The sequence below is a fragment of the Cornus florida genome, unplaced genomic scaffold, assembly GCF_030987335.1.
Source record: "Cornus florida cultivar Cherokee Brave unplaced genomic scaffold, ASM3098733v1 CherokeeBrave_3.0.0_Hap2_Chr01, whole genome shotgun sequence".
NCBI lineage: Eukaryota > Viridiplantae > Streptophyta > Magnoliopsida > Cornales > Cornaceae > Cornus > Cornus florida.
The window spans coordinates 36,642,683-36,714,771 of NW_026775571.1; the positions used below are offsets into that span (position 1 = coordinate 36,642,683).

Sequence of the window (72,089 nt, forward strand, 5' to 3'; positions counted from 1 at the left end):
GCATCTGCGAGAGTTAGGGTAGCTAATCCCAAAACTCTAATAATAATGTTATCTGCACCGTTACGCTTAAGGCCTTAAATCCCTAACGCTGGCGTAACTAATGACCCCCACATCTGAAAATTCAACAACAACAACACTAGTCTCAAATCCACAGCTTTATGAGTCTATGCCCTCAAGCCAATGAATTGGACCCAAAAAACCAAAAACCTAAGTATAGATCTAAAGTAGACCTACCGTAAGGCTACATACAGAAGACAAAATGCTGGGTCAAAATCCCTATAGTGGACAACAAAAATCTTAAAACACAAGTCTACTACGTAGCTCACACATCTCTATCCCAACAACCACGGTCACAAACCCAACATATGTGCAGGAAAGATGAAACAGTATAAACCGAAAACTCATATAGCGGATACTCATAATTTTAAATGACATAAATCAAATAATACCTTAGTACTAAACACACAGTACACATAGGGTAAACCAAATAAACCACCTATCACATAGGGTTCAAACAAATAACGACGCGCTATACACCACTAATTGCACTAGCATGGTAAACAGATACAGTATATGAAAACGTATCATCTACATCCTCATAACACTAGCACATAGTCATAAATCCTAAACATGTTTCTAAGGCATGCCCGAAAACAATGGGCCTCATAAACATGTAAAAGTGATCATATAAATGGCAAGTTCGTAAAACCAACAAAAATTGCTAGAAAACCTCTCAAAAGACACCACGCAGAAAACGTACAACTAAACCTGGATGAGTCCAATCTTTTATTACGAGGAAAGGAATCATCTTCCCCCAACGACCACTAAGGTCCTCGAGACATAGGGTCAGTAAGTCTTTCCCAAGACCATCTCATACCATGATGAAATCCCAACACCACATGAAATAAGACACAACAAAATGGATAGCCCCAACGCTAATCGTTACGAGACTTCAACAAGAAAACCCTAATCCAAGATGCCAACGAGTTTGATAGAAACTCTACAGGATTCTACCAGAACCCTAACACAATGCCCCAAGTCTTCAAAGACAAGGGAGAGTAATTAATTACACCAAAGCAATTAATTACATGAAACTGCTCACATCCCAACCGTAGCTTGTAAGAGCTATCTAAGACAACACAAGAAGGATCCTAGGTCAACACACCTATCCAAATCCCGAAACCATCATCCTCAGAAAACAAGACACGAGAACCTCGCCCTGAGGCTTACAAGGTAACCCTCGATTCCCCAAGGAAGGATTCGAGTCAGCCCCGACTCTTCGTCCCATGATGCTAGAAACAAAGACCTCAATGACATCATGACGTTAAGAACACTATGAAGTCCTAAGAGATGACACCGACACCTCTGACACCACCATGACCACATCACAAAAAGATAAAGAAAATGGGATAAAACGGTGCCTCCGTGGTCTACGTCTCATCTCGCCAAATGGATACTACAACCCTACGCTCACCTGAGCCCTAACAAGAAGACTCTCCTTAAGTCAAGACTGTGACGCTATATTCGTGAAAAGGAAACAAGATCAATAATAACACGAGTTATTATGATTGAATGCAACTCACACTATGATTGCATCAAATAAATATCACGTCAATGTATGCAGCTTATGGTCATGCTAAAGTAATCAAGGGAAGCTTTTTAAATAATTAAGTACTTAAGAAAATATGCATACATGTCAAACAAGGATGCTTTTAAACACATAAGCAAATAAGCATAGAGACATGTTATAATACCAAACGTATTATCAAGAAATACGTAAACATGTTATAATACCAAAACATGTTCACAAATAGCATATATACACGTATAACATAGCAACAAAAATGTGAAATGCACCCAAAACCCGTCGTCCTAGGGTATTTAAACCTAGGAGCTCTGATACCACCTGTGATGGCCCTAGTTATTAGGCCAGTGCATCCTATGATGCACCAAACATAGATTGGATAACGAATCCAGAATGCAGAAGCAAAAGATAAAATAATGGTTGCTAAAGATACAACACGTCTTTAGGACACCAATGTGACCCTCAATGAGGTCACGGAACCCAAAGAAAACAAATACGAAAATGACATTTTAAAAATAGAGAAGAATGAACGTAAGGGTAAAATGGTTATTTTTAAAATGAAGGTGGGTGGTATCGAGCACACCATTGGAAAGACAACGAAAGATTCATAAACTTAGACTCAAGAATTACTTGGTTCGGAGTCCGGATGAAGAATATATTGCTAACGGAAGAAAAAAGGGGTAAAATGGTCAAAATAGTCAACCCAAGACCATCTGACCGGTTACAAAGCTTTCCTAACCAGTTAAAGGGCAAAATAGAATGATCACAACACGACCCAAGCTATCATAACCAGTTACAAGAATCCACCACCCGTACACTTCTACTAAAAGTCGACAAAAACCTGACAGTAGGGGTTTTTTAGAAAAAAATGGGTTTTTGTGGCCAAGATGACTTTTTTTGGAGAAACACAAAGAAGGAACCCCCTTCAAAATCGAATTTTCTATTTGAAAAATTGGAAGAAAATGAACAAAACTCCCTGTAAAAAGCCCAAAATGCCCCTCCATAAAATCAGGTCATGAAGATCGAAAAACTGCTAAAATGCAAAACTGAAAGTTGAACTTCGTGAGGGATTTCCGGTACCAAGACGACATTTTCTAGAAAAACACGAAGTAGAAACACCCCCTAAAATCATGTTTTCTAAGTGAAAATATGAAGAACAAAATTTATTTCCTGAAGAAAAATCCCAAAATACCCCTAAACCAGATTATGCAAAAAAAAAAAAAAAAATGCAAAATAAGTCCATGGGAAACTCATTTCTCCAAAGAGGAAGTTTTTCTTGAAAACGATCATAAACGCAAACATAAATTACCTATTAGGACATGTTACAATGGTCCACGGCTTAAAAATACCGCCGATGCAAAATTCGACCCCCCAACGGCCAAAAAGGAGAAAATAAACAAGAAATGGGAAATTTGAAAACTAAAATTAAAAAATGATTTGAAATTACCATTTGGCCCTTTGCCACACTTCAAACATGATCAATGAGACCCTATGAAAGAATAAAAATGAAATTTTCACACCCGGTGCAAACATGGTGAATCAATGACTTGCCATTTTTTAATATTTTCATAATATTTCATGAAGTTGAAAGTTACATAGGATACAAACTAGTTGTCATTGGTCGACCGGTCTCATCTCATACATGTTAAATACATTGGAAAGAGTGTACTTATGTACACATTGCACATTTAGAATCAAATATACACATTTTGACATATAAGGTTACAAGTGGCATTTCTAGCCAACTTTTACAAGAATGGAAACCTTCAAGCCCACAAATCATCTAAGCATAATGAGAATCTCAACCTTAATTCCTGTACCTGAAATATGTCTTCAGTAACTTCGGGGTGAGTAACATAATGCTACTCGTAGGAAATGAGCATGTACCGACCTAGCATTTTACAATTTTATCACCTTAAGGTGAAACATATTAAAGGGGCTCATGCCACCTAACGTCTATGTCAAGATGAGACTCAGGGAACATCCTAAGCTACCTTAGATAATTTCTAGCATAAATTACATCATTCATTGAATTTAAACAACATAGAAGCATGTTATATAAAGTAACAAGATATAGATTCTCAAAGTCCTCAACTTGAAATCTAAAACACGAAAACAACTAAAGTGGATCATGCTACCTAGAATCTATGTTCTAAATGGGTCTAAGGAATTATCCTAGGTTACATGAAAACAATTAAACACAAATTGCAATATCTCTATAATTTAACCAACATTGGAACTTCTAATATAACGCATAAAGCATGATTTCTCAAAGTTAGCATCTTGAAACTCAAAATGGGAAATCAAATAAGGAACAACAAGTTACGATATCATTTAGTTATCAACTTGAAATGAAATGTGAAATCAAACAAGGTGGATACTCGGATATCACGCCGGATCAGACCGATACCATAGTTACTTCAGGGTTACTAGTCCATGGGTAACCTCCCTATGTGCGCACTAGACTATAGAGGGACAATTCCCCGTACTAGAACCATGTCCTAGCTGTAGTCAAACAACGACATCCCCAAGTTTCTAAAATCAATAAGTTATGCAACAACATATATATCAACATTTATATACAAGATAATCAACTATCTACCACGCACAACCAAATTTGGAAACACATATAATACATGTTCTAAGTCTACAACTACAATGGCATGACAAATGTCGAATCTTCAGTGTGCAATTCGTCACACGCTATAACAATGTTACTCAATATTGGAAACATAAACTCATGAATCTAAATATAACAACAATGTTATTTAATGCTCAAAATATAACCAAGTGAATGTACAACAAATCCAAGTCCATGATTTAAACATAGAAAAAACTTCCAAAGCACAATTAAATCCATGGAGCAATTAGATAGAATTTAATTAAATAAAAATAATTAAATTTTCTAAATTCCAAATCAATTCCAAATAACCTCAATTTAATATATGTTGAAGGACATAGCGTGGTCATGACAAATATAACATCAAATAACTAATTAAGTGATTGAAACACTTAGAATAAAATTAATTAAGCTAATTAATTAATTTCCTCTAAATTTTTAAACAATTCCAAATGATCTCAATTTAACATATGTTAAAGAACTCACCTAGGCTTACTATAATATCACATTACAAGTTGATTTCATACTTGATACAACTATATGAATTAATTTTTCCCAAAAGAAAAATATTAAATAAAAGTTGCTATTCTTATTCGAATAATCCAAATTTAATATATGTTAACAAGTCTACCAAGGCCTAAATTACTAGCATGCCACAATTAAATTCTTAATTGAATATCATCATGAGAATTAAATCCTAAACATAGAAAGTAATTAAATTAAATTCTAGATTATGAACAAAAGCATGCATACAAGTTATAAAAGCATCAATAGCATGTAAGACAACAAAAATCTAAATTATAACATCCCCTACCATCGGGATTTGAGATGCCGAAAGAAAAATGCTCCGAATCCGACAATACTCCTAGGGTATGTCGGGGACAACATGGTGAACATTAAACTCCAAAGAGAACATACCAAAATCCTAACTTGGCCTCAAACTCAAACTCAAAAAATGGCCAAAACGGATTCTAATAAGGGGGAAAGATACGCGTAGTCAAGACAAACATAAAACACAAAGGCACTACGACTTTTTAACAAAGGGAGGAAGTCCAAATGAAGAGAGAGAAAGTGGCAGCCCCATGGGATTCCATGGCTGCCGGCCAAGAGGGAGGAAAAAGATAGAAAACAGTGATTTTTCATTTAAGACATTTTATTTATAGTAAAACCCTAAAAGTGTCCCGAACGGGCCCCACCGAGTCTGGAAAAGTGAAATTTAAGGAAACGCGCTTAAATGGCAAAACTCCATGGATGAAAAAGAACCAAAATGAGAAAAGATTAACAAGGGAAGAAAGATATGCCCCGAACAAGTTTGGCGGTAACTGGGGTCAGAAATCCCTTAAACTGGAGAAAATGACCAGAAGGGAATTGTAAGGGTACACGACTCGACGAAATGTGAAAATGAATCCCGTACGAGATCCAAGCTCAAAACGAGGTATTTTTGTAATAACTTTCGTTAATTGCATAATGGTCCCTCCAAAAAATGATAACTGCACTAATGACCCAAAATGAAAATATCTTTCAAAAATATTTTCTTAGAAACCCTTGAAATAAAATATCTTTAAAAGATATTTATGAAAAACACCCTAAGAACATAATTTTTTTTTAAAGAACTATGCATTCATGCCCCTATGGACACTAGGAGCAACCAGAGTACTTTTCTACAAAACTAAAGATACGTATTTCGTGAAAATCACTTAAAATGAAGATACGTAAAGTCAAAAATCAGCTCTGAACACAAAAAGTGAGGTTGTGCCAAAAAGTGACAAACGTAAAAAAGGACGAAAAGTGAATAGTGTCGAAAAACGAAAAATGTGGAAATGACTCGATCCTTAAAAGAAGTTGTCAATCCAAATAAAAGAGTCTAGGAAACCATTCTTGAGCACTTTAGATGACACTAAGTGATGAGAAACGAACTCAGAAAAGGAAAGATCAACGGAAAAAAATATCCGTGAAAATCTGAGAAAAAAGAAAGGAAGGAAAATAACTGGGTCATTACAGTGGAGGCACAACGGTTTCAAGAACATCTACACACTCATCTCTCTTGAGCATCAAAAAAGAAGAAGAAGGAGCAAAGCATAAATGAGGATCTTGTTGACACCTTGATCACCACAACCATTATGGGCTAGCTCTCCACTTAGGGCTTGGTTAAGCCTTAAATCTCTTGTAATCTAAACCTTTGCAATTTCTATTTTTGGAGAGATTAATATATTATTGTAGTTACTGTTATGGCTTTGTGATTCCTATTTACATGCTTGATTTGACAAATCATGGCTTGTGTTGGTTTAATTCTTCCATTAACTCTATATCTTGATTACATGTCTATTTGTGATTAATCTAGGGTTATGCCCTTGATAAGATGTTAAAGATTAATTTTTTCATTAATTCTCTATGTTAATTGCATGTCTATGTGTGATTAGAGGATTATACTCAACACTAGATTCCATTGTTATTTGGGTTTAGTGATGGACATTGCATAGTTTTTATTGGATTGGATTGTTGATTAATTTGATGGGTTATATTTTATTTTGATGGGTTGTGCTACAAATTAGTTTAGTTGTCATTAGGTAGATAATCTATGCTTGAATTGATAATCCACACATATTATATGCAAATTCCATTATCCTATTGATTAATGTATGCTCTCATTAGATGCAGCTGTGGTTAGTTTGATGGAGTATGCTTAGGCTTGATGGGTTGTTCTACACCCTAGTTTACATGTCATTAGGTAGACAATTCATACTTGCATTTGATAATTCATGCATACTTGATTGCAAGTTGTTTTAGTGATTGTAGCTACATTTAAATTGCAATAATGTTCTCCCCATTAATGGAAAGCAAGTGGTTAATTGCATGAGCTTAGTGGTGATTCCAACAAACCCTAAGAATTTTCTTCTATCTCTTAAACCCCTAATTCTAACTTAGTTTATTTTCATTACATTTTAATTTAATTATTCACTAGCTTAATCAACCAACCATCTCTTTTATTCTCTCTTTCTCTCTTATGTTAATCACTTGTTAAAACCAATTGTCTTATTTAAATACAAGGCAAAGGTTTATTGGGTTCGATCCCTTCTCACTATATACTTCATTATAGTAATAGTGGTTTTTATAAATGTAAATTTGACTATTTGATAATTCTTTCAAAAAGGCTTTTCCTAAACCACACATTCGAACATCTCATTTTGATTAAAGGAAAAATGACCCCCACAAAGGGGCTTGATCATGAGGCTTAGTGTATACAGGTGCATATATAACCTTCATTCTACTCTCCTTAGTCTGGATATACGAAAACAACTCTCTAATAGAAGTAGGGGCTGGATACTTGTCTAACACTTGTATGCTGGCATGCTCGTATCCCAGATGTAGACCACCCAAGAACTTATAGATTCGATTCCTTTATACCATAGCATGAAATGCTTTAACATCAGCTACACACACAGGTATGTAGTCTTGGTAGTGATCTAACTCTTCCCATTTACCACGTAGAGTGTGGTAATATGTAGCAAGAGTTTGGTCTTCCTGCTTGAATCTTGAATTCTATTACTGGAGTTTACATAGTTTTGCAAAATTACTAACTGAGGAATATGTCTCTTCTATAGCCGTCCATAGCTCTTTAGCTGTTTTCATAAATAGAAACCCCTTCCTGATTTGTGGTTGCATTGACTGCAACAACCACGCCATAACTAGTGCATTATTTACACTCCACTCTTTGAATTCAGAATCGTTGTTGGAGGGATACGTGACAGTCCTTTCGATATTTTCGATCATCTTACGACTAGTGATATGAATACTAACAGATTGAACCGACTCCATATAGTTTGTCTAATCTATCTTAACAGTCATAATACAAAGGCCTGGATGGTGATCACTACTATCTCCCAGGAGTCAGACTAAGAGAAGGCCTAGCTTCTTTCGAAGTCACCTCTGAGCCAAACATTTTATCAAACAGTTTCTGAGTATACAATCCTTAGAAACAAAAACAACAACAAATTCGTAGAGAACCACCTCTTTAACACACAAACTTCAAATAAAAAGATTACCGTCTTCTGAGATGCATAAAAAAATGACCACACAGTCATCGCACAAACGCTATAAAGCAACAAAGTATACCATACCAGAATTGCGAATGACGAAGAAAAATCTGTTGTTGCAGAACCCTGTGAACACCAAAAAAAACACCGATTGAGACTGCAATAAATAAAAAATGTGTCCAAATTTTTTTTTCGGGGCTCGCCTTGAACCTCGAGTAGGGGCGCGTTGGCCCTTGCGACCCCCAACCAACTCACCGTGGAGTTGGATCCGGGGTACATATGGATATGATTAATACTACTTCCTTGCAAACAAATTTCATCTTGGAATCTCTTTTAAACCCTTCACACCCACTAGGGTTTACACAAACTTGCCATAGGGTTTCAACTACACACCTAGAGCTTTACAAACCATGCTTTGATACCATGCTGACTTTAAGATATAATCAAAAGTAAGTGATAAAGAAAAAGAAAAAGAGAAGAAAGAGGATGAGAAAAAAAGAGAGAGATTGAAAAAGAGAGAAAGAATGAAAGAATACTTTCATCATTCCACCGCATTCTATTTAAAATAACAAGTTTCAAAAATTACATATAAGCCCTAACATTATATAAGTAATAACAAATAAACCCCTAACAACAATGTCATTCTTCTTTCCTCACTACAACAAAAGTGACTTTTTGTGACAAAATTTTAGGGACAAAATTTATTTCATCCCTAATGGTAGTTCTTTAGAGACGAAATACTGATTCGTCATTATTTGTATATTCTTTTAGGGACGAATTGAATCCAATTGCTTCGCGGGAAAACTTCTACACATTAATTTTTAACGCCCTTCATATTTTACCATTTGACTTTATCTCTATCCCAAAACTTTGTATACATACTGTGTCGTTTTAATCATAAAATATCCTAAAATAAAAAGATGACGTCGATATGAGGTATTTTATTTTCCCTATCTCGATCCATCCCTTTTTATCTATTGCGCCATTTTCTCCTGATGAAACCCTACTTCCTCACCATTCTGCCCGTTATTTTCTCTTACACGCTATAATCTCAAACCCTAATGTTCTCTATTCTCTCCTCAACAATCGACTACCCATACCATCTCCATCAACAGTCGGTTTCCTCTGTCATCTCCATCAACAGTCAACGGGCTCTACCATCTCCATCAACAATCGGTTGCCCCTGCCACTGAAAAACTTCCTGGATTGCCCCTTCAAAAATAAACTGCTCCTTAGAGAGAAATAGAAAGAGGAGAGAACTCGAACTACCTCTAATCATCGAATAAAACCCTAAAATCTCTGTAAGTATCAAATCTCAAACTGGTATCTCTCAATCAATTTACAAATTGTTGTTTTTTGTTCTTGGTACTTTGTAATCCAATAGTGCATTTTGCTATTTAGGGTTTTGAAGTAATTAATTCTGATTTAATTTACAACAAACCCTATCGTTTTGTATGTGTTCTTGTTTTATTTGTTGTGGTTAAATGATTAGTCATGTTCCAACAATAGATTGAGTTAATAGAGGATCCTAAGAACAAAACAAGAATTAAACAATCAACACGCTCAATAAAAGTTCCTTTATTTATCTGTTTATTTTTTCATCTATATATTTATGAATGAATGTTACAATAATATAAGGTGTTTTTTTTCTTTTTGAATTCTTAACTCAGCTTTCAGAATTTTGTTAATCAAATAAAATTTTGAGATCTTCTGGTTAGAATTTTAATCACTTACTACTACTAAAGATTTGCCATCACTATTCACTACAACTTATGTATGTTATAAAAGAATAAAGCATTTCTTGTGCTATAACATAAAAAAGCAAAGAGAAAATTATAGTAATCTTTAGATGTAAAAAAATAAATAAAAATCTGGAAGGTCAAAATCTATAGTAGGTACAGAAATAAAGTAGATGTTTTGTTGATGAACTGGTGTATGCTTGCAACCTATTAAAATGGCCTTTTCTTATAGCTACCAATTTGAGAATCATTATGGTGATGCTTTTAGAGAATGGAGGAGGCCACAGATCATTAATGGGCTATGGGTTAATTAAAATTTGGCAATTATTGAACATGCTAATTTGAAAAAGAGAGAAAATTTTATAACTATAGTAGGGACTTAGTTACGAGAATCACATGTATGGTTGGGTTAATCATTCTATATGTTAAAAATAAATAAATAAATTTTTGCAAAGATAGAAATTTTTAATGTTGACTAGTGGGATCATTGGAATTGATGGTGCTAAAACTTCAAAAAAGATAGAAATATGATTCTTCAATCACTACACCTACCGGGGGATGTGTGAGTTTTTCAAATTTGTCCCTCTGTATTGTTTATTTTTTACTTTATAGTTTATAAATGTTTATTTTATTAATTTGAATTAAAATACTCTCTCTAGAAACTCTATGTGCTATCTCTCTCTCTCTCTCTATTTAACTTTGTAAGGGTATGTTTTGACAAACCATAGAAGGGCTGGAATTATTTTTCGTATTTGGTTTTTGGTTTTTCCTACTTTATTTTTCGTATTTGTTGTTATCTCGTTATTTCTGTTTTCCTAGTGAATGACTATTTATTCTTCTTACAGGTAGAAAAAAGTGGGTGTTACATTGGGACATTAATGTGGAGGAGTTGCTTGCAGCTAATATCAATAACAATGGCTTTATCAGGTAAGAATTAATAGGCTTTTCATTATTTTTTCATTATTTAATATATCATTCACGAATTTCATACATTCTTCAGAAACTATCAAATAACACTAGTGGGAGTACACTCTATCCTAATGAGCATTAACACTTTAAAATAAAATAATGGGAATAGGAGTGGGAGTACATTCTATCCTAACTTATTATTATTATTATTATTATTATTATTATTATTTGTATGCACTCTTGGCCTTACATAGAGTTTGTGGAATGTCTTATATGGTTTATGATGCGATGACTAGTACTCTCTTTAAGATAAGGCCTCGGCATTGCTTACACATTTTAAATAGGTTTAACTCTGTTTTCTTATTTGTATTGCATATACTTATTTTTCTTTTCTTTTCTTTTTTTTCTTTTTTTAGGGTGGAACAAGGGAACGATTTGATGCCTAATGTTTCAAGAAATGTTGTCTTGCTCAATGGAGGTGGTAGCATAGTCCTAATGGGTTTGGTTTCACAACTTGTTCATAATGGTGGTCATCATGTTACTTGCGAGAAGACTTTTATTAAGGCGTGGGAGTTTGATTTATTTTTGTTGGTTTGAATTTATATTACACAATTGAGGAGTTAGTTTCATTTTGTAATGAAATTGAATAATATAATGCAATTAGTTTCATTTTGTAATAAACTCAAATATTGTTATGTAATTTTGTAATCAAATATGACATTTTATTCAAATGTTTCAATTTTTGGTGTTGAAATGAATGGAATTTAGTTTGCAACTTTAGTTGAATGGTAACAGATTTGATTATTAGAAGGGTCACCAAAAGGCTTTGCGATGTCGTTGCTACTAGTATTAGCAACCAAAACAATTCAAATTGTTGAAACTAGTATATAGAGATAAAAATTGATCGTTATTAATTCACGCATTTCAACGACTAGCTTGATCATCACTAATCAAATATTTTGACAAATAGTTTTATTGCTAAAGATTTTGTGACAAATAGCTTGATCGTCACTAATCAAATATTTTGACAAATAGCTTGTGTCATTAAAGATTATGTATTAGTGACGAAATAAATTCATCACTAAAAGCTTATGTATTAGTGATGAAAAATTTTTGTCACTAAAAGTCGATGATTCAGTGAAGAATATATTGTTTTGTCACTATAGGTTTATAATGACGGTGACATCGCTAAAAGGTTTTTAGCGACGAATTGTTTCATCACTAAAGACCTTATTTGTTGTAGTGCCTTTTTCTTCTTGTCACATTTTTTTATTTTATTTTATTTTTTTTGTACTGTGCCCCCTGAATTGAAATATTGGCCCCGCCCTATGCAAGAAGTCCTATAAGCACACAAACAAGAAGAGGAAAATTAGTTACATATTAGGTATAACACATAGGATAACTAAAATTAATGTGGGATTAAATTATTATATATGATTTTAAAAAGTTAAGTATAATAAGTAAGATATATAAGGTATAATATATAGAAAAGCTAGTAAATTAAAAAAAAATTATGTTTCAAATTTATATGGGATTAAGACAACCACGGTGATGATAAAAATAGGGAAAAAAAAAAAAGAAAAGAAAAGAAGGGGGGGGGGGGGGGGGGGAGGGGGGGATTCGAACTGACTTGATTTTTGTAAAAAAAATTTACGTGCACATGTTACACTCAACTCCAATCATTAAGGCTTTATTTAGATTCACAATAGGAAAAAGAAATGATATGATAGTATTAATTATAAGAGAAAAGAAAAGAATCCAAATAATAACAATAATTTCCATATATATTCGGATTTATGAGAAAAAAAAAATAATATTCTTGTTTGAATAAAAAAAAAAAAAATTGATAGTTATCCTTCCTTACCGCTGGCTTTCTTTTCCTATCTCTTGTTTTAACACATCTAAATACAGTCAGCCTCATCACTCTGCATCCTTTTCCCTCAGTATCCCTCCAAATTTCTTAGTCCAAATGAACACTAAGATTGTGATCCAGAGAGTGAGCAAAAATCTAAAGAATCTAATTTTCATTCACGCGTTAAACTCAACAAAATTAAGAGTGATATTGATAACGATCGTAGACACACGTACACGGTACCGACGCGTGGAATCAAATAAATTGCTATATCCTTGTACGATTTTCTATCCACCCGTAAATGATATACTTTATTCTAAATGTGACTCTTTTCTTTTTGTGTCGTAAAGGAGAGCACTTAATAGGTTCCTTAGCTTTTCAATCGTCTGTCATCTTGTGTGTGTGTGTGTGAGAGAGAGAGAGAGAGAGCACGTTTTTGTACCTCACCAATTCTGACTCTAAACTGTGGGATGCAAAGAACCGCCCATGGATTCATCTTTTTTCTTATGCCCATGCACTTAACATTCCTTCCCCACATGCGCAGATGCCTTAGGGGACCTTTTCCTCTCTCTCTCATATGCATCTTTAATTTTTATCAGTGGCAGCATTAAATTTTTTTTTTTTTTTGAAAGTTGGCATTATTAACATCAGTAATGACTGTAATGTATACTAGCTTACGCATAAAAAAAAAAAAAAAAAAAAAAAAAAAAAAATCTTAAATTAGTGATTCATATATGTTTCGTGTATTTTTGCATATTGTAAGTTGTATGAGTGTGGCGCTCTCTATTGTGACCATGCAATACGATGGCGTAGCAATACGAAACCGTACCAATGTCCATTGTCATGCTATAAATAACCACTCGGGGCTCAATTATCATTACAGCAAAACCAAAGTGTTCTCTCCGTCATCACAACTCACATTTCTCTCTATCATTGTTTTGGAATTTAAAACAGTCAGAGCATAACTAGACTAGTCAATGGAGGGATTAAGGACAATGGTATCTGCAAGGCCACTAGTGATCTTCAGAAAGAGCTCTTGCTTCATGTCCCACACCATGATAACCTTCTTCACGAACTTTGGTGCCGACCCAGCTATTCACGAGCTCGATCAAATACCGAGGGGCCCAGAAATCGAGCAGGCACTGTCGAGGTATGGTCACAATATGGTGCCGGTAGTATTCATTGGGCATGAATTGGCTGGAGGAGCTAATGAGATCACTAGTCTTCACCTCGAGGGGAGCTTAGTCCCATGGCTTATTCGGGCAGGAGTTTTACATCTTTAATGTAGTTACCCAGCTAATTAATAACCTGTGTTTCAGTACTTACATACATTGTCATTAGGTGACCACAAATTAATATATATATATGTATAACTAACATATATATATATATATATATATGTATGTATGTATGTATGGCCTACTGTAGTTAGTTCTAATGAGAGTACTGTTAGGAAACGTCTAAGTTTTAAAAACTTTTTCAGGAATTTTCATACATAAATCTTGATTTATCGCATAGAGACAAGTTTTATGCAAAAATAAAATATTAATTCATAAATTAATTTCTACTCCACTAAAAGAAATTAATTGCACTCCAATTAAATAGTAAATAACCTCTAAGTCAATGTTACAGTTTGACCACTCCATGCATAATTATTTATCATAATTATTTATCAGATTATAAAGTCATCAATCCGACAACATAATTAATATAATTATTTTGTTACCTTTGATTATTTTCGACTTGATCACAATAAAAGTTTGTTTGACAAAAGTAATAATTTATTAAATAAATATATAGAAAATATTTTATCTAAAACATACGAAGTTATTCGAATTTAATTTGTGATCAACCATAATCAATATAAAATAAATACAAGTAGCATTGATGCAAATATTGAGAATATAACCAACAACTATTAATTACATAACTATCGAAAGTGCCGATTTATGGATCCCGAAGTATCCGTCGAACAAATCAAAGTAATTATTAATTAATAAAAGAGTTTATACTTCTCTCATGTTTGAGAGTCAAATGCCATGACAGTGATAGGGAGTAATTACATACAACGGTTCTCACAATATATCTCAATGTAACGTGGATCCAGTTCAAGTCTTAGTTAATTATGAGTCAATCCATGATCACTGACTATGAATAATTTATAATTACTATTTATATTCATGTATTGATCACCGTCACATATATATATAAATATATCTTGTAATCAAGTGAACACTATTAATTCCATAATGAATCAAAACATAATACATTAAATTTACCAATTATATAAATCATAAATATTTCAGATATGTCAGGAACATATGTCACTATAATCCAAATAGGAATTTGTTATACCAGAGTATATAAATCCCAACATATACTACTAAATAAGGTATATTTAGCTGTATTTTGTAATATGAAGTTATATATATAATCTGGTTGAGTTTTTGCTAGTGATAATGTTCAGCATACAATGATTAACACTACAACAAACTGGGCCTTTTGCGATCAAATTATTTGCGAACAAACTGAAAAAGTCGCAAATACTATGGTATTTTGCGACCAAAATGAGTTGGTCGTAAAAGTTAACATATTAGCGACTAAAGTAAATTTTGATCGCAATTGATAAGCACATTAACGACCAAAATAAATTATGGTCACAAAATGGTTGATTTTTAACGACCAAATTTTATGGTTGCAAAATGATCAAAGTTTGGTCACAATTAGTAAAAGTATTAACGACCAAAATAAATTATGGTTGTGCAAAAATTACTCTTTTACGATCAAATTTTTTGTGTGCAAAATGATCAAAGTTTGGTCGCAATTGGTCAAAGTATTAACGACCAAAATAAATTATGGTCGCGAAAGGATTGATCTTTTACGACCAAATTTTATGGTTGCAAAATGATCAAAGTTTGGTCGCAATTGGTCAAAGTATTAACGACCAAAATAAATTATGGTCACGTAAGGATTGATCGTTTACGACTAAATTTTATGGTCGCAAAATGATCAAATTTTGGTTGTAATTAGACAAGGTATTAACGACCAAAATAACTTATGGTCGCAAAAGGAAAATTTTGTTAAGAATACAAGATGACTTCTAATTTTTTTGTAAAATAATATGTCGACTAATTAATGATTCGGCAAAAATGTCATTAATTGCAGGATAAACAAATTAGTCATTTATTGTTTTGAGCTTAATTAATTTGTAAAAATGTCAATATAAGAAAAATATGAATATATAATTACTAAGTGTTTTATTAATTCTCAATCTAAAATGACCTGTATCTTAAATATTTTAATAAATAATTATTGTTAGTTAATAAAAATATAAAAAAATATATTATGGAGTATATTTTTAAGAGAATTGACTAAGGTTTAAATATTAAAAATTTTAACACCGATATCAACACCGCAAACACTATTATTTTATTTTCTTTAAATATATTATTGTATAATTATATTTTATTTTATTAAAAAAGTCATTTAGATATTGTGACAGAGTTTTATAGAAAATAAAATAGCTAATTTGTGGTATATTTTATAGAAATTATTTTATTTTGATATCAATTAAAAAAAATACTTTTTATATTAGTAATTATTGTCTAATTAGATTTTTTTTTTATTAAAAAACTCATAATAAATAGATAAAAAGGTAATTTGTGTTAGAGTTTTATAGAAATTTTTAAAAAAATTCTTTTTATATCAATTAATAATTATTTTTAATCATTCCTGTCTAATTAGATTTCCTTTTATTAAAAAAACTCATGATAAATAGATAAATAGGTAATTTATATTAATTAATAAATATTTTTTATATCAATAAATAAATACTGAAACTCTTTATAGTTTTAATAATTTTTATATTTTATTTATGTGTATTATTATATATATTATATATTGTTTTTAAATATATCTTTCTCTAATGTGATAGAATTTTATAGAAAATAAAATAGGTAATTTGTGGTAGAGTTTTATATAAATTATTTTATTTTCTTTAAATATATCATTGTCTAATTAGATTTTCTTTTATTAAATAACTCATAATAAATAGATAAATACATGATATATGTGATAGAATTTTAAATGAAAATAGAATAGGTAATTTGTGGTAGAGTTTTATAGAAATTATTTTATTTATTTTTTAAATATAATCATGATAAATAGATAAATACAGGTTATATGTGATTGAGTTTCAGAGAAAATAAAATAGCTGATTTGTGAAAGAATTTTATAAAAATTATTTTATTTTCTTTAAATATATTACTGTCTAACTAGTTTTTATTTTATTAAGAAAGTCATAATAAATAGATATTGTGATAAAGTTTTATAGAATTAAAGTAGCTAATTTGTAGTAGATTTTATAAAAATTATTTTATTATATTATTAAAGTATAAAGAGTTTTAGTGTTTCAGTATTTCATTAATTATTAATTAATATAAAAATTATTTATTAATTAATATAAATTACCTATTTATCAATTTATTATGAATTTTTTAAATAAAAAAAATCTAATTAGACAAGAATTATTAATGTTGGGGAAGAAATTCACGCGGTTCGATACGACTCCGTTTCCCTGCAAAGAAGAGAGTAAAAGATCGATGAATCTTGATGGCACCGGTGTGGTGCCTGCCAAGAGCTCTCCGACGATCAAGTCAGTCACCGGAGGTTTAAAAAAAAGGCAGATATTTAATAATAATTTTTTGTCATACCTGATTGACTGGTAGGATCTCATTCTTATAGCCGTTCTCCCTCAGTTCGTTTGTTAAATCAAAGGAGATCCGTTTGTGGAAGATCAGAGGAGATCCGTTTGCGTGAGATCAGAGTAGATTTGTTTATTGCCAGAATTGTTGGGGATATGATTTACCCTTTTGACTTTCAAATTGTGCCAAGGTTATCCTTACCCTGTTGGACTACGTCATCTTATTTCTCATTTAAATTCTCCTTATCCTGAATAACGAAATATTATCATTCTTATTCAATGAAAATATCATCGTTCGAAAGTCGAAGAGGTCTAGTGGCTGGTCAACACTTACACAATTTGTTTCATACCTAACATCAAACATTATTTTGAAATAAATAGTTAATGATTCGTAAATAGTTTACATAATCTGTCTATGACTTTATTTTCTCAGTGGTCGTGATTCACAGGGAGCACGTAGCCGTGGCAGAGAATCAAGAAAATGTACTCATTGTGCCTCTATCGTCAAGTCAAGGTAGGTTAGGTTTATTTTTCCCTGTCGATTAATATAAAAAAATATAAAAGAATTTTTAATAAAAAAATATTTATTAATTGATATAAAAAGAGTTTTTTAAAAAATTTTTATAAAATTCTAGCACAAATTACATATTTATCTATTTATTATGAGTTTTTAATAAAAGAAAATCTAATTAGACAAAAATTATTAATATAAAAAATATTTATTAATTGATATAAAAAATAAAATAATTTCTCTACAACTCTAAAATAGATAAATATAGGTTATATGTGATAGAGTTTTATAGAAATTAAAATAGCTGATTTGTCGTAGAATTTTATAGAAATTATTTTATTTTCTTTAAATATATTGTTGTCTAATTATATTTTATTTTATTAAAAAAGTCATTATAAATACATATTGTTATAGAGTTCTATAGAAAATAAAGTAACTAATTTGTGGTAGATTTATAGAAATTATTTTAGAGTTGTAGAGAAATTATTTTATTTTTTATATCAATTAAAAAATATTTTTTATATTAATAATTCTTATCTAATTAGATTTTCTTTTATTAAAAAACTCATAATAAATAGGTAATTTGTGTTAGAGTTTTATAGAAATTTTTTAAAAAACTCTTTTTATATCAATTAATAAATATTTTTTTGTATTAATAATTATTTTCTATTTTTTTATATTAATAATTCTTGTCTAATTAGATTTTCTTTTACTAAAAACTTATAATAAATAGATAAATTGGTAATTTATATTAATTAATAAATATTTTTTATATTAATAAATAAATACTGAAATATTGAAACATTTGTACTGAAACACTAAAACTCTTTACACTTTTAATAATAATATAGATATATATTCTTGTTTAATTTTTTTTAAAGTACAAAAATTCTACGTACATTTAATAATAGTGTATATATATATAGAGAGAGAGAGATATAGAAATATTTAAGAGAATTGGTAAGTAGAATATTTATACTTTTATATAAATTTTTGTGAAGAAATATAGAAAGTTTTTTGCAAAGAGGAGTTAATGTTTAATATAACCCGTGAGCGTAATGATTACATGCTCAAGTCTATCAAAACCACACACACACACACACACACATATATATATAAGATATTATTTAATTTAGTCTAAAAAGATATATAATACCCCTTTATTAAGTTAAATATATAAATAAATACAATAAAATATCTACAGGCATAAGACCCCTTCTACATGAAAATGTGATATAGATAAAAAAGAAAAAAGAAAAAAGAAAAAAGAAAAAAAAGCAATGCTAAAGTTCACAAAAAAAAAAAAAAAAAAAAAATGTAATGACCCGGTCATTTTTCTCCCTTTCCTTTTTTCGAAATTTTACGGATAAATTTTTTCCGTTTAATTTTCCTTTCTGAGTTCTGTTTTTCGTCGTTTAGTGTCATCTCGAGTGCTTGGAAATGGTGTCTAAGACTCTTTCGTTGGATTCACAACTTCCTTTGAAGACCGAGTCATTTCCACATTTTCACTTTTTAGACACTATTCACTTTTCGTCCTTTTCCCTATTCTGTCTTTTCCCCGCTTGTCACTTTGTTGTCAAAACCTCACATTTCGTGCTCGGAGTTAGTTTTTGACTTCACGTGTCTTCATTCGAGGTGGTTTCTACGGATACGTATCTTTACTTTTGCAAGAAAGTACTCTGGTTGCTCCCGGTGTCCATAGTAGCATAGATGCATAGTTCTTTGGAATTATTTTCTTTTTTTGGGGTATTTTTCGTAAATATATTTTGAAGATATTTTATTTTAGGGGTTTTTAAGAAAATATTTTTGGAAGATATTTTCATTCTGGGGGATCATTAGTGTAGTTAACCCTTTTTGGATGGGCCATTGTGCAATTAACGAAAGTTATTGCAAAAATACCTCGTCTGGAGCCTGAATCTTCGTATGGGTTTTCACATTTCGTCGAGTCGTGTAATCCTAAAATTCCGTTCTGATCGTTTTTCTCCAGTTTTAGAGTTTCTGACCCCGGTTGCTGCTGAACTTGTTTGGGACATATCTCTCTGCTCGGGACTCAGTTTTTAACGCCGTTTCTTCTGTTGTTCATGTTTTCTCATTTTGAATTTTTTTTGTTCATAGAGTTTTGCCGTTTGAGAGCGTCTGCTCAAATTCCACTTTTTCAGACCCGGCGGGGCACTTTCGGGGCACTTTTTGAGATTTTCTATAAATGGGGGACTTAAAGAAGAAAAGTCAAATTTTGATCATATTCCTCCCCCTCTTGGCCGGCAGCCATGGGTGCTCCTTGGGCTGCCACCTTTTCTTCTTCTCCTCCACTTGATTTCCTTAGTGAAAAGTCTTCGGCCTTAACATTTGTTGCTCCCCTCGACGTACTCTACCTTTCCCCCTTATTAGAACCCATTTCTGACCAAATTTTGAGTTCGGATTTGAAGTCAAGTTGTGATTTTCATGGGGCTTCTTAGGGATTCTTGTTCATCGTGTTGTCCCCGACAAAACCCTTAGGTATCGTCGGATTCGGGGCACTTTTATTTTGGTGGGCTTTTGAGATTTTCATCTTAAATTGAGGTAGGGGGTGTTATAATTTATTTTCTTGTTATATTGCATACATGTGATGCATATACAACTGATTTACATGTCTTTCTATCAAATTTAGAAACTTTGATTTATTATTTTTTTGTGTAAGATTTAATTTTCCCGATTGTGTATAGTTTGTTTTAAACATGTGGCATGATAGGATATTATCTCTTGATATGTTCATTGACATATATTAAATTGAGAGCTTTTGGACAAGTATTAAAGATTTTATTTAATATTTATCTTAAGGTAAATATTTAATTCAAGTGGCCTTAACTAGTTTGAAATCAATGTGTGTTAGTATATTATATTAGGCCTTAGCATGCTCTTCAACATAGGTGAATTTGAGACTAATCGGAGATGTTTTAAAATCTAGAGAATATTTAATTAATTGATTAATTAATTTATTCCATGTGTACTATTCACTTCATTTGAATTCCGACTTGATATTCTTGATATGCATGTCATATAGTTTCATATATATTAAATCTAGAATATTTGATTAGGTTTTGAAACTTTTCATTTATTATTATTATTATTATTATTATTTTTCTAGTATTAAAGTTTAATACTCATGGCCGTACATTGCATGGAATTCACTTGTATCGTGCTAGTAAATCAAGTTTTGACATGTTGTATAACATATATTAATTTGAGATCATTTAGATGAATTTCAAAACCTAGAGATTTTAATTAAAAAGGATTAACTAAAATCCATTCAATGGCTCCTTGGTCTTGATTAAGTTTCTAACTTAGCATTCAAGTTTTCCTTGATAAGGTCTCTCACATGTATAAATTTGAGAATAATTGGATAAGTTTTGAAACTTATATTTAATTATTTCCTTTGTATGGAACTTGATTCACATGGTCGTGTCTTGTATGAAATGAACATGTAACTTAATATTGAACTTGTCCTTGACATGATCCTTGACTTGTTTTGTAATCTTGACAATTTAATCTCTTAAGTAGATTAAATTTCCTTATATGCTTTCATCGCGTTAATCATGCTTTGATATTGAACTCGTGTTAATTTATGAATTGGACTTGTATTTCATGTACTTTCATCTTTTTATCAAGCATCGTGACTTCTTGTATCTAGGTTTCATTAATGTACTTAATGAACAAGCACATTTATCTTGGAATGGTTTAATTACACGTGTTGTTTAGTGAGTAATTGAATCATGTATCTTATACTTATGGTATATTTACTTCAATAGATTTCATGTGCTATATATATCTTGGTTCTAGTCTATATAGATGTACACTATGATTTCTTGACATTTATGCCATCATAGTTGAGTACTTAGGGCATGACTTGTATGTTCTAAAATCTTGGTTGTGCATGAAACGTGGTTAATACATTTTTTGTATTTTGATACTATCTTGGTTTGCACAATTTGTTGATTTTGGGACTTGGGATATCAGTCAAGAATTGACATGACTAGGACTTGGTTCTAGTACGGGGGAATGTCCTCCTATACTATAGTGCGCACTAGGGGAAAGGTACCAATGGGTTAGTAACCCTAAAGTGATCTCAAGAGTACGATTGTAATCTGGGCGATATCCGAGTTTTTCACATTGGTTAATTTCACTCTTTAAATTTTAAGTTACTATTCCTTGAAGATTTAAACTTGTCGTGTATGTAAAATGCTCCAATCTTGTTTACTTGCATAGATATTATGCCTTGTTCTCAATTTCATGTATAACTCTTTTCGTGTTTCATGAAATGTTCCATCCTTGTTTAATTGCATAGATATTATGCCTTATTCTTGATTTCGTGTATTACTCCTATCGTGTTAATTGGTATGTCCCAATCATGTAAATTGCATTGATAATGTAATTCTTGTTAACTTGTATCCTAGTATACTTCTTGCCATGTTAATTGGTATATTCCAAACTTTGTTTAATTCTATTGATAATGCAATCCATGTTGATCTATGTTCTAATATCCTTCAAGTATCATTCTTATCACGTTCCTTGGATTATCCCAACCTTGACTCGTTTCATATATGTATATACATCATGATTCTTGTTGTTTACACTCTAAGGTAGCTTAGGATGCTCCCTAAGTCTCACCTTTGATATAGACGTTAGATGGCATGACCCTTTTGAACTGTATCATGAAAGTCTAAAAATCTGAAAGAAATCGAGTCAATATGCTTATTCTCTATGAGTAAACTTGTTTACTCACCCCGAAGTTACTGGGGGATTTGTTCAGGTACGAAGACTTGGTTCGTGATGCTTGTCATTCATTGGGATGGCTTGTAGCTTCGAGTTTCCATTTCATACAAGTGTTAGCGTGAAATATCATTTGGTAGCCTTATGTATCAAACTTGTATTCTTTGATTCCATTTATGTAATGTGTACATAAGTACACTCTTTTCATTGTATTCAACATGTATAATATGAGGCCAAGGGCCAAGCATGTTTATATTTGCACTTGTACTCATTTGGCGCTACCTTTAGTTTAAAAATGTAACCTTTCCAACTTTGGAGGTTTGGCATGTCAAATCTTGTAAATAGAATGTAATGAGACCGTAGGCCATTGTAGCATGTTTAAAATGTCATCTTACACTTGCGTGTATATTCACATCATCACACATTAGCTTATAATGTAATTGATCATGCCATGGGGGGATTCAAAAGAGACTTAGGAACTATTTTCAACTTTGGTGCATAACAGGTTCATTTTGCACATTTTTAACCTGTTTCGGTCGACCGGTGGCTTGTTTTGGTCGATCAATGCTTGGTTCAATTCAATTGTTCAGCAAAAACTCCAATTCTAATAGCCATTTTCATGGTTTGGACCCAATTTGGTCGACCGGTTCTCTACTTTGGTCTACCGAAGCTCCATTTTTTTATCTCGAGCCACAAGCCGGTCGACTGGTTTGTCATTTCGGTCGACCGAACTGAAGGCTCATTTCCCCTTCTCTTCCTGGCTCATTTCGGCAGACTGAAGCTCCATTTCGGTCGACCGAAATGGACCTGCCTTGTGGGTTTTGCTTGGTTTGTTTCCTAGACCGAAATGGACCTGCCTTGTGGGTTTTGCTTGGTTTGTTTCCTAGACAGGTTAACTCCATTTGTTTGTTCCCACAGGACCTTGTTTATCTTATTTAAGCCATTTAATGGCGTACATGGTCTAGTTTGAACTAGACTTTGTTCCCTTGGGTGTCATTGGTGTTATAGGGTACCATTCGACTTTTCCATTCTAGCTTCCACCTTCGGTCATTTCCTTGGTTCCATGATCTCATGGAAGGCCATCTTATGGTCTTAGAGGTGTGTTATGCCTTGGGAGACTATTGTCTTATTTCTTGCTTCCGCATCTGGATCCGTTATTGGGTCAATCCTCGATTTATCACTGACCCACCGGGTTGAATAAAAACTCGGGTCACGATAAAAAAAAAAAAAATCCAGATTGTATCACAAATGATAAATATGATGTCTTATTTCAGCACCAAAGTCACTATTTCCTCTTTTTACATATCTTTCTCTCTATGGTTAATTATACATAGCATTAATATATAAATATATACACACACACACACACTGCGTTCAAGTAAAAATCTAGAATTAAGTTGTGTGGTTACCATCGGCAACTTCCAAAAAGAAATCTAAGAATGATTCAAGAAAAAGGAAATTATCTCTCAAAAGAAAATATGAGTGAGGGTTTCTTTCGCTGAAAATGAAAATTAATTATGCTACGTTTCATTACTCGTTAGTGATAAAATCATGAAAATCACTATAATTTTTCTTAAAAAAGGAATATAATAGGACATTTTTTACTAATTCATGCACTAAAATAATGATAAACTAGATATTTTAATAATTATAGAATATCTACTTTATACTTTATTTGATTAGGGAATTAATTACAGTATAAATTTTTGCTCTTTACTAACTCCTGCCTTAGGATTGTCTGAATTTTGCCTCACTTTACTATTTGTAGTTTAACCTTAAAAAACGCGGGTGCGAAATTTTCTAAAATTATTTTATGCACAAAAATTTCACGCTATTATTTCATCATTTTAGTATTTACTTAATTTACCATTTGTCTCATCCGACATTACAAACCCTAGGTTTCTCTTTAGCCTCTCCAATCGCCTCTATCTCTACTCTCGTTCTCATCTCTGAAGTTGTCTTCTCTCTGTCTCTGTAACTGCAAACTACAAAATCTACTTTCCTTCTCCCCCAGATAACTAAAACCAAACACTTCACAATGCCTATCTCTACCACTTTTGCCTCCTCCTCATCGTCTCCTCTCGCTCATCCCTTTCTCTCTCTAAACCCTCACTCTCTCTCTCTAGATTTCCCATCAAACCCACATTTTTCCTCTATACCTCCAGACCTTTCTCTCTCTACTTGCCCCCAAAGATGAACTGGTTGGGAAAGCTAGGGTTTGGTACCCGAAACCCCGGTGTCACCACCGTGGACTAGTCATCATCTTCCTCGATTGCGTAGGGTCCGAACGACGACGTCCCGGCACCGGGTCAAGAGTTCGCCCAGTTCGGGGCGGGGTGCTTTTGGGGTGTCGAATTGGCTTTCCAGAGAATGCCCTGAGTGTCTAAGCTGAGGTTAGGTACACTCAGGGCTATATTCACAATCCAAGCTACAACGACGTGTGTTCGGGGACGATGAACCACTTCGAAGTCGTCCGGGTTCAATACGATCCCAAGGAGTGTGGCTACGAGTCTTTGCTTGACGCGTTTTGGGCCAGGCATGACCCTACTACGCCTAATAGTTAGGTGAGTCTGTGGAATTATTGGGGTTTTCATTTTATGTATGTTTTTTTTTGTAACGACCCGGTCATTTGCCTTCCTTTCATTTTTCTTGAAATTTTATGAATGAATTTTTTTCGTTTAATTTTCTTTTCTGAGCTCTGTTTCGTGTCACTTAGTGTCATCTCGAGTGCTTGGAATTGGTTCCTGAGACTCCTTTCCGTGAATTGACAACTTCCTTTGAGGACCGAGTCATTTTCACATTTTTTCGTTTTTCGACACTATGCGCTATTTCGTCCTTTTCCCTATTCTGTCTTATCTCCGTTTGTCAGTTTCTGGCACAACCTCACTTCTCATGCTCAGAGTTGGTTTTTGACTTCACGTGCCTTCATCTTGAGTGGTTTCTTCGAAATACGTATCTTTACTTTTGCAAGAAAGTACTCTGGTTGCTCCCGGTGCCCATAGGGGCATGGATGCACAATTCTTTAGAATCTTTTTCATTTCATGGGGTGTTTTTCGTAAATATCTTTTGAAAATATTTTATTTTAGGGGCATCTAAGAAAATATCTTTTGGAAGATATTTTCATTCTGGGGCCGTAGGGGCCATTGTGCAATTAACGAAAGTTACTGCAAAAATGTCTCGTCTAGAGCCTGGATCCTCATAAGGGATTCATTTTCACTTTTCGTTAACTCGTAAATTCATAGAATTTCCTTCTGGTCAATTTTCTCCAGTTTCAGAGTTTCTGAACCCAGTTGCCGCCGAACTTGTTCGGGACATAACTTTCTGGTCGGGACTCATTTTTCAATGTCGTTTCTTTCGTTGTTCATATTTTCTCATTTTGAATCTTTTTTGTTCACGGAGTTTTGCCATTTGAGCGCGTTTGCTCAAAATCCACTTTTCCGGACCTCGCGGGGCCCTTTCGGGGCAGTTTTTGAGACTTACTATAAATAGGATGCCCTAAAGTGAAAAATCAGATTTTGGTCATATTCCCCACCTCTCTTGGCCTGATCTCCTAGCAGCCATGGATGCCACTTTCTCTCTCCTCCTTTGGTCCACTTTTCCTTGGTAGAAATCCTTCGGCCTTAGCATTTATTGCTTCCCTCGACGTGCTCTACCTTTTGCCCTTATTAGAATCCATTTCCGACAATTTTTCGAGTTCGGATTTGAAGTCAAGTTGAGATTTTCATGGGGTTTCTTGCGGATTCTTGTTCACGGTGTTGTCCCCGACAAAATCTCTCGGTATCGTCGAATTCGGAGCACTTTTATCTTGGTGGGCCTTTGGGATTTTCATCTCAAATTGAGGTAGGAGATATTCTAGGTTTAAATTCTTGTTATATAGCATGCTTGTGATGCTTATACTACTTGTTTGCATGATTAAATATAAAATCTAGAGATTTTATTATTTATTTTTCTTGTACGGGATCTAATTTTCCCGATTGTTCATGACTTGGTTTAAACATGTAGTATGATTTTATATTGCCCCTTGATATGCTCATTGTCGTATATAAAAATTGGAACATTTGAATAAGTATTAAAGATTTTATTTAATATTTATCTTAGGTGAAAGATTAATTCACATGGCCTTAACTGGCTTGAAATTAATATGTGTTAGCATATTATATTAGGCCTTAGCATGCTCTTCAACATAATTGAATTTGAAAGTAATTGGAGGTGTTTCGAAAATTAGTAATTATTAATTAATTTGATTAATTAATTTGCCCCGAGTGCACTATTCACTCCATTTGAATTCTGACTTGATATTCTTGATCGACATGCCATATAGCTTCACATATATTTCATTTAGAATATTCGGTGAGGCTTTGAAACATTTCATTTAATTAAATTCCATATTTAAGATTTAATCCTCATGGTGATATACAACTTAGAATTGCATTGTGGCATTCTAGAAAATTAAGCTTTGGCGTGGTTGTTCACATATATTAAATTGGGATTAATTGCATGAGAATTGCAACCTTTATTTTATATTTAACTTTAGTGAAAGTTTAATTTACATAGGTGTAACTTGCATGAAATAAGCTTGTAATGTGATATTACATTATTCCTTGGCATGTTCTCTAAGATATGTTAAATTGAGAGCATTTGGTTAAGTTTGAAAATCTAGAGATTTTAATTAAAAGAATTAATTAAAATCTATTTTGTGGTCCTATTAGCTTAATTAAGGTTTTAACTTGATGTTGTATTGGCCATGACTTGTTTACTCGTATATATTAATTTGGGACTATTTGAAGTTGTTTTAGAACCTTGGGATTTAAATTAGCATGATTTAATTAAAATTTTACTTTGTTGTTCTAACAACCTAATTGAGTTTTAGAATGGATATAGGTGATGACCTTGCCATGTCCTTTAACATGTATTAAATTTAGGTTAATTGAAATTGAATCGGAAATCTAGAGAATTTAATTATGTTATCAATTTGCTCCATGATCTAGTTGTGTTTTAAAAGTGGTTTCTATATTCAAATCATGGACTTAGACTTGTTGTATATTCATTTGGTTATGTTTTGAACATTGGATAACATAGTTGCTATGTTTGTATTCATGAGAATATGTTTTCCTTATTGAATATATTGTTGCCTTGTGTAATGTGACGATCCTGGTTTTTAGGCCAGCGTGTCCTATGATGAACCGAAGGTTGACCCGATAACGGATCCGATAAGCGAAAGCGAACATAGAAAACAAGAGTCTAAGAAATCAAAGTGACTTTCCATGAGGTCGTGAAATTCAATGAGAACTGATGCGGAAGCAAAAGGTCAAAAATATGACAAATAAGCCCCTAGGGGCAAAATAGTCATTTTTAAAAAATATGGATTCGGGTACCACTGAGTACACCGTTGGAAAGATAGCAAAAAATTAACAAATCTAGACTCAAGAATCACTTGATTCAGAATCCGGATGAAGAAGATATGAAACTCCAAAGTTTCATAAAAACCAACTTTCGGGTTTCAAAACAGTGCGGCAAGGGTAATTGACAAGGGGTAAAATGGTATTTATAGACAAAATTGGATACAATTGAGCATATCGGTAGATAGATGAGGAAAAATTAATGAATCTAGACTCAAGAATCACTTGATTCGGAGTCCGAATAAAGAAGATATGAAACGTCAAAGTTTAAAAAAAACAAACTTTTGAGTTTAAAATCAGTGCGGCAAGGGTACTTTACAAGGGGTAAAATAGTCTTTTCAGAGAGAATTGGATGCAACCGTGAATACCGTTGATAGACAAGCAAAAACTAATAAACTTAGACTAAAAAATCACTGAAGATATGAAGCCTCAAAGTTTCAAAAAAATTAGACTTATTTTCCAGGTAAGAAATCTGGGCAGGAATAATATTTTAACGACAAGCACCAATTAAATTTTTTTTCCAGAACTGAGGCTAAAAACGGACCCTTAAACGAGTTTTTCTGGAAAAACACAAAGAAGAAACCCCCCTTAAAATCACATTTTCTACCCGACTATGTAGAAGAAACCAAAAAAAATACGATGTAAAGTACCTAAAATGCCCCTCGAACAGCCTAGGTCAAGATGGACCCAAAAAGCTGCTACAAGCATTTTTTTCCAGAAATATCCAGAACAGAGAGTAAAAAGGGGCTAATATATGAATTTTTTTGGAAAAACACAAAGAAGCCCTCAAAATTGAGTTTTCTACGTGACTCTCGAGAGAATTAAAAAAAAACACAATGTTGAATGCCCGAAATGCCCCTCCATGAAATCTGGTCATGGAGGTCCAAAAAGTTGCTAAAAAAAAACAGAAAGCTGAACTTTGCGATCGATTTTCGGCACCAAGACGACATTTTCTAGAAAAACATGAAAAATAAACCCCTCTTAAAATCACATTTTCTATTCAACGATGTTGAAAGAAGGAAATAAAACTGAATTAAAAAGTCTAGAATACCCCTAGATCAGAATATGCAACAAAAACGCAAAATGAAATCGTAGGAGGCTCAAAACACAAATGATGAGGTTTTGCCCGGAAACGACTATGCACGCAAATGTAACTTACCTATTTAGACGCGCTACAATGGTCCATGGCTTAAAAATATAGACGATGCAAAATTCGACCCCCCAACGGGCAAAAAGGCAAAAATGGACTTGGAATGGAAAACATGGAATCCAAAAATGTAAAATGGAGTCAAATGACCATTTGGCCCTTGGCCACACTTCATACAAGATTAATAAGACCCTATGAAAGAATGAAAATGGAATTCCCACACCCGATGCAACCATGGTGAAGCAATGACTTGCGATTTTTCAAGATTTTCACAATATTTCATGAAGTTAAAAAGTACATAGAATACAATATAATGGTCATTGGCCTCCGGCCTCATCTCATACATATCAAATACATTGAAAGAAGTGTACTTAAGTACACATTACATACATGAAATCAAAGAATACAAATTTTACATATAAGTCTACAAAATGACATTCCATGCTAACATTCGCATGAAATGGAAACTTGAAAGCTACACGATATCCAAGGAATGTTAGGCATCACGAACCAAGTCTTCGTACCTGAAATATGCCCCAGTATTGTAGGAGTGAGCAACATAAAGCTACTCGTAGGAGATGAGCATGCATCGACCTAGCGTTTTACAAATTTATCACCTTAAGGTGAAACATGTTAAAGGGGTTCATGCCACCTAGCGTCTATATCGAAATGAGACTCAGGGAGCATCCTAAGCTACCTTAGAGTGTTTCTAGCATAAATCACATCATCCATGCATTTCAACAACATAGAAACATGTTATACAAAGCAACAAGAATCATGATATAAATACATGAATGAAACAAATCAAAGTTGGAGTAATCCGATTAATACAACGAGTTTATAGTTACCACGGATCACATTATCAACGTAATTAAACAAAGTCTAGAGGAATCCATACAACATGACAAAAGCATATTTGAATACAAGTTAACAAGAATTACATTATCCATGCAATTCAACAACAAAAGAGCATGTTATACAATGCAACAAGGTATAAGTTCTCAAAACCATCAACTTAGAATCTGAAGCACAAAATAACAGTAGTGGGTCATGCCATCTAACATCTAAGTTCTAAATGAATCAATAGGATCATTCCTAATCTATGTTAGAACGTCAAAACACAATTTTCAATATCGATGTAATTTAACCAACATTGGAACTTCCAATACAACACATAAAGCACAATTTCGCAAAGTTAACATCATGTAACTTAAAATGGAAAGACAAATAAGGAACAACAAGTTACAACATAATCTAGTTATGAACTTGAAAATGAAATGCGAAGTCAACAAAGTGGATACTCGGACGTCACGTTGGATCAGACCAACAACATAGTTACTTTAGGGTTACTAGCCCATGGGTAACCTCCCTATGTGCGCACTAGATTATATAGAGGGACTATCCCCCGTACTAGAACCACGTCCTAGCCATAGTAAAACAACGACATCTCCAAGTTTCCAAAATCAACAAGTTGTGCAACAATGTATATATCAACAGGAATATGCAAGATAATCAACTATCTACCCAGCACAACCAAATTTGGAAACCTATACAATACATGCTCTAAATCCACAACTAATATGCTAGGATGAATGTCGAATCTTCAGTGTGCAATTCGTTACACGCTATGCATGAATGATGTTAAATATGAAGTGTGCAAATCATTACACAAGATAACAATATATTCAATATTGAAAACATAAACTCATGAGTTTAAATACAACAACAAGGTAGAACTTTAATTAAATCATGCTAATTTAAATCCCAAGGTTCTAAAACAAATTCTAATAGTCCCAAATTAATATATACTAGCAAACAAGTCATGGCCAATACAAATATCAAGTTAAAACCTTAATTAAGCTAATGGGACCACAAAATAGATTTTAATTAATTCTTTTAATTAAAATCTCTAGATTTTCAAACTTAACCAAATGCTCTCAAATTAACCTAAGTTGGAAAACATGCTAAGGACTAATGTAATATCACACTACAAGTTTATTTCATTCAATTTACGACCATGCGAATTAAACTTTCATTAAAGTTAAACATAAAACAAAAGTTACAATTCTCATGCAATAAATCCCAATTTAATATATGTGAACAACTATACCAAAACTTAATTTTCTAACGTGCCACAATACAATTCCAAGTTGTATATCACCATGAGGATTAAATCTTAAATATGGAATTTAATTAAATAAAAGGTTTCAAAACCTAACCGAATATTCTAAATCAAATATATGTGAAGCTATATGGCATATAAATCAAGAATATCAAGTCGGAATTCAAATAGAGTGAATAGTGCACTCGGGGCAAATTAATTAATTAAATTAATTAATAATTACTAATTTTCAAAACACCTATAATTACTTTCAAATTCAACTATGTTGGAGAGCATGCTAAGGCCTAATTTAATATGCTAACACATATTGATTTCAAACTAGTTAAGGCTATGTGAATTAATCTTTCACCTAAGATAAATATTAAATAAAAGCTTTAGTAATTATTTAAATGCTCTAATTTTAATACATGACAATGAGCATATCATGGGGCAATATAATATCATGCTATATGTTTAAACCAAGTCACGAGCAACCAGGAAAATTAGATCCCGTACAAGAAAAATAAATAATAAAATCTCTAGATTTCATATTTAATCATGCAAATAAGTAGTCTAAGCATCACAAGCATGCTATATAACAAGAATTTAAACCTAGAACATCTCCTACCTCAATTTGAGATGAAAATCTCAAAAGCCATCAAAATGGAACGGCTCCGAATCTGACGAAACTACTAGGTTTTGTCGGGGACAATGCCGTGAACATAACCCCCATGAAAGCCCCATCAAAATCATAACTTGACCTCAAAACCAAACTTAAGAAATGGTCAAAACTAAATTCTAATAAGGGGGAAAGGTAGAGCACGGCGAGGGGAACAACAAACGTTAAGGCCGAAGACTTTCCATTAAGGAAAAGTGAACCAAAAGAGGAGAGAGAAGATGGTAGCACCCCTTGGGCTGCCATGGGAGCTCCAGGTCGTGCATGAAGAGGGGAGAAGATGAAAAATGAAATATCTCACCCCCCTTTTATAGAAATCTCAAAAAGTACCCTTAACGGGCCCCGCCGAGTCCGAAAAAGTAAAATTTGAGCAGACGCGCTCAAATGACAAAACTTTGTGAACAAAAAAGATTCAAAATGATAAAATATGAACAACGGAAGAAACAGCATCAAAAATCGAGTCCTGATCAGAAAGTTGTGCCCAAAACAAGTTTGGCGAAAACCGGGGCCAGAAATTCTGAAACTGGAAAACATCGACTAGGAGGAAATTCCAAGAGTACACAACTCAATGAAATGTGAAAATGAATCCCGTACGAGGATCCAAGCTCAAAACAAGACATTTTGCAATAACTTTCATTAATTGCACAATGACACTCCAAAAAGTGAAAACTGCACTTATGGCCCAAAATGAAAATATCTTCCAAAAATATTCTTAAAAACCCCTAAAATAAAATATCTTCAAAAGATATTTACGAAAATACCCCAAGAAAAGAAAATAATTTCAAAGAACTTTGCATCCATGCCCCTATGGATACCGGGATCAACCAGAGTACTTTCTTGCAAAAGTAAAGATACGTATTTCGTGGAAACCACTCAAGATGAAGGCATGTGAAGTCAAAAACCAACTCTGAGCATGAGAAGTGAGGTTGTGCCAAAAACTGACAAACTGAGATAAGACAAAATAGGGAAAATGACAAAATAGCAAATAATGTCAAAAAATGAAAAATGTGAAAATGACTCGGTCCTCAAAGGAAGTTGTCAATCCACGGAAAAGAGTCTCAGGAACCAATTCCGAGCACTTGAGATGATACTAAGCGACACGAAATAGAGCTCAGAAAAACAAATTAAACGAAAAAAATTCATTCGTAAAATTTCAGGAAAAAAGAAAGGAAGGCAAATGACCGGGTCGTTACATGTAATGATTTGCACACTTCGTGTTTAACATATTTCATGCACAGCGTGTTACGAGTCGCACACTGAAGATTCGACATTCATCATATCATATTAGTTGTGGATTTAGAGCATGTATTGTATAGGTTTCCAAATTTGGTTGTGCTTAGTAGATAGTTGATTATCTTGCATATTCCTGTTGATAAATGCGTTGTTGCACAACTTGTTGATTTTGGAAACTTGGGGATGTCGTTGTTTGACTATGGCTAGGACGTGGTTCTAGTACGGGGGATAGTCCCTCTATATATAGTCTAGTGCGCACATAGGGAGGTTACCCATGGGCTAGTAACCCTAAAGTAACTATGTTGTCGGTCTGTCTGGCGTGACGTCCGAGTATCCACTTTGTTTGATTTCGCATTTCATTTTCAAGTTGATAACTAGATGATGTTGTAACTTGTTGTTTCTTATTTGTCATTCCATTTTAAGTTACATGATGTTAACTTTGCGAAATTATACTTTATGCGTTGTATTGGAAGTTCCAATGTTGGTTAAATTGCTTTGATATTGAAAATTGTGTTTTGACGTTCTAACAAAGCTTAGGATTGATCCTATTGATTCATTTATAACTTAGACATTAGGTGGCATGACCCACTTCTGTTGTTTTCGTGCTTTAGATTTCAAGCTGATAGCTTTAAGAAATTGTATTTTATTGCCTTGTATAATATGCTTTTATGTGGTTAGATTGCATTGAAGTTGTAAATTACGTTTTGATTGTTTAGCATGGCCTAGGATGATTCCTTAGACTTATTTAGAACATAGATGTTAGGTGACATGATCACTTTAGTTGTTTCTGTATACGAGATTGCAAGTTATTACCTTTAAGAACCTATATCTTGTTGCTTTGTATAACGTGCTTCCATATTGTTTAAATGACATAGATGATGTGATTTATGCTAGAAACACTCTAAGGTAGCTTAGGATGCTCCCTAAGTCTCATTTCGATATAGACGTTAGGTGGCATGAACCCCTTTAACAAGTTTCACCTTAAGGTGATAAATTTGTAAAATGCTAGGTCGATGCATGCTCATCTCCTACGAGTAGCTTTGTGTTACTCACCCCTACGATACTGGGGCATATTTCAGGTATGAAGACTTGGTTCGTAACGCCTAGCATTCCTTGGATGTTGTGTAGCTTTCAAATTTTCATTTAATGCGAATGTTAGCATGAAATGTCATTTTGTAGACTTATATGTCAAAATATGTATATTTGATTCCATGTATGTAATGTGTACTTAAGTACACTTCTTTTAATGTATTTGATATGTATGAGATGAAACCGAAGGCCAATGAACATTATATTGTATTCTATGTACTTTTTAACTTCACGAAATATTGTGAAAATCTTGAAAAATCGCAAGTTATTGCTTCACCATGGTTTCATCGAGTGTGGGAATTCCATTCTCATTCTTTCATAGGGTCTCATAAATCATGTTTGAAGTGTGGCCAAGGGTCAAACGGTCATTTGATCCCGTTTTGTATTTTTGGATTCCGAGTTTTCATTCCAAGTTCCATTTTTGCCTTTTTGCCCGTTGGGGGGTCGGATTTTGTATCGGTGGTATTTTTAAGTCGTGAACCATTGTAGCACGTCCAAATAGGTAAGTTACGTTTGTGTGCATGATCGTTTCCGGGCAAAACCTTATTGTTTGTGTTTTGAGCCTCTTGTTAATTCATTTCTCATTTTTTTTGCATATTCTGATCTAGGGGCATTATAGACCTTTCACATCAGTTTTATTTTTTTCTTTTGACATGGTTGAATAGAAAACATGATTTTTGTGGGGGGTTTCTTCTTCGTGTTTTTCCAGAAAATGTCGTCTTGGTACGGGAAATCCCTTGTGAAGTTTCAGCTTCCAGTTTTCATTTAGCAATTTTATGACCCTCTTGTTCAGTTCTGATCTAGGGGCATTTTGGGGATTTCATAGTGAGTTTTTTTTTTTTATTTATTCTATCGGTGTAGTCGGGTAGAAAACTTGATTTTAGGGGGGGTTTCTTCTTCGTGTTTTTCTAGAAAAACTCGTCTTAACCTCCGTTTCAAGCCTCAGTTCTGGGCAGATCAAAAAAAATGTAGCAGTAGCCGAGGGCTGCCACCAGCCATGTCTTTAGGTGCCGGTGGGCTCGCGCATGGGCGCCGTATGCATTATGGCCCTCGTCGGGCCGCCGCGAAGTCAATTCTTCTTTTGGGCTTTTCTCCTTCGTCCGGACTCCGATTCGAGTGAATTTTTTTTTGAACTTGACCAATTTTTCGCTGTCTTTCCAACGGTGTGCTCGGTTGCATCTGGTTCTTCCTGGATAATTACCAATTTGCCCTTAAAGCTTTAAGTGTCCGTTTTTCATCGTCATGCTGTTTCTCCTTCGTCCGGACTCCAAATCATGCGGTTCTTGAGTCCATCTTGATTATTTTTTCGTTGTCCTTCTAGCGGTGTGCTCGGTGGCACCCGAATCCACATTTTTAAAAAATAACTATTTTGCCCCTGGGGGCTTATTTGTCATATTTTGACCTTTTGCTTTTGCATCAGTTCTCATTGAGTTCCATGACCTCATGGAAGGTCACTTTGACTTCTTAGAGTCCTGTTTTCTGTTTTCGCTTCCGCATATCGGATTCGTTATCGGGTCAAATCTTCAGTTCATCACAGGACACGTTGGCCTAAAAACCAGGGTTGTCACATTTTTGCTAAATTTTGATGGGTTTTGGTGTCAATTATTTGACGAATGTGTCTTTTTCTCTGGGTCATGGCACTTTTAACTAGATGATTGAAATTTAATCGCATTTTATTGATAATTATTGGGTTTATTAGGGTTTGGGACTTTGAGTTGTCATTTTGGGCGTTTGAATTGCATTTTTTCCCGTAGACCTCGCCACAAAGATAGAGGCGAAGTGGCTAAAACGGTTGAAAGACGGAGAGGAGCAGTGGTTGAACCCTCAAATCAGCCCCTTATGGCGGCGACGTCTCAACCTCTTCCTCATTCTTAATATGGTATAATTCCATTCTTCTTGTTCTGTATCTATAAGTTTATATTTTAAATTCTATTTATATTGGTATGTATTTATTTGTTTATACAAATTTATATAATGCTCATGCTCTTAAATGATATTAATTGATTCTGAAAAAGGGTTTATTTGATAGGGTGAAGAAGATTGTTGGGTAATTAAGATTTTATCTTTATCCACTTCTCTAATTTATCAAAGATAAAAAATTATTTAACGCTCTGTTTGGGTGCAATTTTCAACCTGCTAATTATACAATTTTACCAACTGATCCAAAACTCATTAGTGGGCGAATTTGGGCATAAATTCCCACCCGTGGGCCAAAATTATAATTTATCTGAGATCAAAAAGATTTTATCTTTATCCACTTCTCTAATTTATCAAAGATAAAAAATTTTACAATTTTTTAACACTCTATTTGGGTGCAATTCTTTTATTTTGTATTCAGTTTTCTTAAAAATTAAAATTGATATGAGTTCTAGTTTCTCTCTCTAGTTTTTTCCAACTCAGTTTTCTTTGTTGTTAAACAATGTAGCTTTACAATTATTTTTTGATTGATTTATGTGGTTGTATCTCTTTGTCTTTCTTGGTTGTTGTTGAATATATTTTTTGTGTGATAATGGTGGTGTTAATTAATTTCAGTGAAATCTAAGGCGGTGAGAGGAGGAGGCAGTGGTCGTGGTTCTGGAAAGTCTTTTAGGAATCATGGAGAGATGAATGATTATTGGGGGAACAATGGCGGTGCTGGAGGTTATCGCAGGAATAATGAAGGAGCTGATGGTTATCAACAGAACTATAAAGGAAATGGTGGGGCTGAAGGTTATTGGAGGAATAATGGAGGAGTTGATGGAAATTGGGATGGTCAGGGTCGTGGCAGTGGTAGAGGAAGGGGTCGTGGTCGAGGTACTCAATATGTCGAGGCTAATCATTATCAACTTGAAAACCAGCAGCAGAAAGGTGGTGCTTCAGAAAGGAATACCGGAATGCCTTAACTGAATAATACTTTTGCTTATGGAGGTCATGCAATCAATGGTGCTGACAACAGTGGTAGTGACGAAAGGTATGTGTTTCTTATATCACTCTGAGATATAGAGAATTGTTACATTAAATGTTTATGTTTCATGTAATTTTTGTTGTCAGTATTAGGTTCTAGTTACTCTGAAGAATCAAAATACATCACTTGAAATAGTGGAACAATTGATAATACATATCTAAGATTCGTTTTGTAGTTGATCATAGTTGGTGCTGATAAAAAAAAAAAAAAAAAAAAAAAAAAAAAAGGATTATCAACCATGCCTTATTGGAGTTGAAATTGTTTTAGATGCTAAAACTCATTTTTTTACTCGATGGGCTTTATTATGTATGTTGTAAACAATACATTTTTTGGTTGGTGTAACTTATGCAATATCAATATTTATTTGTTTGCATAATTGTGTTGATGTGATAAATTATTATTTTTATATTATTTCTTTTGTTTATAATATTAATAGGAGAGACCCGACACCACCATCTTTGACAAAAATTAAATAAAAAATAGTTTAAATTTGGGAGGTATGTCATTAACTTTGTTTGATTAAAATTACCGCGTCACAATTAATTAAATATTGAAGCAGGTCTTAAAATAGAAGAAGATAATTTTGAAATGATAAATACAAAAAATAAAAATAAAAATAAAAATTTGCTATTTTATTTTATAAAGAGATGAATTATTATTTTTATTAAATTAAGAAACAAATCTATTTTAGAACTTAAATGAAAAAAAAAAAAAAAAATCAAAACTCAGATTTATTAGCACTAAAGAAATTTTTTTGAACGAACTTATCTTTCAATGAAAAAATAGAACTTATTTTGACATTTATTTTAAAAATATTTACCACAAATCATTTTGTCATGGTTAGTATCTTATATCACTAAAATTTTCAGAAAATTTTGAAATTTCGCGGTAAATATCTTATACCGCTAAAATTTTCGGCGCTATTACCAAATTTTCGGTGCTTAGTGATCTCCTTTGGCCATTTTGTCAGTGTTATCGGTTTTCGGCGTCGATCGCGGAAAGACTACAAAACTAGCGGATTCGGTGGATTCTGGCGAGGATGTGAAGGAGGAAAACCGGCATCTCTGATCCCCGCCAAGTCAGACTCTTTCTCACCCTCTCTATCCACTGTGTTTGATTATCATTTTTTCTTTTAATGTCCTATTTGTATATGCTTTAATTTCTGAATATTTTAATTTTTTTTTTTTTTTTGTAATTATTTATTCTTTTTGTTGAAAATAGTGACCTTTGGATAAATTTTTGTTAATGACATAACTTTCTCTCCTTGTTCTTAGAGACCAAAACATTCTTTTTTGGACTAAGGGCTAGATTGAACAATTCTTCTTTTGATGCCCATGTTGCAACTTGTGTTGGTCTAACTTGAGGATTAAATGAGAATGAGCATATATAGTTGGTCATATGTTTGAATTAATTTCATAGCTTTAATTTTTCCTAGCATTAACAGTCAAACGGATTTTTTGACTTTGTTTTATTATGGATTAACCTCTATTTGGAAATGGAAATATGTTTTTTTTTTGGACTAAGAAATATGTTTTTTTTTTTTCCCCCATTAAATATGATTAAGAAATATGTTTTGGTTATTGATTAATAAAAACTAATAAATAGTGTAGAAATTTCAAGCACTAAACTAGGCAGTAGACAGTCACATGAACTAGATTTGTCAAAGAGTAGTATTGGTTAGGTTTTTATAGATCAAGCTTGAGTAGCTAGTTCGTCTCCAAAGCACTTCTAAGGTGTTGTAACCGTTAACCGTGATGAAGTATGTGGTGTCAGCTAGCAAAAGAGTTGATGATGCCGAAGAAAAGGCTAGGAATGTAGAGCACTGTTGTGATGGTATAGTCATTGTTATTTTTTATTTTTTATTTTTCAGTTCAACTTCACTTAATTATTAAACTAGAAAAAGTGATTTGAAATGGGTTTAAACAATCTCTTATTAGACAACAGATTGATTATAAATTATTTACTACTGGTGCAAATTGAATTTGAACCTTTATTCATAGTTTTTGTTGTTCACACTGTATTTGAAATGTTTATACTGTGATTCATATCCTGTTATAAAGGTAGGTTATTGTGATTCTGCTAAATCAAAAGGGTTGGATGCAGGTATACCGATAGGGCTTGGCATTTGTATTTTATGTTATGTTAGAATTTTTTTTTTTTAAATTAATATTACATTTTAATTAGTAGGTATAGCTTCCAATAGTATCCTACCAACTCACTAGTGAAATTTTTTTCAAAAAAATAAAAAATAAATAATAAAAGTTCACATCTGAAAATGTTGTAATTTATTTTTCTTATTTTGAATCTAGTTTTATTCTTTATTTCATAAAAACAAATTTGTTACACTTACGTGACACATTGGGAAATAGTTTGGTGGAATGGACCAGATCATACTTTCTTGTTATGGGATAATAGTTCTTTTGTTTGCTTGTCCAACCTTGGATTTATTCTCCACTATGATTGTATTGATAGATTGGAATCAATAAAGCTGTAATTGTTATTCAATGTAGGATGATTAGAGTGCTGTCATCTTTTGATTCTTGATGATAAAATATCTTTCAACTTTCTGACACTTTCTATTAAGATATTGTATTTTCTAATTGGAAAACTTTTGGAAAAATATGTGTTGTCATCCTCATCATATGAACTATGAAAAAAATGTAATATCATGCTCATTATATGAATTATTACTTATTTTCTTTTCGGTTAGATCAGTGTTTATAACTTATTTTTAAGTTTCTTATTTCTTTGGACAGGTAATCTCTATCATGCCCAAGAGAAGTTATATCTTGGAGACAAATTGCTTCTAATAGAAGGGATGCTGTGGTTAAAACTATTGTTCTGGAGTCTACAGATGCTAAAATAGACACCGAGAGTCTCTTAAGTTTAGAAAGAGAATATTAAGGCTTTGGAGCAAATGTATGAAATCATTTCGGATAATAAGCAACCATGTGTAATCTTTAGTAGTTTATCCATCTTTTGTTTTTTTAAGGACATGTTAGTTTTTTTTTTTTTTTTTTTTTTTTTTTTTTTTTTTTCAGTTTATCTTTATTATTTTAATGGATATGCCATTGGTATATGTATGTAATGGATAAGCTATGCATGGATGTATTTAGTAGTTTGTTTTTTTGTTCTGCACAAACTATGTGTATATGTATAGGACATGCAATGGATGTATCTAATTTGATAAAATAAATTACTTTTTATGGTTTTATTATAAGTGATTGGTGTTATTTAATTATTAGTTTATTTCAAATTAGAAAATTAGAAAAGTAGAGAAGTTTATTAATTATATTATCTATTCTATTTTATTTTTTTATTACAAAAAAATTGGTTATTTGTGACAAAATATAATGGTCGCAAAAGGATTAGCCTATTTGCGACCAATTTAGTGGTCGCAAAAGAGTCGATCATTTGTGACCAAACCTTATGGTAGTAAAAGGATTAGTCTATTTGCGACCAATTTTGTGGTTGCAAAAGGGTCCATCATTTGTGACCAAACCTTATAGTCACAAAAGGATTACCTTATTTGCGACCAATTTTGTTGTCGCAAAAGGGGAGTTTATTTACGACCAAATACTATAGTCACAAAAGGATTACCCTATTTGCGACCAATTTTGTGGTCGCAAAAGGATTGATCATTTGTGACCAAACCTTATGGTCGCAAAAGGAATACCTTTTTTGCGACCAATTTTGTGGTCGCAAAAGGGAAGTTTATTTATGACCAAATATTATGGTCGCAAAAGGATTAACCTATTTGCGACCAATTTGTGGTCGTTGAAAGTCTTCTTGGTCGGTAATGTAATTGGTTGCAAAAAATGACTCATTAGTGACCAACTCATTTTTTGGTTGCGAAAGACTATCCGCGTCGCAGGTATCGTCGACCACTGGGCGACCAAAACATTTTGGTCGCTAAAGCCTATTTACAACCAAAATTGGACCTTTTGCGACCAAATATTTGGTCATAAAAAGGCATATCTATTGTAATGTAAGTTCATTGTCTCCATCAGCTTTTGCTAATAACAATGTTAAGCTTACAATTAGCCAAATTTCAAGAGCAGGGATAGCTCGTTAGCTAGTGTTTATAGTGTGCGCATTTATATGTATACTCTGTATTTTGTTAGGTTTGTGTTAGGAAGCATTTGAAAGCTGAATACACCTTGTTTTAGGGAGGGCGGGTTTGTATTTACAATTTGGGGGGGGGGGGGGGGTTGGGGCTGGCTCTGCTCTTCAAAAGTAATTTTAGATTTCTCCTAACCCTGACAAGTGAAACAAGTTGATAATACAAAATGGACATTTGATGGGATTCAATTGAAACACTTCAATAAAAATTAAATATAAGTTGTGTAAGCATGATCCTGATTACCTAGACCTAAAGGGAAGGGATGAATAAGTATTTTGGAACAATTTCAAATTTGATTTAATAATTTGTGATAAACCAAATTAATAGTACCAAATAGTGCAATAAACAAATCACTATATGTTAAGCATGCCTTTAATAATCTATATGTCTACTATTCTTGAAAGGATGCGAAATGTTAGCAGACCTGAACCAGGATAGATCCCGCCCAAAACGCCTGACCAACCAAGCCCTTCATCAACCCTAAGGCCCAAAGGTTAGGCCCAGTATACGCAGAGTCCAAAATAGCAAGGCCAGGCCTCTATTCAAGTTAGTTTGGATTAACGAATCACCCCACAGCGGAAGGAGGCCCATCAACTTCCGACTTGAAAGGAAAAATATAAGGAATTAGGACAAAAGGTAAACGGATATAAAGAGAAGTGAGAGAAGAAAAAAGTGGTAGGTGATGCGATCCGAGCATGTGCACAAAATAATGCAGAACACTTTGAGTTTAGAAATAGTGTTAAGTGGGCATCATACTTTATAATTTATAAAACCGTTTAACACCTATATTATGTAGTATGAGTGAGAAGGGATCGTCTCAAGAGATTATACGTGTTGGAATTTTAGCTTCGAATTTAGCAATTTAAATGATTGTAAAGAGATTTTGGTTGGTGATTAAACTATTTCAATTAATGAAAATGTAATTAAAATAAAACTAAAATTGAGCTAAGGATTTAAGAGATGAGAAGTGAGGTCTTAGGGTGCATTGGAATTGCCACCAAGCTCGTTCACCAAACCACACACTTTCAACTAATTTAGGGAAAACCTTCTTGTGAACAAAATGTGACTACCAATTGCAATATTAAGCATTGACCACCAAATTCATGTATGAATTGTTTACCTAACCAATAATTAAACTAAGTGTAAAATAACCCATCAATCCTTAGCATGACCCATCAAACTAGTAATAATTATAGCACACATCTATCTAGAGAATATAATTATGGAATTTGCAATAATAAGCCATGGAATATCAAATCAAGTATAGAATATATGCTCAACTACAAGCATGAATTAAATTGTACAACAACCCATCAAGTATAAGTATAACCCATCAAATTAATTGACAAACCCATTCAATAAAAATCATGTATAACCATCACTAAATCCTTAATTCATCACACATAGACATGTAACAAACATAAAGAAAATAGTATAAAGATCAATTACCCAATAATCACACATAAGACAACATGTAATTACATAGAGAATTAGATGGAAGTACTTTACCATAGAAATTAAAGGAGAACCCAAGATTCATTAAATTCACATGGCTAAAACACTAATCACAAGATAAATTCCCCAAAAAGTTAAAAAGAAGGGTTTAGATTTACAAACTTGGGGCTCATCCAAGCCCCAAGGAGAAATCTAGCCATTCATGGACGATGTGGGTGTGATCTTGGAACTCTAGGGCAATCCCCAAATATGGTTTCATCTTTTTCCACTTCTTCTTTGTTGAATTCTAGAGAAAGAGTGTGTGTGTAGATCTTGAAATGTTTTCTTGGTACTTCCACTCTTCTCTTTTCTTCTAACGCTAATCTCTCACTTTTCTAGAGAGAGAAACTAACATACTATTACAATGTAAAAAATAATAATAATTAAAGACCCTTTACAATTGGTTCAATTCCCTCTTTATACAAGCTTCTTGGAGTAGTGAACAAGTCAGAAAATCTGCCTATAAAATATCTAATCCTGCAGCCATGTGGTAGGTGGAGTTCGGGCCAACGCAGGAATAAAATGGCTCACTACCAGCGTATTCTCGATCGATCGAGAATAACTTCGATGGATCGAAGGGTTTTTCGATTAATCGAAAGTCCCCTGGTGGTGAAATTCTGTATTTTTCTAAAACTTTCCGGAACTTCATGCTTGACTCCAAAAAGGTGGTAATGGACAATTTTTAGCCTGTTTGAACCTTATTGACCCGAAATAGACAAAAACATAAATAATCACTAAAACAGGAAAATAAAGATACATGAATGAACTAAAATACCCTAACTTAGGTGCTAAAATGTGTAACATTTGAGCATTCATCTGTAGGTTGTTTGGAGTTTAAGAAAATCCTTTCCTAATATAGAAGAGTTATTTTCTTGCATCTTCATCTGGGGTCGTCTATGGGAAATGATACATTGATTTCGGTATCAGAATGATGACACAGCTTCGGTCGGGCACCATGATCTGAGAAGAAGGCTCCCGTCAATAGAACGAGAGTGAATGAGTATAATTAAAACTCTATAATGAGCGAACGACGAGCTCTGATCAAGGATGGAGTGAAGGGAAGCACCATCATCCCCCGTCTGCCTACGGATGGTGAAAGGATGGAGACCCTAAACATCAACCAGAGGGCAGAAGGAGAAGGATCCACCTACATCGACCCGCAACACAGAAGGCTTGGACCAGAGGATGAAATGGAATAAGTTGAGGTTATCCCTTTATGGTAGAGGGAATCAACTGCAGACAAGACCTTTAATGAATTACACCAGTTAAAGGCAAGTACTTATGCTCAAAGGGTCACCAGAAAGCAGCAAGGTGATCAACGGGTGCCTCCATTGAACCACAAAGTCATTCTGACGTCATCTAGGACGGTCAATTCTCCCTTCACGGAAGAAATACTCTAATCTCCAAGACTGAGGAAGTTCTCGATGCAAATGTTCACTCCATTTGATAGAACCAAAGATCCAACTGAGCATGTATACCAAATCCAACTGAAAATGGCCTAGGACACTAAAGATGAGGCCCTAATGTGAAAGGTCTTCCCAACGAGCTTGTGATGCCTCTCAGATCCGAGACACGGGTTGATTAGGCCCAGGCCCAAACCCGAGGGATATCAAACAATTAATATGTAACCGAACACAGAATACAAAACGAAATAAGAAATAAACTAATAACTGAAGGAATGCTAAATTAAAATCCTTAAAATATAATTACTGAAATCTGTTAAATCCAAACTCCAAAACTCCATAAGTTATAACTCGGGAATCCATCAAGTGGACCCCTTATTAAAAATCCCAAAAGAAACTAAATATCTGAAATAGAAACTAAAGGTAAACATAGAAAAGATTCCTACGTAGTCGGAGGAATAAATGTCTGTATTTATTCTGCACGTCCAAGCTCTAACCCTGGAATTGATGAACACCTGAAAAATAAAAGAGTGGGTCAGGCCCACATGCAAGTCCTATTCTTCTACGATCCAAATAGTAATCTGATACGGTGATACATCCTAGAAAGACTCAACAATATCTAGAGTAGTCCATATGTATATATATAGTACACACTAGAGGACGCTCACTAGTTCATTAGGTCTGTCTCAGCCTGAGTAGAGATACCATGCAAATCGCACAATAATGTGGTCATGTGTACCTAGACCTACCAGGGAACAACACCTATGTCTAGTTATCCATCCTAGGCGATATACGCGCCCTAACCATGGTCCTGAGGCTCAAACTTATACCATGGCACCATATAATAAATATATAAAGTCCGTACTCCTTCTATTACAAAATACCATCCATCTGTGTCGTGGTCTGGTATCTGTATAATCATCCGTCCTGAAACCATATTAAGTCATCCAACTATTTTGTTGACATGACACAAGTAGGTGATGGACTTAACCTATATGGTTAATCCATACCTTAATCCAAAGTAGATAGGACGTAGTGTTTGGACTAGTCCGTACCTAATATGTCACCGTCCCATACTGGTACATACAATCCTTCAGTTAATCAAGTTGACAAAAACAGTAATAGATACTTATTAACCATACTCTAGAGTTAGCATAAATATAGTCCAACATGTATATGGCCAATTACTGCATCCAATTTAAGATTTAGAAACCACATTACAGTTCTTTAAATACATGAAATAAAACTGCACATTTAATTCCTCCAAACAGAACCATAATTAATGCAACAAATAGAAGAGGTAATTATCAATTAATTCCAACTAAACAGGTTTATGTTTCTAGATAAATAACTATAAACTTGTAACACAGTTAAGACATGTTTAATGACTTAATTTAGGTAAAGAACCCCAACTGTTTTAGAAAATAGTAAGAACAATATACTAGTTTCAATTCTTTCATCCACTGTTCCCCAAACAGGTTTAATGTTGAACCTTATCTTTGTGCATGCTTCAACATAATAAATTTAACATGCTTCCCAAGGGTTTTTTACAAGTCTGTAATTGTTGAATAAACCATCCACACCCATGGAAACAACTTAGAACCTTTCCTACAGGCCAAACTGGACCCAAAACCACGTAGAAAACCAAGAATAGAGGTTGGAGCCACCTCCCTCCACATTGGAGTTGGCTCCTCCCTTAGTGGAGCCACCTCCATTGCATATGGAGCCGGCTCTACCTCTTGTAGAGGCGGCTCCACCCTTGTGGTGAGCCGGCTCTACTCCTCTATAAGCCATTGCGTGTAATCTGATCATCTTCTTCGCTTCCGGTGAAGTTCAGAGGCTCTGTACAATTTTTATAACTTATTCTAGAGTTCAATTGATGTTCTAAAATTAATTATAAGCATGGTCACATCCCACATACATGAAAGATTTGCAGGTTCAAACATTAATGCAAACAGACTTTCAAGTGAGAACTACTTCCAACCAACGACAGATTTATGCAACGATTTAAAAATTGATACAAACATATTTGCAAGATGAATTATGATATTTATTTAATCCATTTTAACATTGGTTTAATCCCTGGAGTCATCTTAAACATGCACAGATCACGAATTAAAGGGAAATAGAAGAACAAGACTTGCCTTTGAGTTTCAGATTTGAAACTCTAACCAACTGTCTCTGATGCTTCTGTCCACGACCAAGACTCCTGTTCCACACCTCCGGTGCTCTTGGTTCTACCCAGAAGCACTCCACTCCTTTCTCCTTAAACCTCTCTGTAAACCTCTCAAGTTTTCCTCTCTACTTCTCTGTTTCCCTCTGTCTCACTGTATACGTGAATAGGATTTTGGTTGTAACCCTAAACATACGTATAATACAATATATATAGGCACCATGTAAAACCCTAAGTCTAATTCTATACCAATCCTAAGTCAGCTACAACGTGGACGTACAGAAAAGAAAACAATCCTAATTTAATCCTAATTTAAACCAATTAGCTTATTTAATTAATTAACACTTACAATACTTTAAAGAAAAATAATTAAATAAAACCAGTTATCCATTAAGTCAATTAAAAACAAAATAAGCCTATTTAATTTAAAACAATTTACAATAAAAGAAAACAATATAATCAATTAACTAAATAAAAATGTAATTTAAACAATTAAATCCAAGAATACAAGCAATTAAACAATTTAATTAAAAAAATGCACATAAATAATTAAAATAAATTCTAGGACTGTCCTTTTAAAATTAGGGGTATAATAGAGCCTCACAAGGCCCGCGCTAAATTGGTTAAAGCATCTGCCGAAGGGATCAGTGAATAGTTTTCGAGCACTCTGTGATCTGTTCATAGGTCAATACTTCGGCAACCGGTGAATAGAGAAGGACATATCATGTTTGTTCACTATGCAGCAGTAGGAATACGAGCTCCTCTAGGCTTTTCTCACCTGGCTCAATTTAGAGATGATCATGGTAATAAATTGCAATCTATCCTTAGCAGTGCAAGCATTCAAACTGGTTATACTCAGAGGGACTCAATTTCACATGTCTTTGGTGGTAACCTCGCCCAAAACTATGGATAAACTCAATTAAAGGACACAAGGTTATGTGAAACTAAAAGAAGATTAAGCAATTAATACAAAGAAAAAAAATGATGGTTGCAATTGAGAACAAGTTAAGAGCCAAGATATGGCCACCCAGAGACCTCTAATATCACAATCTTGAGTAATGCCTTGGAAGACAGAAATGAGGCAGCGAAAGGATGAGATTGTCATGCCCCTCAAAGTCATTTTGGCACGGCTGTACTAATATAGTAAAGGGATGTTCCGACCGCCTCAACCAATCAGACAGCCGATCGAGCAAAGGGACCAGTCAAAGTACTACGCATTTTATAAAGATTTTGGACACTAAATAAACAAGTGCAGGAATCTAAGGAGGCAAGTTGAGATGCTGATCGTAAAAGGAGACCTGGCCAGTTATGTCTATGTTAAGGAACAGAATCGCCTAGACGATCAAATAATGAGAACTATGAGGGCGAACCCTATGAAGGGCAACCGGTCCAAGTCGTTAATGCAATTCATGGGTGACCCAAAGTCGAGGATGAGTCAGAGGAACTGAGGTGAACGCACCTCTAGCAGGCTTATAAGAAGAAAAGGGTAGGGAGCGTGAATATGATCCGCTAAGAGGGTGACATGGCCTTAATCAGATTTGACAAGACTAACCTTCTAAGGGTAAAGACCCAGCATGAAGACCCATTAGTGATCATCCTGATGGTGTCGAACTACTTGATCATGAGAGTTTTAGTGGATTGAGGAAGCAGCACAAGCATCATAATAAAGGTGGCATTCGAACAATTAATGGTGGACCCGAAACAGGTTAGACCCACAAGGAACCCCTTGGTAGGTTTTAACGGAAAACGAGTAGAACCCATTGGAGTTATTGAGCTACCAGTATATATTGTACGTAGAAACTTGAATGAGAACTTTATCATAGTGTATGTTCATTTTTCTTACAACCTATTGATGGGAAGGGGGTGGATCCACTGAGTATAAGGCATCCCATCCATCTTACACCAGGTCATGAGATGCTTCAGCCCAAATGGAAATAAGGTGATTGATATCCACGGAGACCAAGTAGTAACAAAGTTGTGTTATGTGGTAACACTTAAGGCTAATAGGAAGGGTAAGGCAATCGCCCACCCTGCGAGACCAAAATAGTAATTACAGAGCCCTTCTTCGGAAAAGGTCGAGGTAGGGGCGTAAGCACCAGTCCTCATGATGGAACCATTAGAAGAAGTGCATATCAACTCCCTGGAACTTGGAAAGACACGTAGATAGATAGATGCAGACCGTAGAGGAAACGTAACTACTGATTGGAACCTTAACCAAAAACATAGATATATTTGCTTGGAGTCACTTAGACATGACATGAGTCAATCCATCTCTTTCATGTCACTACCTTAACGTAAATCTACATTTTATACCCGTCCGGTGAAAGCAAAGAAGATTTGCGCCAGAGCGAAATTAAATCATAGTGGAAGACATGGACAGATTGCTAGAGGCAGGTTTCATCTGAGAAGTTTAGTACCTCTCCTGGTTGTCCAATGTAGTGGTCGTCCAAAAGAAGAATGGAAAATGAAGAGTCTGTATTGACTTCACAAACTTAAAGAAGGCTTGTCCTAAACACAGTTTTTCCCTACTAAAAATTGACTAAATAACAGATGCAACCACTGGGTATGAGCATTTAACTTTCCTAGATGCATATTCAGGCTATAATCATATACCCATGCATCTGAACAACGAAGAAAAAACATCTTTTACAATAGAGCGAGGGATCTACTACTACAAGGTGATGTTGTTCGGTTTAAAGAATGTAGGTGCCATATATCAGAGGTTGGTCAGAAAATTTTTCAAGGCCTAAATGGGCAAAACCGTGGAAGCATACATTGATGATATGGTGGTAAAAAAAAAAAAAAAATGGAATACCACCTCCTACATTTACAAGAAGTGTTTGACATATTGTGTAAGCATGGCATGAGGTTGAACCCCTCTAAATGTTCTTTTGGAGTTGGGTCCGGACAGTTCTCGGGGCATATTGTCAATAGTCTGGGGATTGAAGTGAGTCCAACCCAAGTAGAGGCACTAATGCGAAGTGAGGAGCCGAAGACCCGTAAGGAATTCTAGACCCTAACATGAAGAATAGCCGTGCTCAGTAGATTCATCTCAAGGCTATCAGATCAATGCAGGCCATTATTCGATACGATTAGAAGTAACCAAAGGCAGATATGGGGGAGCGAACAACAACGAGTGCTATCCGAATTGAAAAAGTATATACAGAATCCACCAATCCTCTCCGCACCAAAGCAGAATGAATAATTATATCTTTACCTTCAGGTATCAAAGTCTGTGATAAGTGCCGTATTGGTTAGAGAGGAAGAAGGGAAACAGTACCCCATATTTTATGTGAGTAAGACAATGGTTGACCTCGAGAAGAGATATTCAAAGTCAGAAAAGGTCATAGTTGCATTGGTGCATGCCAAAAAAAATGCTTTGGCAATATTTTGAGTCCCATCCAATCATTGTCTCCACCATTTATCTGATCAAAATCATCCCACACAAGTCCGACTTGTCTGATAGAATCACTAAATGGGCAATCAAGTTGAGTTTATTCGATATTACCTATCAACCTCAAACGACCATAAAGGGCAGGCTATAGCCGATTTTCGGCTAGAATCTGAGGTTAAAGATGAAGAAGAATTGGTAGAGGAGCCATAATGGAGGTCATCAAACCAGATGGGGGTAGGCGTAAGCATTGAACTATAAACACCCAAAGGTACAAGCCTATATCAGGCAGTTAAGCTTGAATTTGAGGCAACAAATAATGAGGCTGAGTACGAAGCACTACTAGCAGGATTGAGGCTTGCTAATGAACTTAGAATTAAGAATTCATGCGTCTTCAGCGACTTACAGTTGATCGTGAAGTAAGTGAGGGGAGAGTATAGCACAAGGGACAATACGATAGAGGCATACCATTTTGCTATCAAATGAAAAGTGAAAGGATTAGACCAAGTTAAATTCATACAAATACCTAGAGGAGAGAACTTCGAGGCTGATTAACTAGCATGCAATGCATCCAGTTTAGGAGAAGCATGAACTAGGGTAACATGGTGGACGCACTACCAGCCCTGATCATCTGTAGGTATACATGATACCGTATGAGCTTAGCTGGATCGATCCAATCATGCATGTAATATAGAAGGGATGGTGTGTTGTCTGAATCAAAGGACGAAACACGGAAAATCTAAACAAATGTAGTGAAGTATGCAATCCTTCACAACCAGCTCTATTAGAGATCCTTTTCAGGACTCTACTTAAAGTACATCACCCTAGCAGAGGCCAGACAAGTCTTGCGCACCATTCATGAGGGGATATGCAGTAATCATACAGGGAAGAGATCTTTGGCACATAAAGCAATTACCCAAGGATATTTTTGGCCACACATGTCACGAGATACAGAACAATATTTCAGGAGGTACAACAAGTGCCAAAGATTCAGACCACTAATACACCAACCACTTGAAGACCTACACGTAATGGCCAACCCATGGCCTTTCGCGTAGTGGGGGATGGATGTGGTTGGTCCACTACCAAAGGTAAGGTCGCAAAATAAGTACGTCATATTCGCAACAAACTATTTTACTAAGTGGGTGGAAGCGAAACCCTATCCTAGCGTCAGACACACATACAAATGAGGATTTTCATATGGAACAACATAATTTGTTGGTTTGGGGTACCCAAGTCGATCGTCACAAATAATGGCATGTGAGGAGGTAGTTCGATGAGCATGGGATCAATCAGAAGCTTGTTGTAGTAAGCCATCAGCAAGGAAATGGGCAGGCCGAAATCATACATAGAATAATTTTTTAATTGCATAAAGAAAAAACTGGAGAAAGAGAAAGGCAATTAGCTAGATGAGCTTCCGAACATCTTATGGGCCTATAGGATAACCCCAAGAAGGCAAACTGGTAAGAGTCCATTCACCATGGCATATAACATAGAAGTCGTGATACCGACCGAGCAGGTTGTACCAACTGCTTAAACTATATTATGGAGCCAAAACGAGAATAATAAAATGCTAGAGCTCAACCTCGACCTAATAGAGGAGAAAAGGGATTCAGTAGTAATCAGGCTTGCTTCGTACCAACAAACTCGTGCTAATTGCCACAACAAGAGGGTGAGGCATAGTAGTTTCACCCTCGGTGAGCTAATACTAAAAAGGGTAGTGGGCATTGTCCCAAAAATGATGTCCTTATAGGAAGGGCCCTACAGAATCACAAAAGTTATAGGAAAAGGGGTATACAAGCTGGAAACTTTGGTCGGAAGGTAAATTGGTAAACCATCGAATGCAAGCTATCTTAAACGGTATTACCAGTCTTATTGCATCGTTAGTTGGTTTTAGTTTTGTTCGTTTCTTCTTTATCTATGTACTCACACACTAGAATAAATGAGAAAAAAAAGTGGACAATATGTCAATTATTAAAAAGAAAGGCTTGTTGAACCATCAGTGAAGTGGCAAATGGCAAAGTAGTTTATCACCAAACTTAAAAATTTTATGAAAATGAAGTGGCAAATAATAGAGTAGTCGATCGCCAAACTTAGAAATTTCATGCATGTGAAGTGGCAAATGGTAGAGTAGTTGATTGCCAAACTTAGAAATTTCATGAAAGTGAAGTGGCAAATGGCAAAGCAGCCGAATGGCAAACACTTAGAAATTTCATGAAAGTGAAGTGGCAAATGGCTGAGCAGCCGAACACCAAACACTTAGAAATTTCATGAAAGTGAAGTGGCAAGTTGCAGAGCAGCCGAACGCCAAACACTTAGAAATTTCATGAAACTGAAGTGGCAAATGGTAGAGTAGCTGATCGCCAAACATAGCGATTTCATAAAGTGAAGTGGCAAATGACAAAGTGGCCGATCACCATACACTTAAAAACTTAATAAAAAGTGAAGTGGTAAATGGCAAAGTGGCCGAGCACCAAACACTTAGAAACTTTTAAAAGAGAGAGAGAGAGAGAGAGAGAGAGAGAGAAGAAAATGAGAAAATAGTAGAGATAAAAAAGTGAAACTGGAAAATGGCAAAGTGACTGATCGCCAAACACTTAGAAATAATTCAAAGGAAAAGTAAAGGCAAAGAGACTGAAAAGAAAAGTTTCTTTCTTTCATATTAATCATTCAGATTACATAGAATCTTTCCCCTCTTACATTATATATATATATATACAGTCCTATTCAGTTGCTCCCTGGTGTGCAGGGAGCAATATAGGCGACTTTTATTTCAGTCGTTGGATTTCATCCAATGACTGAAATTGAAAACAACTAGTATATTATTTATTTTTGGTGTTTTAAGACTCCAAAACCACTCAATTTGAGTGTTTTAAATAAAATAAAAGAACTTCTGATAAGCCAAAATTTTCCAGTGTTAGTATATTGTTAGATGATTTAGATGAGGATTGTTTCATTATTATACAATTAAATTTTTTTTTTTCCTTCAATCTTAGCATTTTTTTTTTCGTATTTTCTTCTGTACATATAGTGGAACATTTATAAATAAAAAAAAATGTCATTGGACACACTATTGTATTTTTCCGTAGTTCAGAACTTTGTTGCTTAATTGTAAAGTAACAAGTTGTAGTCAGTTTTTTTAGGAGAACTCTTCTTTCTCCAAAATATTAACTTTTATGAAAGGACTCTACCAAGTAGAACAAGAAGAGAGACTTAGCAAAAACAATTTTTCTCCTTTCAATTTCGTTAAGGAAGGTTGTTTTCTTTTTTTTTTTTTTTTTTTTTTTGTAAACAATATGGAAGGTCTTAGTAATTATGATTAGATGAAGAGGTATATATATATTTTTCCCGTAATAGAAGGACTCCACTACTTTCACTCTTTAATATCCAAACGATTTTAGTGAAAGTATTTATATATTTATTTCATTATTAATACCTCCTTATTAGAAGGTGTTTTATTTTATTTAAAACACTCCAATTGAGTGGTTTTATAGCCTTAAAAAATCAGAATCAAATAATATAGTTGTTTTCAATTTCAATCATTGGATAAAATCCAACGACTGAAATAAAATTCGTGTATATTGCTCCCTGCACACCAGGAAGCAACTGAACAGGACTGTATATATATATATATATATATATATATATATATATATATATATATATTTTTTTTTTTTTAAAAAAAAAGGGAAAAGATAGGAGAAAGGAAAGAGCGAGAAATAGCAACGGCCAGAAACCTAGGCCTCACCTCATCTTCTACAACTTCAGCTGCCACCTTAGATCCAGAGCTAGGAGGAGTAAGAGTGGGGGTAGGCATACTTTTTAAACCAAAGAAGAAGGGAGAGTCAGAGAGCCAGCTGCAGCTACAACTACACTCTTACACTAAGCAAAGACCCCTTCGAGCTCATCAGGAAAAGGATCTTTGTAAGTACCAGGAGGATCAATCTTCAAGTCCCCATTATAGTCTTTAGGACCATTGTATGCCCTACCCGAATCGGTTGGGTTGCTACGGTCCATGAATTTGTCCCTATAGCTGTTGGCATAGAGAATGACCCTAATACGGGAAAACCGTTCATGCATGGCTTTCTTCCCAGTTTCCATATTGCCTATACGTTCCAAGAGGCAGGCCCTCTCCCTAATAAGCTCATCGTTTCTCTACTCCAGAGCAAGATGAACACCACGCTGAACCTCTAATTGGCTGACCATTTCTATACACTCACCCTCGTTAGTAGCGCGTGCACTTATCCTCAACAGCCTTCACCTAAGCTAAAACACTATGTAGATCTTCCTCAGCCTTTTTAACCTTGGAACAGAACTTAATAATCCTCTCGTCGCCCTGTTAGACCACCCTCTGCATTGCGGCAATCACAAAGCGATCCTGTAAGACCAATAAAGGCATCTAAGAAGTCAAGTGAATAAGTGACGAGTTAACCTTTAAAAGAATACACAAACAAGAAAGAAAAAAATTATAAAAGAGATATGTATTTACATAGTACCTCAACAATGCCTATCGGGATCCGGGTGAATATCTCTTCCCTGTTGAGTTTAGCCTAGGACTCCACATCTTTGGGGGTGCATATATTTTGGTAGTAGGCCAAAGTAGTGGGCCCATCCTTGAACATAGTGTCCTCTATGGACACAAAATTCCCATCCTCCCTTAAATAAAGAGGCCTCCAAGGGGCAGGAGGGGCAACAGAAGCTCTAGAGGAATTGGCTTCCGATGAGAGGTCAATCGCATCAAGATTCCAAATCACGACACCCTTGTTCCTTTAGACGGGAGTCACCCTGCGTCTCAAGGCAAGAGGTGCATCGTCCTCCTCACCCCTAATCGCCAGCCTTTTCTCCTGAGATTTGTCTGTAGTAGAGGAAGATGGAGAAGAATAGGAGAGGGAGGAAGGTCTGTTCGAGCCTGGCCATCCAAAGTTTCCAGAGCAGCAACCTGACTCCTCTTTGACATCCTAAATGTAGGAATATGAGTTTCTTCCATTGCTGATGCTTTAATAGCAATCCTCCCTAAAGCCTCTTTTGTTAGAAAAGAAGGAGCAGAAGGAATATTGTTCTAAACGTTCTCCCTCAAGAATTTGACCCTTGCATTACACAATTCAAAGTGAAATAAATCTGTAGAAAGCTCCAAATGATAAGCAATAAAACTGTAGAAAAGAGGGAGGCAAGTGGGACATATACACTCGTATTTATGAATTTTGTAGGGAGAGTAAGTGGGCAAAGTGCACGTCCCAAAATTTCTTAGGATGATAATGTAATGACCCGAACCTATAGGTCCGAATTGCTGAACGGGTCCCTTCCCGAACCCGAGGTCACCTAAGTCAATACTATTAAGTTCAGGGTTATTACTTCATTAGCATATACAAAATATGACCAATGAAGATCCTAAATGACTTTCCAAGACTCGTGGATAACTATACTAGAAAGAGAAGGCAAAGTAAGCAACCAGCAACAAATCGGTCAACCAAAATAGAGCTTCGGTCGGCCAAAATAGCTCCTGTACCGGTAGACCGAAATGGCCATTTCGGTTGACCGGTTTGCTACTGGTTGCTTACTTTGCTTTCTCTTTCCAGTACAGTTATCTACTAGTCTTAGAAAGTCATTTAGGATCTTCATTGGTCATATTTTGTATATGTTAATGATGTAATAACCCTGGACTTAATGGCATTGACTTAGGTGACCTTGGGTTCGAGAAAGGACCCGGTCAGCGGTTTGGACCTACGGGTTTGGGTCGTTTCAAAATTGGTATCAGAGCAATGGTTCGAATACCATTAGTGTAATACCCCTAATTTTAGAAAGGATAGTCTAGGTATTTTAATTAATGATTTTAGATTTTATTGCATGTTTATTTAATTATGTGACTTATGTGCTTATTTGCCTTATTGACTAATTATGTTTATTTAAATTAATTGTTTAATTGTAATTGTGTATTTGTTTTAAATTAATTGTTTAATTGTAATTGTTTATTTTTTTTACTTTAATTGTTCAATTGTGATTTAATTTAATTATTTGATTAATTGGTGTTTTAAATGACGTGTGTTTTATATGGCTTGTATGACTTAATTGGTTTATATTTTATATGGTCGCATATATAGTTTAGGTTTAGGGTTTTTCTTTTATGAAAATAGATTAGCCGACTTATAATTTAGTTGGAATTAGAAGTAGGTTTATTAAAGGCCTATATATATAGAACAGTATACGTCTGCTAGGGTTGAAAACTCTATTCACGTAATAGTTCTTGAGAGGAAACACAAAGGCACGTAATGGATCTTGAGGGGAAAAACAGAGGGGAGCTTGAGAGGAAACTGTGAGAATCACTAGTTAGGATTTCAGCCATGGACTGAAGGTCATACCAAGGAGAAAGGAAGGGATGGCTTGTGGGATTGAAACCGAGCAGTAGGAGATTTACCGGTAGTCGGCAGTCGTTGGAGAATTTAGAGACAATATTGAAAAGTTTCAAACCGAAACCTAAAGGCAAGTTTCATTCTATCGCCTTCCTGTAAACTGTGTTCTATGCATTTTATATAGTCTCCAGGAATCTAATTTAAATTTTAAAATGGTGTTTATGCATGATAGTTTAGGCTGAAAACTGGTTTTACGTTTTTGTAACTGAAATTGCTTTTCTTGCATAAACTGTTTCGATTAGGTTTTGAACTTTGGTAAATCAATTCATAATGGAATTTAAGGAGTTTTTAGGACTGAATAAACTTAGATTGAGCCCTAGGAACTTTGGGACAGGGACGTTGAACTTCGCCGGAAGTGAAGAAGAAGAATAGAGGCGGAGAAACAGGCTTTCAGGGAGAGAAAGCCGGCTCCCTAAGGGAGGGAGCTAGCTCCCTAGATGAGAGAGCCGGCTCCCCATGAGGGAGAGCCGGCTCTGGAAGCTTAAGAGCCGGCTTCCATGAAGGGGGAGCTGGCTCCCTTGTTGGTGCACTCCTACGGGGTGTTTTCGGAAGTTTTTTGGTTCCTAGGGCTTAAAAGAAATTTCTGGAAAGTGGTGTGGGGTTTTAAATGTTTAAAATTAACCTGTTAAAATCTTAAAATAGTTAGGATATGCTAGTGTGCTAATATTGAGGGATATAATGAATTTTTAAAGATAGCTATGCATGTTGTCAAGTAAGGAGGAAGACCTAGTTTCTAGTTTGTTGAGCAAACTAAATGGACTGGTATGACAGTTATGTTTTGGATTTTATATAAATGATATATATATATATATATATATATATATATATATATATATATATATAATGAAGGCCAGGAATGTTGGTTTATACTGTGTTAATGGACTCCATGAATTTAAATAATAATTTACATGTTGTCACAGAATATGGAAGTTTCATTGCTGGTGGTTGTTTAGCAAATTGAACGGACTAATAGGAATGTATTTTTTTGGATTGGAGTGTGTGTGCTCAGTTTATATTTTTGAGTATCATTAGATCTTATTTTGGATTCATAATTAAGGATTAAATGGACTTCATGAAATTTATATAATAATTTGCATGCTATTAAGGATTGTGGAAGGTTTAAATTGCTAAGTCTTGTTTAATAAATTTAATGGACTAGTATGAAAAGATTTTTGGAATTTTGGAATAATGTGCTCAATTAATACTTCTGATTATCATTATAACATGCTATGGGTTTTAAATTGATGAACGGTTATAATTTCTGTTTTGTCAACTGGATAGATATAGATAGTTTAAATTGTAAATCTTTACTCTAGCAATTTAAACGGAGGTTCTGTGATTATAATCATATACTGGATGCGTGATAAGATCTTGTCTATATCTGATTTCTATTATGTTTGTTTCTGGATGTACTTGATGTTCAAATGAGTGTGCATTATTTATGGATCATATGCATTATATGCACCGGTATAGGACGGTGGCATATTGGGGATGAATTAGATCAAAATGCTAAGTCCTACCTGTTCATACATACGGAATTGATTAACTAAAATAGTTAAATCCTACATGGATGCATGTCCTGTCAACTAAAACAGTTGAACAATATATTGAATATTTGCTTTATTTTTCTGTATTAGGAAGAATTTATATATATACTTATGGTACCGTGATATGAGCTTAAGTCTCAGGATCATGGTTAGGATTCGTATATCACAAAGGATGAATAATTAGATATTGCTGATGTTCCCTGATAGGTCTAGGGCATATGCACACCATAATGTGTGATTTACATGTTACCCTCTATTCAGGCTGAGCTACACTATAGGCTAGTGAGCATCCTATAGTGTGTATCTATATCTATAGGGACTATTTTAGTTATTGCAGAGCTATCTAGGATGTATCTGCGTATCGGGTTTATGTATTGATTGTAGTAGGATGGAACTTGCATGTGGGCTTGACCCATTCTTATTTTTTAGGTGTTCGTCAGTACCAGGCTTAGAGTTTGATCGTATGAAGCAGATACAGGCACTCACTCTTCCGACTCTGTAGGATTTCCGTTCCTGTTTTACTTTAGTTTTGGATTTTGGTTCTATAATTTATTTTTCATTTGGGACTATTAGGGGTCCACTGGATGGATTCCCGAGTTGTATGGATTTGGAAAGTTAAATTATATTAATCTATAATTTTTATTATGAATTTTCGTATTTAGAATTCTTTTCAGCTTATTAGTTTATTTTTAATTCTTTTGTATTCTTGCTTGTTTACATATTAATTATTTGATATCCCTTGGATCTGTGCTCGGACTTGATCACCCGTGGCTCTAGAATCAAGGGGTATCACAATTAGGACGACGGGTAGAGACCTACCTAAGATTGCATGGGGAAGTTGAATTGTGTGATTACGTGCTTTCGTGTTAAAGTGTTTAAATGTTTGAAAGCCATGCTTACTTGCTTACTGGCTTACTTGCTTATGTGATTACATGTTAAGTGCTTAAAATTGTTATGTATTGTTAACATGATCATGCTTATTATGGGTTGGGTTATCCAAGAGTATGGAAAGTGTTTAAGTGTTGTCATTTCCTGTTGAGTTATTCGTGTGAGGACTCTGTTCTTGTGTGTATTCTAGTGTCATTGTTTTTAATCCTTTCTTTCGTTGTATAGCGTTATGCCACCAAGAAAGGATCCAGGAGAGAGTTCTAGCTCCAATTCCACGGAGAGGGATTAGGAACAGGTTCAAGACAATGTTCTGTTGTGTGATTTGATTCCACCGAGAAGGGGACAAATGAGGGGGACCATTGATCCACCTCTCCAGATAAGTGAAGAGTAGTTTAAGTTAGTTGTATAGGCAGTCTTACATGATGTGTTTCGACCAACAAGGGCATCATCGTCACAGGTTGTGCAGCCACCGGCATCACCTCCAAAGAAAAGTGAGTCGGATGAGACTTTTTATCACATTATGAATTTTGTGAAGCTGATGTTGACTCTATTTGAGGGAGGCTTAGATCCGCTTATGACGGGCAGTTTCATGGATAGGGTGGAGAAACACCTTAACGCTATGAATTTGGCGACGGATAAGTTGAAGATCACATTGGCAACTTACAGCTTTGTTAGGGATACCAAGATTTAGTGGAAGATTGTTTCTCACACACACGATTTGGACACTATTGATTGTGTCTAATTTTACCACTCGCAATAGAATGATTTCGTGTAGGATAGCTCTATGTAAAGAGGATGTCGAACCCATAGGGAGATGAGATTAGTGTTTAGTTTTTACTTTAGTCCCAACAATTTACAGGTAACTAGTTAAAAAGTTTCCTTGGTTGTCACGATTAAAAACAAACTAAAATTGTGATGAAGTATTAAACTAAATTGAATTAAGTGATCAGAAAGAGAGATTTTAGGGCTTTGACTTCACCACAATCATCATACTATGGTTAATTGTATTAACTCTGGGGATTTAACCAATTATGTTTTTAAATGAATTGAACTAAATAACATTCGTTTAATTCGGGTTTTAAAGAAAGATGTTTACAAAATTCAGTTAACTATAACCTATCTGCGGTTAACATGGACTATCCACCTACCTACTCTAACTACTTTGTAAACAATCTACCTTTCCTAAGCAAAGATTATGAAAACATACTTTTATAAAAAAACATTAGAACACCATTATATGACCTCTATTCTCATGTCCGGCAGGGCTCCGCCAGATACCATCCAATAAGATAGGTTGAGAATAGAAAACAAATAATTATATCTAAAACAAGGTAATAATAGCTTGTAATCTATTTAAAGCATGGAAACCAATTGAGTTGTCTTAATTGCTCATAGTCATATAGTCAAGAAAACATAATATATTAAAATAATCTTAGAGTTAAGAACAATCAAACTATAATACTAGATTGGATTACATCAGTACCCTAAGTGAGGAATTAGCTACTCATGATGATGTTGGATATCATCTATGTTGGAGTTGTCTCTATCGTCACGGACAACATTTCTCTTCTCAGGATCTTCACCTTCTAAGGTTGTGGAAACCCTAAAAACCACCGCAGTATCAGCCTTTTGAATCACACCGGAAAAAGGACTTGGAATTTTGGACCTCTTCTATCAAGGCTTAAGCCTTCTTTTATAGAAGAAAATAAGGATCTGGTGGGATTTTAAGTCTTCTAGCCCATCTGGAATGAGATACGGCTTGAAAAGAGAACATTCCTGTAACTTTATGGAAGGCACGAGCTTTAGGAACAAAGGCTTGAGCTTTAAGGTTCAGGCTCAAGCTTAAGGAACAAAGGCTTGAGCTTTAAGGTTCAGGATCAAGCTTAAGGAACAAGGCTCAAGCTTCTCTGGATTGATGATCATGCTTCAAGAATTGGTGCTCGATCTTTACTTTGACACTTACCCAAAATTTTCCAATTACTTTCCAAAACGTCTTCTTCTTCAGCACTTAGAATATTCTTGGGATTGAAATCTTTTAACATTGCTCGATCCAAGCTTCATGGGCTCAAGCACTAGGTACCAGGCTCGAGCATTTGGTTCTTAAGGCTCGAGCTTCAATGGATGGTGCTCAATCCTTGGGGTTAGGCATGAGGCCCTGGGAGCCTGGAAATTAACTCTTCAAATTCTGACGCCTTGTGCTCAAGCTTATGGGTTAAGACTCGAGCACCCTATGGTCAGGCTCGAGCACCCTTTGTTCAGGCTTGAGCTTTAATGCCTTGTTGACTTTTCTTCTTTGATTTGTAAGGCTCGAGCTTCAAGACTTGGGCTCGAGCTTTGGATATTAAACTCCTCCAAACTTCACCGTTAAAGCTATCAGCTTGCTTTGGATGATCGGCAACGACTCTGTAAGCTTTGATATCAGCATAAAGTCCTGATTTTAACCATTTCTCTGGGAAAGTACCTACAAACATACATTAAGCATAAATCAGTCTAAGTATGGAGAGAAGTATTACTTATATCCGGGGGCTCGAATATGCAATATTTAGTACACATCACACCCCTAAACTTACATATTACTAGTCCCTTAGCAATACAAAACTAAAAAGCCATTTTCGTGGGAATCACGGTTGCATTTAGCTTATGCAACAAGCCTTTAAACCCCTAGGTTACCCCTAGTGGATGAGTTGTAGTCTCATAAAGGTTTCGGGTGAAGATACCCACAAACTTCTCAAATTAGTGCCTTATTTGCACAGTAAGCTTATTCAAGCCTATTTTCAAATCATATTATCTTTGTAATTTATTAACCAGTCAGATATAGCAAGTACAACCAATCATGGAATCAGGAAAACTTTCAACTTCTAATTTCAATTTAACAGCCATGGTCCCCATATATCAGTTTAATCATTCATTCAATAATCTTAATCTCCAAAACACTTTATGAAAGTGATCTTACAATTCAACGTGTGGCTTACTATCCATACTTGCATTCATTCCTAGCTATTCCTCAAGTCACAGGCAAACTTTTCAAATTCCAACTCTGAAGGCATTTATTATTATTATTATTATTATTATTTTTCTTTTAAGGTATGCATTTTTTTTCCAAAAAGGATATTGTGCAATGTTCAGGTCTATTAAGCTTTCTAAATCACCCTTGTAACGAACTTTTAGCCAATGACTCCCAGACTAGATGGTCTTGAGTAGGACTCACCCACTTGTTATCTGAGATGGGGTAGATTATTCCCATATCTAGTAACTTCACAACTTCCTTCAACACCACTTCCTTCATATTTGGATTCAATCTTCTTTGGAGTTTCCAAGATGTTCAGGAATCCTCCTCCAAATGAATCTGATGCATGCAAATTTGTGCGACTAATTCCTTTTAAATCAACCACACTCCATCCAGACTCTAAGGAAGAAATAGGCAGAATACTAGAAAGTGGTGGAAGAGGCTCTAATATAGATTTCCATGGAGGAAAATCTGTGATAGGAGTGGAATTGAGCAAAGAATTAACTTCAGCTATTAAAGATTTGATATCAAAATCTTCATAATTGAAGTGATTCAGACAAGCCTCTAAAGGATCCTTGGATAAAATAGTTGGGAGTAACTCCTCTACCAACTCATCAATAACATCAAGGAAGAAACATTCACTATCATCATAGGGATGATGAATATCATTGAAGATGTTTAGTTTGACTTTCATATTTCCAAAAGATAAATCCATGGCTCCAGTCCTACAGTTAATGCAAGCATTCACTGTGGCTAGAAAAGGATGCCCAAGAATAACTGGAATATACTTTTTGGAATCAAGGATCGATTCTGTATCAAGCTCTAAGAAATCGATTAGAAAGAAGAACTTGTCCACTTTTATGAGTACATCTTCAATAATACCTCGTGGTTGTCTAACAGAATAGTCAGCAAGCTGTAGAACAACCGACATAGGTTTTAACTCTCCCAGACCTAACTTCTCATACACAGAGTAAGGTATAAGATTTACACTTGCTCCAAGATCAAGAAGTGCTCGTTCTATCACATTATTTCCAATGATGCAAGAAATTGTAGGAGCATCTGGATCTTTAACCTTAAGAGGAGGGTTATACTTAAGAATAGCACTGACTTGTTCGGTGAGACAAATTTTCTTAAGAACTTGGCTTTTGGATTTCCTTTTTAGAGTGTACAAGTCCTTTAAAAATTTGGAGTAGGCTGGTATTTGCTTTATAGCATCGAGTAGAGGAAGATTGATTTTGACCTGTTTAAAGACCTCCATCATATCTTGAATTTTATCCTCTTGTTTACCAAAGTGAGAGGGTTCTTGAGACATTCAGGATAAGGCGCTCTTGGGTCATAAACTGTCTCAGGATTAGGAGTAGATGAAGAAGTGACTCCACCTTCAACTCCTATACTGGATTGTGGAATAGAACTTGAGGAAACATCCTTGGGATGTGAATTATGAATGATAGGAAAATGGGAATCCTAAGCCTCTCTTTTTCTTCTTGTACTATTTTAACTTGATTGTCAACCACTTTACCACTCCTCAATGTAGTGATAGTTTGAACTTGCTTATGATGAATACCTTAGGAATTGGTTTCATCAATCATGTAAGTTTGCCCTTTTGGGTTGGCTATCGGCTAACTAGGCACTTTTTCATCCTCTCTTCGAGATAGAGTACTCGCTAGTTACCCAACTTATGCCTCTAGCTTTGCTATGGCTTGTGAATGAGAATTAAGAAGTTAGGTATTAGCTTTAAGAAGTTGGGAGGTGGAAGATTAGGAGTTTGAGTGGGTTGATTTCTAAACTAAGGTGGACGGTAAATACTGATGAGCGCTGAAAAGTGCGCATTTAAATCCCCTAAGCGAGGGTATTTTGGTCCATTTATCTATCTTTATTTACTCGTTTTAGTACTTATTTGTGTTTTTGTCTATTTCAGGTCAATAATGTTAAAACGAGCTAAAAATGGCTTCTTAAGGCTTTTTCAGAGTCAAACTAAGTCTTTGTGAGAATTTGGAGCAAAAGGAGGTTGATGCTAAAAAACTGCCAAGTTTGATAGATCTGAGAAAAGTGAGATCGATCAGAGTTGGATTGATCGAACCCAGACCAATCAAAAGTTGGATCGATCGAACAAACTCTGATCGATCTAACATGGTTGAGATCTATCGAATTTAAACTGGATCAATCCTCTATGGCGGCGCCTTTTTGGATAAAAACAAATCTGAGATATTTTGAAGATATTTTTGGGAAAAAGACAAATGTGGTAGGTAAGGTGGTACAAGTAGATAAGATGGAATCTTTTCGATCGATCAGAAGAAAGTTGAATCAATCGAACTTTGTGGGATCTTTAGATAAGGACAAAAGAGCTTGGATCCATCTTGAAATGCTGAGATCAATGAACTTCCGATCGATCGAATATTTGCTGAGATCGATTGAACTTGCTGAATTTCTACCACTTGCTTCCTTTTCCTCCCACTTTGCTCCTTTCTTTGATTGATCTCAAGATTGCTTCAATTATGCTCTTATTTAACTGAGTTAGCTTATTTTGGGGATAAGTACCTAAAAATAGAAATAATACAAAATCAATCTAAAGCGGGAAAATATGATAGATAAAGGTCCTAGAATACCTAAGCTTAAGGGGTTTAAATGCGTACTTTTCAGTGCTCATCACACCCCCAAACTTAATTATTGCTAGTCCCTAGCAATGAACTAGAAAGTAAAGGAATGAAATGAACAACTATACAACGATAAATTAGAAAACAATAAATGGATAACGCCACTTTCGTAGGGAACACGATTACATTTAGCATATGCAACAAGCCTTTTAAACCCCTAGGTTACCCCTAGTGGACGAGTGAAGTCTCGTGAGGGTTTCCAGAAATGATACCCACAAACATTAAGCTCATTTTTTCAAAAGAGGCACCAATATTGCAAACAAGCATTGAGAGAAAATTACCTCAAGTATGCAATTTTTCAACCCTTTCCAAGCAATCACCTAAAATTTCAACATCAAGCAAGCATGTATGGTCCTCCACACATCAAGAAAATGATCATGCAAATAAAAACAACTCTAGAATCCTTTTTGAGTGGACCGACATCAACTATGTTGTTATCTTAACTAACTAAAGAAATGATCACATCCTTACTCTCAAACTAGCATACAAATCTAGTACCGATCATCAAGACAAAAAGTGGACCTTTTATTAAAGTTTTATTGATCTAGGTACGCTTATTCTTTTCACTTGATTTTTTTTTTTTTTTGGATTAAAGATGGATATATAGTGCAATGTGTTGATCTATCAAGCTTTCTAACGATCCATGAAGTCGAGCGTTAGGTCAATGACTCTCAAACCAGACGGCTTTAGGGTACTATATGTTCAAACACCCCTAAGGACTTACAAGCTCAAATTAACTAGGTTACAAATCAAGACAACCTCAATCTAATCATTTCCCACTTCTCACCTTTTAGGAGAAGTCCTCACTTTTTATTGCTTTTGTAACTCTTTTTTTTTTTTTTTAGTTCATTTATTAACCTAGAGTTTAGGCCCTCCACCTTTTAGCGCAAGAAGTTCAGTGCTTGATGAGGCTAGAATCCTGGCTACTTAGTGAAATGGGGTTGTTATCCACCTTTATCAAAATGAAAGCTTTCAATGCACTACTAGCCCAATTGGGATATAACCAATTCAATAATCAACAAAGCACGTACCCCACAAATGAATGCTAGTGTGCGCATGTGCTAGTGTAGAATCCTAAAGTAAATCTCAAAACAATCACAAGATCAGGATAATGTGGACCATAAGTGCAAGCATGATATCAATCTTTCAAAAAATTTACTCCTAAACGGCATCCACAAGGCATACAAGGAGTATTAGACTCTCAAGTCAAGCAATTTTTTAATTTTAAGCAATATAGTCCTCAAAAGATTAAAATCATAGCTAGTTATGGACCAATCATAGAAAAATCCTCAAATACACAAGTTATGCTCAAAATTTTGAATTTAAAGCAAACACTACAAATCACACTATTACCCCTAAACTTAAATGGCACAGTGTCCTCAATGTGCAAAGAGAATAAAAGGAAACAGTATACCAGTATAACTATAGCAAAGAGTAGCTGGGACAAAAGTATCCAAAGTAGGTGGCATAGCCCCCCCAAACTTGGGATTAATTATTGTCATGAAAATTTGGCACTTGGATAAAACTCATTAGATAACAAAAGGGATAATAACAGTATACAGTGGATATGCAAGTGTAAATGAGATATCGACTAAAAATAAAGAGAGGTATAAGGGTGGTCTTAAAAATTTTGGGCAGTGCTCTCTCTCACTGAAGTCACTGGGATGCACTTGATGGAGTCAGTCACAGACAGATATATCAATAGAAGAATATGACATCCAAAAGATCATGGATAAAATAAAAAAAATAGAATAAAGTACTGTACATCAAGTAAGATATCAAGGCCAATAGACTGGCCACAAAAATAATATAACAGTATCAAAAATATGCAGATATCACAGATATATAAAAGGAGTAAGAAGATATGAAAATCATGAAAAGGAGGTAGGAAGAGCAGGGAGTGCTCCGCGGATGTCTCTGGATAGGTCTCGTAATGCAGCTATGACATCCGTACGGAGTGAAGTAATGTCAGCTCGGATAGAGACAGTGTCTACTCGGATAGAGACTACGGCATCCTCCAAAGCCTGGATATGCTCTCCAAAGCCGGGTGTCTGTGTTGGAGCCTCAGGTGTTGCCCAAGAATTGACTCTAGAGGGGGAGTGAATAGAGTCAGTGACAAACAATGGATAATTTTTGCAATATAGAAAAACAATTTCAAGCAAAGTACTTAACACAATTGTGCAATTATAAAGATATGAAATAAGCAATTAAATAGCACAATTATAAGAGAGATAAGGGAAGAGAAATTGCAAACATTGACTCGGCGATTTTAGCGAGGTTCGGAAACTCCTACTCCTTGGCTCAAGACTCCTCTTGAGACTTCCTAATCCACTATGGCTTTTTCTTACGGGTAGAGAGCAAACCTTTACATGAAGCAAGACTTTGCTTCTTTTCCTTGCTATGAGAACAACCTTCTCTTAGTCTTCCTTTGGGTCACACCAACCTGGTGGGTCAATCCAACCCTTACAATAGCTAGTAGCCAGAACAATGAAGTATAATAGATTTCTCAAAGATAGTAGTACAATTTTCAGCTCACAACTAGAATATTGATGAATATAAATGAAGCTCAAACTTTATGAATGAAATGAATGAGAAGAGATGATATAAGTGAAGAATGTAAGCTCTTATAATCTCTCAAGTGTATAATGGAGTAAAAATTCTATGAAGATTAAAGCAAGAGCAAAAGCCCTTTAAGTGCTTAATTAAATCTCTCAAGAGTTGAATATGAGTGAAAGAGAGAGATGAAGAGAAGATTTGAGAACAAAAGCTCTCTTTAATGCAATATGAAGCCTTTCAAATGATGTCTCTATTATTCAGACATTCCCCACTCTATTTATAGATTTTGCAAGCTCAATATAGCTGTTAGGAGTTAAATGCACAAAGGTCGAGGAGAAAAGAGCCGTTACATTTTGAAATCTACAGATTCGACAGGAACCGGTCGACGGATGGCATAAACCAGTCGACGTCTTTGCATGAACCGGTTGATGTATGCTCCAAACCGGTCGACGTATGTTACGTTCCTAAAATTTTAGTACTGCCTAGATACCGATCAATGTATACATCAAACTAGTCGACGTATGCATCGAACTAGTAGACGTATGTATCAAACCAGTCGATGTAAATGATATGTTCCTGAAATTTTAGTACTGCCTAGATACCGGTCGACATGAAGCTAAAAACCGGTTGATGTAAAACCTGGTGCATTGACAGTTTTGACAGATGATAGCTTAAGCATAGGACTTTCAGTACAGGACATTTATTTACTTTAAGTTTACAATGTAAATAAGGAAGTACCCCCCATTTGGATTCAATAAAATATACTAAAAAATTGAAATCCAACTAAATCAAAATGTAGAAATTCTGTTTTAGTACAAATTTGGATTTCTGACAGTTTTGGTAAAAATGAATCCTTGTGTAGACCAATGTAGACTTGGTCAAAATTTTTGATAAAATCATCTTAGGCTAGTTGAAGTATAAAGAGTTATTACCGTGAAAAATTATTTTGAAATAATCATTATTTCAAAAATCTATTTTTCACACTTAGCTAAAAACACAGTTTTTCATGACGCACATTCTGGGGTCCTAATGTCCGTTACCAACTCGTGGTAATAAAGACTTCTCATGTCTTAATTGTTGACCAATATAAATCTTATGATTGATGTGTATGGTCTTAGCATTTCTAGCACAAGTGATGAGTTCTTTCAAAGCTTATGCAAGCTTGAACTAACTCACTTTTTAGCAAAGACTTCATATGTCAATTGTATATAAATGAAGTGCATAGTCAATTGCTAATGGATATAGGAGCATACGAATGATGATATGATATGCATGGTCCTATAGAGATGAGCTTCAAATGGATTCATAAATACTTAGATATTGAATCTTAAACACTCGTCATCCTATCTACCCCTTTCTTCACGCTTTGTCCATGATCGTGTAGGCTTTCAGGTGGACTCGTTTTCTTCCTTTCTTTGAGTTGCTTTCTTGCTCGTTGTAGTCCAAGCTATCTTTGGATGGACTTTACATTTGGTTCCTTGCAACTTCAAGTCTTTTTTGTATCCATTTCTTTCATTGATGTGATCTTGAATAATGGAATACTTGGAATGATCTTTACAGCTTCATTGAGGTCATTCTTTGAATGTGAATAATCTATATAACACTTAATGTAAACATTAGCCTTTAAACACCATTAATGGTTTGTTATCCTCAAAACAACTAGATTGTCCTTGGATGAAATCCTTAAGGTCAACATTAGGTACTGCTGGAGCTGGAGAATGATGATCCTGAGCTTGCTTCTCATCCTGAATGGGTGACCCAGCCAGAGAGTGATGCTCCTGGTCCTCTGCCGGCTGCTCTAAGTTAATATCCATGTGCATGGCAGGCGGATCGGCTGGTATATCGTCCGCTGCCTTCTCTGCTACTACTGCCGCTGCCTACTCCATCTCCTCTCTCTCTAACTCCTCAGCTACCTCTACAGCGTCGTCCTGTAGGCTCTTAATAAGAGCCTAATAACTCTTATCCCAATCCTTCTTCTTGAATGAACAGGCCCCAAACTCAATAAGCTCCTGTGGCTAGAAGGGATATCGCTGGTCTCTTGGAATCTGTGTGATGAGATGGCTGAATGGGAGATACTTAGCCCTTTTGGGCTTGGCCTTGCTGATATGGTCAACATACAGCTTCATTATAACTCTCCAGGTGAGCACAGGAATGGATATCCAGTGCCTTATATAGAAGGTGTATAAAGCTGTCAGAAAGTCATCGCGCCTCTTGTGGCCGGCCATAAAAACATTTTGGTATAGCACCGAATTGAAGAACCATAGGTCATTTAGCAGATAAGTTCGGGTGGTGAAAGTCTAGCCACCGGCATAGTGACCTGTGAGTGCAACGACCATGTTTGCATAGGAGGGCCTCCATAAGGTAGGATAGGTATCCTGGAGATCGGGAGGGCAGACGTGTGGACAACGGCAGGATCTGGAAAGAGTGTCCACCGTGATACTGATAGGGTGGCCGTCAATGGTAGTCCGCAGCTCCGCCAGGTTACTCGGGGCAGGTCGGAGGTTCTGGAAGAACATCTGGACCAACCTCGGGTACACTGGGTATATGACAGGGGCTAGTATGGTTGAGATGCCCCTCCCGTCTATATCATCATATGCTGCTCTGGTAAGAACAGACCGGGAGAAGTAGTCTATGTCAAAGACTGACTCGTGCTCCATGCGAAGGCGTGAATATCTCGGCAATGGCAGGTCTAAGTGCTGGGCTGGCTGAGCTGGTAGTGGTGATGGAGATGGTATGTGCTTAGCCTCAGTGTCAGCCTGTGAAGAAGATGCCTCGACTGAAGATTGTAGTCGACTGTCAGCGGATAGAGACTGAGGTGGAGTGGGCTCTGCTAGCTCCTCCTGAATATAAGAGGGCTCTGGCTTGGACTCATGAATGGGGTCCTGGGCGTGAGATGGACCTGCCTCGTCATCCAATCTCTGCCTGGCCCTGTGGTGATAGTGTCCACAAGCAACAGTCTTGACCCTAGCCATGACCTGCAAAATTAAAGGAGCACTTGCAAAAAGGAAGTCAGTGCCGGTATAAGGAATTAAAGCATAATTTATAGAATCATGTATGTCAAATAAGATAGACAAAACAGATAAGGAACATGAATCTATGCAAGTGACAAGGAATGAGTGACATGTTGTGAAGCATGTTAGACAGTATAAGTGTGGAATGCATCCAATGTGGAAAACACAGGCATTGGGCATGTATGAGATAGCATGAAACACAAGAGATGGTGTGTGAAATATGTGAAGTATATCTGTGAAGTTCGATCGATCACAAAAATGTGAGATCGATGCAAGTTTGATCGATCGAGAATAAGTGAGATCGATCTGTTATAGATCGATCGGAGAAAAAGTTCAATTGATCGAACTGTGAAGTGAAACTCGAAAAGTCACAGATCTGTGACTTGGATGGCACAGGGGCCTCACAAACAAGCTTGTAGGCCCCTCTACACAACAAATTAACATAGATGGTCACTTTCCATGGCCCGTTACCCCCAAAATCGAAATTAAAACCAAGAAATATAAAACCTATATATACATATATATACACATATATACATAGCTTCAAGCTTGATCAATGGCTAGATTCATCTTCAAAACACCTTAGATCTAACATTTAGAGCATGGATTCATGAAATTAAAGCTTGAAATCAAAGAGATGGGTTCGGATCTTACCTTAAACTGAGAGATGAGATGAGATTTGAGATCCTAGATGAGGGAGAGAGATTCGAGGTGAGATGGAGTCGCCGGAGGTGGATGTAATACCCTTAATTTTAAAAGGATATTTCTGGTATCTAATTTTTGATTTAATTGTTTTGATTTAATTGTTTTGTTTTGGTTGTTTTTATTTGATTAATTGTTTAATTGATTTATTGTGTTGATTAAATATTATTTGTTTAATTGGTTTTAATTAATTATTTAAATTAAATTAAGTGCTGAATTTATGTAACGTGGATTAATTACCTGTTTAATTTTTAATACTGATTTAGTTGTTTTATTTAATTAATGTACTGTATCTTTCTTTATGGTAACTTAGGGTTACAGTTATAAGAGCCGTCGTAGGTTAGAACTGATAGTTTCATGGGCCGGTTAGAATTGGAATTAGGGTTTAGCCTCTAATTGTACATGGATTAGGGTTAGTGTTAATTTACACCTATAAATATATGTAATATGGTGGTTTAGGGTTTAGAGAAAATAAACGTGCGTTCTGTAAACCACAAACAGAGCCTCTAGTTTGGTAGTGAAAACCAGAGAGAACTGGAGTGGGAATTTGGGTGGTTCACAAAACAGAATCAAAGAGGGAAGTTTGGTGTGTGTTACTGGATTGCAGTAGGAGTAGCAAGGGTGGTTTAACACTCAAAGACATGGAATTAGTTTTCAAGGTTGAGACTCGAAGGCAAGTCTTTGTTCTTCTCTTTCCCTTTAATTCGTGTTCTGTGCATGCCTAGTTAGACTACAGGGATTAAATAAAGGCTAAAACGGATTTAAACAAACATAATAACAAGTCTTTTATGCATATATGAATTTTATTTAATCTCGTTGAATTAACTGGTCTGCATAAATCTGTGATGTTCTCTTATTTGTTTTCTTTCGTTGTTTACGTTTAAGTTTTGTTTAATAAAGATTTGTAATGGATTGGATGTCTTGTAACTAATCTGGGACTGAGTTTGAACCCTAGAACAAGTTCTTAAAACAATATTTGATTTCACTAAATTAATCTGTATAAATCTGTTGTGAGTTACTTAAAATTTCTAACGATGATTCTGTAATTCGTTGCTTTAAAACTGGTGTTCAATACATATTATGATTGATTATCAGTGGTTTAAAATTTATCTAGGACTGAGATTGAACCAAGAACAAGAATTAGAACATATTACAGAGGTTCTGTAATGACCGGAATTGGAGAAGATGAAGCTGGAATGGACAACGGCTGCTAAGGGGAGGGAGAGCAGGCTTCAATTTCCTTAGAGCCGGCTCCCAAATAGGTGGAGCGGGCTCTGGGTGTTCTTGGAACCGGCTCTAAAGAGCCTAGAGCCAGCTTTAGAAGAAAATTGGAGCAAGCTCCCATTTTAAGAGCCTGCTCCCTTTTAAAACGCATAGGAAATGGATTTTAGGGTCTGTTTAGGCTGAGATTGGGTTTTCTAAAATTTTTTAAAAGCTACTGATTGA

General features: G+C 34.9%; 1 protein-coding gene, 1 long non-coding RNA gene and 1 pseudogene across 2 annotated transcripts; all 3 read left to right on the top strand.

Moving 5' to 3' along the window:
* Positions 1-9,211: 9,211 nt before the first annotated feature.
* Positions 9,212-11,630, top strand: LOC132294214 (uncharacterized). The gene is made up of 3 exons (XR_009478013.1): positions 9,212-9,540; positions 10,824-10,905; positions 11,304-11,630. It is a non-coding gene; the product is annotated as an uncharacterized LOC132294214 (long non-coding RNA).
* A 1,573-nt stretch (positions 11,631-13,203) lies between these two features.
* On the top strand, positions 13,204-14,268 carry LOC132294263 (monothiol glutaredoxin-S2-like). Its single transcript, XM_059792091.1, has one exon. It carries the CDS (start codon positions 13,717-13,719, stop codon positions 14,020-14,022), a length of 306 nt encoding a protein of 101 aa, XP_059648074.1. The 5' UTR covers positions 13,204-13,716; the 3' UTR covers positions 14,023-14,268.
* Positions 14,269-24,759: 10,491 nt separating this feature from the next.
* Positions 24,760-25,535, top strand: LOC132270754 (peptide methionine sulfoxide reductase-like; annotated as a pseudogene).
* The last annotated feature ends 46,554 nt before the right edge of the window (positions 25,536-72,089 follow it).

Excerpts from the sequence above, each read along its gene's own strand:
- LOC132294263 (XM_059792091.1), top strand. The coding sequence starts at position 13,717 with ATGGAGGGATTAAGGACAATGGTATCTGCAAGGCCACTAGTGATCTTC.